The 72,089-nt window shown below is 34.5% G+C and overlaps 5 protein-coding genes across 5 annotated transcripts in view; 2 read left to right on the top strand and 3 right to left on the bottom strand.

The window, feature by feature from the left end:
• Nucleotides 1-25,686: 25,686 nt before the first annotated feature.
• On the top strand, nucleotides 25,687-32,160 carry LOC145641916 (dihydropyrimidine dehydrogenase (NADP(+)), chloroplastic-like). Its single transcript, XM_081692945.1, has 8 exons — nucleotides 25,687-26,100; nucleotides 28,761-29,021; nucleotides 29,122-29,292; nucleotides 29,665-29,777; nucleotides 29,869-30,052; nucleotides 30,779-30,888; nucleotides 30,971-31,137; nucleotides 31,889-32,160. Exons 1-7 carry the CDS (start codon nucleotides 25,834-25,836, stop codon nucleotides 31,125-31,127), a joined length of 1,263 nt encoding a protein of 420 aa, XP_081549071.1. The 5' UTR covers nucleotides 25,687-25,833; the 3' UTR covers nucleotides 31,128-31,137; nucleotides 31,889-32,160.
• An 887-nt stretch (nucleotides 32,161-33,047) lies between these two features.
• LOC145641915 (uncharacterized) lies at nucleotides 33,048-36,606 on the bottom strand. The gene is made up of 4 exons (XM_081692943.1): nucleotides 36,294-36,606; nucleotides 36,133-36,215; nucleotides 33,523-33,578; nucleotides 33,048-33,426 (listed from the first exon to the last, which is right to left on the bottom strand). Exons 1-4 carry the CDS (start codon nucleotides 36,463-36,465, stop codon nucleotides 33,348-33,350), a joined length of 390 nt encoding a protein of 129 aa, XP_081549069.1. The 5' UTR covers nucleotides 36,466-36,606; the 3' UTR covers nucleotides 33,048-33,347.
• A 6,930-nt stretch (nucleotides 36,607-43,536) lies between these two features.
• On the bottom strand, nucleotides 43,537-50,780 carry LOC145641914 (V-type proton ATPase catalytic subunit A-like). Its single transcript, XM_081692942.1, has 20 exons — nucleotides 50,538-50,780; nucleotides 49,624-49,750; nucleotides 49,243-49,298; nucleotides 49,094-49,150; nucleotides 48,867-48,978; nucleotides 48,728-48,765; nucleotides 48,523-48,624; nucleotides 48,330-48,386; nucleotides 48,116-48,187; nucleotides 47,897-47,998; nucleotides 47,728-47,790; nucleotides 47,515-47,647; nucleotides 47,226-47,332; nucleotides 46,451-46,645; nucleotides 45,617-45,703; nucleotides 45,409-45,513; nucleotides 45,131-45,228; nucleotides 44,973-45,051; nucleotides 44,182-44,270; nucleotides 43,537-44,093 (listed from the first exon to the last, which is right to left on the bottom strand). Exons 1-20 carry the CDS (start codon nucleotides 50,613-50,615, stop codon nucleotides 43,979-43,981), a joined length of 1,872 nt encoding a protein of 623 aa, XP_081549068.1. The 5' UTR covers nucleotides 50,616-50,780; the 3' UTR covers nucleotides 43,537-43,978.
• A 3,527-nt stretch (nucleotides 50,781-54,307) lies between these two features.
• Nucleotides 54,308-55,504, top strand: LOC145643100 (uncharacterized). The gene is made up of 4 exons (XM_081694263.1): nucleotides 54,308-54,513; nucleotides 54,601-54,811; nucleotides 54,922-55,119; nucleotides 55,253-55,504. Exons 1-4 carry the CDS (start codon nucleotides 54,308-54,310, stop codon nucleotides 55,502-55,504), a joined length of 867 nt encoding a protein of 288 aa, XP_081550389.1.
• A 13,498-nt stretch (nucleotides 55,505-69,002) lies between these two features.
• LOC145643099 (uncharacterized) overlaps nucleotides 69,003-72,089 on the bottom strand; it is a 4,418-nt gene continuing 1,331 nt past the window's right edge. Inside the window, exons 2-3 of the mRNA XM_081694262.1 lie at nucleotides 70,166-71,166; nucleotides 69,003-69,994 (exon numbers count right to left, since the gene is read on the bottom strand). Of these exons, the coding sequence (XP_081550388.1) occupies nucleotides 69,003-69,994; nucleotides 70,166-71,166 (1,993 nt within the window). The remainder of the gene's footprint in view (nucleotides 69,995-70,165; nucleotides 71,167-72,089) is intronic.

The following is a 72,089-nucleotide window of genomic DNA, read 5'->3' as shown; positions in this document are numbered from 1 at the left end:
TACCTACGACCCAATGATCATGTGGAGGGTCCAAATGATTTAATCCAATTCCTAAACCAATTATAATTAATTAGAAACTTCTATAAGTTTCTAAAAGATCCTAATTATCCTTTTTGAAAAGATAAGATTAAAGAGTTTGAAATTGAACAAAACTCTTTTTTTGAAAGTCCTAATTTTATTCGAATTGAAAGACATTCAAAGATAGACAAATATTATTTTCCTGCCTCATATTTTTTATCCAAATTTTATATAGTTTGATATCTCTTGAAATTATCTTTCCAACGATATATTATAATATCAATTCCGAGCTATAAAGGAAAAGATATGAATAAAATATCAAACTCTATCCAAAACTGACACCGTCTCACTATTTCGGCCATATCTTTCATTCTATAAAATATTTTAATCTGATTCTAATTGGGTTTGAAAGTAGACTTCAAGAGCTTTCCAACGATATCTTATTTATCTTATTACAATTTCTGGATCAAAAGATATGATAAAAACAAAAACCGCAAAAAATGTTGTCTATCGAGTTTTATTCCGATTTGATTCGGATCTTATCTTGTTTTTTCGACCGTTCTTTTTTCTCTATAAATAGAGGTCATATCATCCCTTTTTTGATCATCAACAAGATTGATCATCAAATAATTCTCTTCTCCCTCTTTAGCCTAAATACTAGTCATCCTATTCGCTCAAAATACTTCCCTTAAGCACTCCAAGGAGTCCATACAATACCCAAAGTTCTATACTTTAAATAAGGCGTGAAAGGTATAATTAACAGAGGGTTTGGACCAAATCAAATCTACATTTATTTAATTTAATTTCAATTTGATTTATATTTTTATTGAAGTTAGTAACAGTTTATTCATGATGTAGCAATTCAAGGAAACGCGGAAAGTAAGTAATTAATCACTTAATTACTCTTATTTTTATTCTTGTTACTAGTATCATGATTAGGTTTATTATTTGATTTGAATAACGCTATTATTGTTGAATTGCTTCCAATATTAATGTTAATTCTATTATTTTTATTATGATCACCATATTGCATGTTTAAAGGGAATATGTAATTGAAAATCACGCCTAATAAGATAATTTGGACAACCGGTTTAGGATCCTTTTTAATCTTGTTGTTTAATCAAGTGATCACAATATTTTAGAACTATGTGTAGCATTAATATTCAACCAATTTAGCCTAATAATAGTTTGGAGCGAACTGAATATTTTGTTTGTATGCCTTTGAGATCGCAGGAATCACTTTTCATTATAAGAATCGAGTAGAGGCCAATACGGGCGAATGTGACTCCATGACTCACTTCGTACCATCATCCCCGATCCTCCTTTCGTGGTTCCGAACCATATGGAGTTAGTAATCTCCTGGATTATGAATGGGGTGTAACCTTCACGGGTGAATCGTTGTTGCCTATCGTTGTCCCTTATTCGTGGTTGCCTTTTATGATCCGTGAACGGTTTACAAGTTCCTTAAAAACTTGTTGGCGGATCCCTACTTTATTTGTCCCTAATCGTATACGTCAATTCCCACTTCCTAAGAGTGCCAAGCATATTCACCACATGCTTAACGTAGGCGCACTTCGAACGACGCCTACAATTTGGCGACTCCACTGGGGAGGATTCTTGGTTATTTATCGATTTGAGTGATCGGTATTTAATTAAGATGAGTGGATGAGACTTGAAATATTTTTTAATTGTATTCCTGCGATTTAATTGGCATTGTCACATATGCATATGCTTTTTAGGTTACCTATTTTGCCACAATAGTACGTGTTCTACGTATGTGGCTAGCCCGGGGGATTTAAGCTCTATCAACCCGAAAACGCTCATGGAAATAGGGGTTCATCCGAGTTTTTAAACCCACCCAAACCATGGAGTCGAGTTTGATTTCATCACAAACTCGCGGAGCCGCCCGTTGGCATACACCCTCAAGGGAGGCTGCCTTGCTAACGCGTCCAAACTCTTAACCATGGTACTCTTTGACACCCAAATAAGCTTGACCATAGTCGGACATAGAACTTGACTTTAGGTTGCGAACTTCATTGCATCATTCGTTACAATGTGCTTATGTGTGCATTTTTTGACTTTTTATTTATTTATTTATTTTATCTTATCAAACCCTTTTTTTTTTTTATTAGAGTCGAGCCATAGTTTTTTTTTTATTTTTATTTTTGAGTCACCCGGATTTTTATTCCCGTATACTACACAAGAGCCAACTTGTTTTGGTCATATCCGGAGTTCTAGAAAGAGTTACGTGTCGTGCAACTTATGGATCTGTAGCAACAAGTTTTATTTTTCATTTGGAGCTGGTTTCGTCCTAATCAGAGTCACAGATCAAAAGTTATAACTGATATACTACAGCCTGTCCAGTTTTTGTACCTTTTTAGCGTTACCTTTTTTATTTTTTAAAAAAAAATAAAAAATCCGTGTCAAGGTAGTCTTAGCCAAGTCCTTTAATCCTTGTCGACTCATATAACATAGGATTATTGTTTTTATTTTTATTTATTTATTTTTTTTATACCCATGAGTCATAACTCTTCTAGAATTCTAGTCCTCTTCCTAATTTCTTGTGATCAATTTTTGTGCTAACCTTAACATGTGTTCTTTGTCTTTTATTTTTGTTGATATTATTTATGAATAATGATTGCCAATGGACCGTATTCACCTAGTAAATAGCATAAACATTAAAATTGGACAAAATTAATCAAGTTAGTTTGTCTTTTAGTCTTTCGTGCTATTTGGTCATTGGGTCTTTGTTTTTCACAATGTCCTCATGTCTATCCATAGGATCATACCACGAGTCTTATAACATCACTTAATCACTCACGAGTCAAGTATAGTTTCTTTATGTTTCGACTCGAGTCGTGCACCAGGTCGTTTATGATCGTATACTAGGTTCATGCACCCTTTTAAAAAAAATGAGTGGAGTTTTCTCACCTGTTTTCAAATGTCTATTTTTTCCTTCCTTTCCTATCTTGAGCAATGAGTCAAACAATTAAGTGAATTTATTTCATTTCACAGTACTTGGTCAAGGAGCAGGGGTAGATTGGTACGGTTTGAGTCATTACTGCATCAACATCTTAGAAGAGAACTTCACCATATCCACATCACTCATCACCTTCAAACTACTTTCAGTTTGTCCCAATGGCCACTAAGGAAGATATTGAGAACATTAACAAGTCTATTGAGACAATGTCTAACATGTTACAAGCACTCACTACCAGAGTCAACACAGTAGAGCAAAAAAATGTTACTGCGGCTGCAATGGACAAAATCAAAAAACAAATGAGCAAGATTTCCGAGGATTTCACCTATGTGGAACGGCCTCCCACTCCTTTGGATGTGAAGGACAACCTCCCTAAAAAGTTCTCCACTGCTAATATTCCAAATTTCAAGCCTACTAACAATCCAATATTTCATTTGAAGGCGTTCTCTGCAACCGTGGCTCTTAAGGGATTGGACGTAACACTCTTCCCTACGGTGTTCCCTCTCTCCTTAGAACATGCTTGCCAACAATGGTTTTATTCCCTAGATGCCAAGTATAGGGAATAATTTCAAGCCTTTAAAATCCCACTAGCTTGAACCCCACTGTGATCATACACTAAAGTACGGTGGCGTCCAAAAGGGAAGAAGATAGAGCAAAAGAGTCGCCAACAAGTTTTTTAGGAACTTGTAAACCGTTCACGAGGTGAAGGTTACACCCCTTAACGATCCAAGAGATCTTCAACTCCATAAGGTCTAGAACCAAATAAGGGTTCGGGGATGATGGTACAAATCCAACCTAAAAGAGATTGAACCTGCCCTAATAATAAGCCTCTACTTTATTCTGATCGTATTCATGTGCGCTTTCTGACTAACATGCAATCAATAGGATTAACCCTAAACCTGTTTATCTATGTTGGTTGAATATTAATGCACAAATAAACTATTATTGGCGATCACTTGAAATTATAATCACATTAACCCTAAACAAGATTATTAAATATCTTATTAAGCGTGACTACAAGTACAAATTCCCTTTAAACATGCATAAAAGGTGTGATCAAGCAATAACAATAAATATAATCAAGCAACATAATAAATAATAAATCATGAATAATAAAATTATAATCATAATAATAATCATCATAGATAAAATAATCATCATCAAAATAATAATAATAATAATATTCATAATCATTATAAATTATAGCAATTATAATCATAATCATGTTCATGTTAATATTAAAGCATAATAATAGCAAGATCCTAGGCATGATACTAACAAGATTAATAACAAACCCTAGCATGTCACTAAGCAATAAAAATCAAATCTTTAACCCTAACATGATACTAACAATCATAAACATTAGGAAGAACATAGGAAGCATCACAACAATCATATTAAATGTTAAAATTACCCTAGACATGATATTAGGAATATCATAATAACAATATGAACATGATCTCTACATCATAAATCAATAAATCAATAAAGTACTTACTTTGATGCCTCGTATCTCTTTCTAATAACAAAATACACACGTTAGTAACTTCAAGGAAAATAATAATCAAACAATTAAATTAAATAATTGAAATAGAGATTTGGGACCAAACCCTCAGAAATTAAACCTTTCACGTCTAGGGCGAAGGCAACTTCGAATATGGCTAGGTGTTTCTAGATCTTGTGAATGCGGAATTTTGTATGAGAAAACAAAGTTTGAAGAAAGAGAGAATGAAGAATGCTAATTAAAACTGATTGTAGGTCATGAGAATTGGAGAATGATTGGTGAGAATAGGTGAGAATTGGTGAATGATAGATGTAGATGATGAATGAATGAAGATGATCGGTGAATCAAAACGGAGTTTTTAAATACGATATTTATAGAGAAAATCAGCCAAAAAGATAAATTAAACAAAATAGAGTATGACGCTCAGAAAACAGAGCTGGCGCCAACCCTGGCTAGCTGGCGCCAGGCACCAACACCAGCGCCAGGCGCTAATGGCTAGCGCCAGGCTTGGTTCCAGGCGCCAAGCCTGGGGTTAGGCGCCAAGCCTGATTCCAACGCGTTTTCGAAAATCCGATAAGTTTACCGTACTGGAGGATAAAATAATATAATTTCCTCGAAAATGCTATTTGATTTTGATTAAAACTCTGAAAAGTCAACGAAAGTCAATTTATTAATGCTAATTGAATTAGGAATGAAAAGAACCTTCTAGAAGATTCTAGAAGACTAAAACCATTCCTAATTGCATTAGGAATGATAAATCATATTAGGCCCTCCCCTAGATCATTGGGTCGTACATAAAGCTCAAACCGGGCCCAGTTTAGTAAATTGGCCATAACTTCCTCAATATTCATCGAAATTGGGCTTATAATATATCGTCGGAAAGGTCTTTGCAAGGCCCATCCAACTACACTACTATTGGACCCATATCATGGACCAACCAAACTGGATTGGCTGTTTTCTTAAAATAAGTTTTCAAAAACAGAGAGAAGAGAAAAGAAATAAAAACTATCTGCAACACTAGACTTTCCACACTTTCGTTTCATTCGATTATGGTTCGACGTGAAAGGTACTCATCACTGGGTTTGGTTTTGGGGAGACACAAATGGGTGTCTACACCAAGCGTACTACAACTTGGCAAGATGTCACCGACAGTTTCATGAGCCGTTACAAGTGTAACATTCAAAGTAAAACTTCTGAACGTGAACTCTTCATTCTCAAACATAAAGATAATGAAGGATTCACTGCTTATCTGAACAGGTGGAGGGAAACAAATGCACTCTTGGTAGATCCTCCCAAAGAAAAAGAGATGATTCGCCTCTTCATCCAAAATTTGACTCACAAGTACAAGCAACATCTCAAATTTCTTCCTTTGAACACTTTTGAAGTTGTATATGACATTGGCATCAAAATCGAGGATGATCTAATAAAGACTGCCGGTAGTAACAATAATAACACTTGGAAAAACAAGAAGAACAACCTTCCTTCTTCCTTGTCTTCTAAGCACGAAAATACTACCAACAATATAAGCCAAATTAATCTCAATGAAGTATTAGCTCTTGATTCTCCGTTGCCCAAGAAAAGGAGAACCTACACTCCTTTAGGAATGACTTATGATGCGGCCTTTGATCGCCTTTACGGTCAAGGCTTGATCACACCTATTGGGCCTTTTCCAGAGCCTAAACCTGAAGAAAGAAGCGCGAAGTGGAACCCTAACGCCCATTGCAAGTTCCATCAAGGAAAGGGTCACTCTACCGAACAATGCTGGAATTTGAAGGACGCTATTCAAGATCTTGTTGATGCCAACAAACTTCCAGTCCCTCTAGGCGGCAAGAAATAGTGAACACAAGGCGCATAGCAGATTCTTTGTGCATGATTTCATGATTTCTTTCTTTATCATTCATCTTCATTCCCCCATTCATGTCTAGCATAGGTTTTCCATTTCAAATTTTTATATGTTTCATGTGTTTCGTTCACCTTTTCCATTAATAAAATGAGCAAATTTCTTTTACATCTTGATCATAGCATTTTCATTCATTCTAAAAAAAAAAAAATCAACCACCGAACTAAACACAAGGTACACCAATGACTTGAGGCACCTTTGCAACCATGTCATTCCCTGTTAACCGTTCAATCACATTTCATTTCTTCATCAACCACTTTGAGCCTCGTCTAACGTTTGACCTACATTTATTCAACCCACATTCACTTAACCCTGGGATTAGAAGATGTGTAATTGTATAACATTCAAAAAGCTAGTAAAAAAAAAGCAGCAAAGCAACAATAAAACAATGTCTAAAGGCAAGTGTTTCAATGTCTTTGATATGAACACGTCTCAAATTGCGTCTCTCATCGAGTGCTTGGTACCGTGCCTGAGAAACATGAATTCTAAGTGAGTGATGGACCACATGATCTGAGATTGCCTACATTAGAATGAAAACAAAAAAGAAAAAGAAATTCAAAAAATGTTGAAAATAAAACTTGCAAAGTCTAATACATAATTGCATATCTTGGGGGCTTCTCTCGGGTCTTGATCCTTTTACCCCTTTCTTCCTTAAACCTTCTGCTTAACCACATTACAACCCTTGAAAGACCTCTTTGAGGTGTACACACACTTGTGCAAAGTTCGTCTAGAGCTACGTTGGCCTGATTCCTAACGGATACGTAGGCAACCTCACATCGAGGTGCGGCCACATTCATATGCATGATCGAGTCAAAGAATATCCAATGATTATCCCTATGATCCTATCCATCTAGAGCTAGACTTGGGGGCTTGAACCCACATCATTTAGCCTACCGAGTCATCATCTTTGACTCTTATCACATATATTTCCATCACCATAGCCATTGCAGCCTCACCTAGTATCACTCACACACGTCTTTCACACATACATAGCCATATCAGCTATCCCTTAGGAGCCTTTTATCATGAAATATTGTTTCCCCACTGTGCATGCTTCATCATCTTTCAAGACAACATTCATTAAAAGAAACATTGTTGACAGGGTAAAGTCGTATCCCCTAATCAAAAGTAATACCTAAATCCTCTAACTAATGTAGATAGGGAAGTAGGGTCGAACTCCACAGGGAAACAAGTCTTTTTACTCCTAATTATTTATTATAATCTAAATTATCTAAGTAACCAATATTTTTGGGAATAAATTCTATACTACGAAGAATAAGTTTAGGGAGAAAAGAAACAATAATAAGGAAGCCTAGGGTCACAGGTTCACCAATAATTAATATTCCGGGATAAAACGAAGTAATTAATAATTAACAATGCACAAATAACATGATTAACAGGCTCTCGCAATTTATTAATTCACATAGATCTAACAGGCTCTCGCAATTTACTAGATCTAAGTTCCTATTGAAAATAGCCTTTAATATTAAATTAACATCTGCTCGATTCATCAATTCAATATTGCTAAACATTCACAATCAAATTACATCTGCTCGATTCATAATCTAATTGCAAAGAATTAAAACAATTCAATAAGAAATTATCATGCAATATCAATAATCAATAATAACAAATTATCCCTTCATATTAATTATGGATCCCCATAAACCCTAGAATTAAACTGCTCAGACATAATTAAATCTAAATTAATCAAAGCAACTAAACAAGTTATGATAGAAAGAATAAAGTAAATAACTGAGATTAAAGGAGAAGCAATCGTAGAGAGAGAAACAAGAGAGAAAATAATACTAAGAGTGTAATTAAGGGAGAGAGAGAAAAGTTAGAGAGAGAAAAGAAAACTAAAACTATAACTAAAATTAATTAATAAAACTAATCTAAAACTAAACAAAGAAAAAGCTAACCTAAGAAATTTCCTCCCCAAAAAGCTACGTAAAAAAAACCTCCTTTTATAAAGAAAGGAAAGGGAGTTTGATTCCCCATCCAATTATTACTCCTAAACGGAACATCAGCAAAACAAAACCCAAAAGTAGCAAGCCCAAGATAGGCGGTCCATTCATGAAGCAGCCTAACGTCGATCGGGCTCGTCTGAACTCGTGGCCTCTTTCTCCCAATTGGGCCCGGTCAGCTGAGTATTTAGATGGATCTTGTCAGCTTCTTTTTCTTGGGCCCAAATCTTCATTCATGCTCATCACTTGATCCACAACACTTGTTCTATCCGTGATAATACTTTAACATTGAAACTTTGGACCTCACTAAATCGAGCCCTTAATCACCAAACTAAATTTAATTAGCTTAATCTTGGGCAAATAATATTTGGTCATAAAATAAGATCCGACTCTAATATCTTCGTAGTGGCTCAATAAGCTCGGGAATTATCATAATTCTGCAAATTCCTACAAAATAATACCAACTCTACAAAAACACTAGAAAACGTATATTAGTAATAAAAATAGCTCCGTAAAGCTCAAATAAGCACAAATATGACCGTGAGATAGAGAATAAAATATATATAAAATAGACTCATCAATTGTACACTTTCTTAGCTTCCTGACCTGAGCATTGTTCATTGTTTTATGCATCGCATAATGTGCTGAGCAACATTTATATATCAATGATTTGTAATCATACAAAGAATATCGTTCTTAGCTCCTTGACCTAAGCAACTTTCATTATGCAATAATCACTTCATCTATATACGTGCTTAGCTTTAAGACCTAAGTGACGTTCAAGATTGTTTCTGTACACCATATATGATGCTTAGCTCCATGACCTAAGTTCATTCATCTATCGTGTCACATGATGTTATTGTCCTTAGCCTCCTAGCCTAAGAACATGCATCATGCATACATTATACTCAAGACGGGCAGTTCAATATGACAAGAAGAAAATCCATGTGATTCATTTCGTCTTGCTCAACAAGGAAGTTTAAAACTTCTTCCCTTTTTTATCATGACTTTTATTTTGGGGAAGTTTAAAAACAAAACTTCATTTTTCACGTCTTTCTTTTCGGGAGAAAGTCGGTACCCTCCACTCATGACAAAAATGACGGAAAATTTTTGCTCTTGCATTTTTAATTGCTTGTGTCAGTGCACACACTCACTTAAGACACACACAATCACAAGTCATACACATGTCATGTCAAGTCAAACTTGGTCAAGTCAGTTGGTCAAGTCAATCATAGTCTATGCGAGTCCCTTGGCAAATTTCATTTTGCAGGTCTCAATTACAGCCCACGTCCGGGGACAAGTGGACCATCTATAGCCCACGTCCGGGGACAAGCGGACTATTTACAGCCCACGTCCGGGGACAAGCGGACCATCTACAGCCCACGTTCGGGGACAAGCGAACCATTTACAGCCCACGTTCGGGGACAAGCGAACCATTTATAGCCCACGTTCGGGGACAAGCGAACCATCTACAGCCCACGTCCGGGGACAAGCGGGCCATCTACCTTCCACGTCCGGTGACAAGCGGACCATTTATAGCCCACGTTCGGGGACAAGCGAACCAACTACAGCCTACGTCCGGGGACAAGCGGACCATCTACAGCCCACGTTCGGGGATAATTGAACCACCATCATTTCATGACGCAAGGTTCTCGATGCACAGAGACTTGCAATCTCATCTTCTGTCGACTTTCCTCAAGCATGGAAAGTATTATCCGGTGGATTTCTTCAAGCATAGAAAACCGCTAAATTTCTTTGTCGGCTTTCCTCAAGCATGGAAAGCATTATCGGTGGATTTCTTCAAGCATAGAAAAACGCCAAAATCATATGTCGACTTGCCTCAAGCATGGAAAGTGTCATCCGGTAGGTTTCTTCAGGCTAAGAAAGCTACCAAACTCATCTGTCGGCTTTCCTCAAGCATGGAAAGCATTTCAACAAACCACATCCGGTGGATTCCTACAAGCATAGGAAAATACCAAACTCATTTGTCACCGATACACTGGTGTCTAGGGGTGTTCAAATCCGGGTACCCGGGTTTTCGGGTACTTGTTAGCGTGTCCCATATCCCGACCCGAATAATCCGGGTACCCGGGTTTCGGGTACCCGGATTATTCGGGTCGGGACATGGGTACCCGGATCTTTTTTTCATTTTTTTAAATAACTTTTTTACTTAATATTATGTATTTATCCCTGCTGTAATTTAATTTATTTTAATAAAAAAACCTGCTGTAATTTTTTTGAAAAAACCTGCTGTAAATAAAAAAAACTGCTGCATTAAAAAAAATAAGAGACCTGCTGCCAGGCTGCCAGCAACTCTAACTACACCTTTTTAAAAACTTTTTACTTAATTTTATGTATTTATCCCTGCTGTAATTTAATTTATTTTAATAAAAAAAACCTGCTGTAATTTTTTTGAAAAAACCGGCTGTAAAAAAAAAATAAAATAAAAAAAAAAAAAAAAAAAAAAAAAAAAAAAACTGCTGCATTGAAAAAAAATAAAAAAAACCTGCTGCCCTTGACTGCCTTGAGTACCTGTTAGTGTGTTACATATTAAAATACATGTCTGAACATAATTAAAGTACTAATTAAAAGCTAAAGTTTAGGGGAAGTCATTAGTTACATAATTCCAAACATACAAATTACAAAGTACAATAATATAACAAAGCCACAATGCAAATTAAATAAGCTTGGAGGTCGTGTTTCATTCACTTGTGAGATCCGAAACTTCAATTGTCTCATCAATAATAATTGTTAGTTGCTCCAAAACCAAGTCTTTAATTCCTACAAAACCAAATAATGCAAAAAAATAATTACATATCAAATATATTATGTATAACATAGTAAAATAAAGTAATAGATAAAGTTAATTAAATCACCTTCTTCTTCCATACTTTCCAACTCAAGCAAGCTTTCCTCTATAGTAATAGGGACACTAGAACTACGCATCCAATCTTGGCCACAAACAAGAGCTTCTACCATTTTTGTGCTCAAAGAAGTGCGAAAGGAATCTAGAACACGTCCTCCCGTGCTAAAAGCGGACTCGGAAGCAACGGAAGAAACCGGAATAGCAAGAATATCTCGAGCCATAGTCATAAGTATTGGGTATGTTTTTCCTTGTCCACTCCACCATACTAAAATATCAAAATCTACATCACTAGGCTCTAATTTATCCCCTAAATACTTTTCCAATTCGGTCATTCCTTTGGAAGATGAATCATTCCCACTCTCCCTTACAAAACTATCCCTTAACCGAGGTACATTGTTAAGACCCTTTTTTTTTGCTCTTGTCCACCTTTTTCACTTTGACTTGTAGAAGCAAGGTTAGTAGAAGATGACTCTACTTTTTGTGCATAAGATTCATATAATGAATTCAATGCATCTTGAATGCGTTGACACAAAGTATAGGAACTACTAACATCATAAGAATTACGCACAATGTGCTCCGTATACTTCATCTTATTCCTAGGATCAAGAATCAATGCAATGAACATCAAAATATTAATATTATGAACATTTGCCCAATACTTGTCAAATTTCAACTTCATTTGTTTTGCCATTTTCTTCACATCATCATTCGGGTCACTAACATAGTCATATATTGTGTACCCAATATCATAAATCTCTTCCACAAAAGTATTTCCCGTCACATAACGGGATCCTGACAACTTCAAAGTAGCATTATAAAAAATTTCAAGAAAAGGCAAGAAACTTTGAATTTTATCCCAATCCTCATCATCGGGAGCACCCCCTACCGGTTGCTTCATAAGCTCTTTAGTGTAAGGAGAGAACTTTGTTTTCATATTCTTAAAGGCGTTCCTAAACACTAAAGCACTCTTAAGCATCAAATAGGTGGAATTCCACCTTGTTTCAACATCTAGGAAAAAAAGACCTTTGGAAGTGATTTTCTCCTCTTCAACACAAGACTTGAACTTTTGAAGCCTAGAAGGAGAAGACCTCACATATTTCACAGCAGCTCTAACTTTTAAAACAGAGACATTCACATCTTTCAAGCCATCTTTGACAACCAAATTCAAAATATGTGCGGCACATCTCATATGCAAAAACTCAGAATTCAACATACACCCATCCCAAAGATTAAAGATTTTTTTCAAGTATTTTATAGCCAAATCATTTGAGCCAGCATTGTCAACTGTTACAGTTAAAACCCACTTTACATTCCATTCTAACAAACATTTTTCAACAGATTTGCCAATAAGCTCCCCAGAATGACCAATAACAGGACAAAAGTTAATGATCCTCTTATGAAATTTCCAATTATCATCAATGAAATGAGCAGTAAGACACATATATGACAAATTTTGACCCGATGTCCATATATCTGTAGTAAGACATACTCTAGATGACAAATTATTGAAAACATTCATTAACTCCTTCCTTTTTTCAATAAAAAGACCATAACAATCCCTTGTAATTGTAGCACGTGAGGGAGTAACAAATTCAGGACAAGCAACTTTACAAAATTGACGAAAACCTTCACGTTCAACGAAAGCAAAAGGCAGCTCATCAACAATCAACATCTTAGCAAGTGCTTTTCTAATCTCATCATAATTATACCTCCACAATTTAGGAACACTAACGGTCTTAACAGTACCATCAGTATTAATCTGTGTCCTAGACTCAAAATCTAAGATTGTTTGAGTTTTATCTTTGTAAAATGGAGCTTTTTTACACCTTTCAGTGTGTCGCTTCATGCCATTAGTTCCATTTACACTTTTACAACCAATTTTTGTTCCACAATAAATACATTTAGCATGATCTACATCATTTGCAAGCACTTGAAAGTGTTCCCAAGCATCAGAGGTTTTTTTCTTCTTACCTCCATTGTTTTCGGCTTTTGGTTTTTTCCCCGCTCTCTTCTTCTTATGCCATGTTTTCGGAGCCTTCTCCAAAATTTCTGCCTCATCACTATCATCAGATCTTTGGTTCCCAACTGTTTCATTTGAATTTGTCACCATCATGTCATCTGAATCTAACATTTTCTGGTAAAAAAACAAACATACATACACTGTGAGACAAATCAGTCCATTCATTTTAGAACTGAATATTACATTGTATACTAATCACTTAATTTGTCAATGCCTAAATAAATACCGAATAGATAATCTATATATTATCTTGAAACTAAAATTCAGGCCACACATGATAATTTAATCATCAAATAATGAAATAATTCGAAATAATGCAACATAATTCGCCCAAATCAGCAAAAAATAAAAATAAAAATAAGGATAAATAAGAAATAATGAAATAATTCAAAATAATGCAACATAATTCGCGCAAATCAGCAAAAAATAAAAATAAAAATAAGGATAAATAAGAAATAATGAAATAATTCAAAATAATGCAACATAATTCACGCAAATCAGCAAAAAATAAAAATAAAGATAAGGATAAAAAAGAATTCGAGCATGTATGAATTTGTCATCTAATTAATCACCATAATACACTATCAATTAGCACAAAATACACTATCAATTGGATTACCACAAATTACAACGAAATTAAAATAGCATGAGAATAGATTTTACCTAGACTGAAGCCTTGAACTCGCTTGAAGGGCTTGAAGCCTTGAACAAGTGAAGGGCAAGAAGAAGAAGGCAATAAGCCAAGAAGAATAAGCAGGAAGAGAGAGAGACGGGTAGGAAGAGAGAGAGAGAGGAAGGAGGGAGCGGCGGAGAGAGAGAGGGGGGAAAGAAGCAAAGAACCCTAATTTCGTGAAAATTAGGCTGGGGGGCTGGGCTTTGGGGTCTGAGTGTCTGACCATCTGACGTGGTGACTGGTGAGGAGTTTGAGTGGGTAATTTTTTTTTTTTTAGATTTTGAATTCGGGTAATCGGGTACCCGTTTCTGAAAAAAACCGGCCCATGTCCCGACCCGGATTGAAGGCAGTTTTCCCAGGTCGGGTACCCAACCCGAAAAAAATAGGTTTTTTTGAAAAATCCCATCAGGTATTTGCCGGGACAGCTGGTCAGCGGGTCGGGAAATTCGGGTCGGGTTTTTTTTTTAACACCCCTACTAGTGTCAGATAAGCGTTCTATCCCTTTACTCTTTTATTTATGGAATTAACATTTTCTGCAAGTATCGGCGTATACAGAGTGATTTAGGATCGCAGAACGTCTTAAATCATTCTCCGTCCATATCGAGTACTTTGACTATCGTTTTCGAAACTGACGTTTCTACAAACTCAGTCATAGTGGGGGCTTCTGTAGACACCTAAAAATGTCTCCCCAAAACCAAATCCGATGATGAACAACCTTTCACTGCCATTATTGGTCGGGTTGAGTATTTAATCTTGGAGTGCTTAAATCCATATTTCCATTTCATAAACCAACCTAACTTCTAGCCCATTTCCCCAAACCATAACTTATTTTCCTCTTTTCGTGCCTTTAAACCCAAAATAATTCATTTAGTGTCCTTTAAAACCATTCATTTCGTGTCCTTTTTATAAAACGTTTAATCCAGTTTATTTTCGTCCTTAATCTGGGTTCAATGATTGAATAGTTGGATGGGGCTTTAAAATAGCTTTCCAACTATATATTATAAGCCCAAATCCGAGTTATAACGAATAAGTTATAGCCAAAATATTAAACTGAGCCCAAACCGAACCTAAGCCCACCTTACCTACGACCCATTGATCATGTGGAGGGTCCAAATGATTTAATCCAATTCCTAAACCAATTAGGATTAATTAGAAACTTCTATAAGTTTCTAAAAGATCCTAATTATCCTTATTGAAAAGATAAGATTAAAGAGTTTGAAATTGAATAAAACTCTTTTTTTGAAAGCCCTAATTTTATTCGAATTGAAAGACATTCAAAGATAGACAGATATTATTTTTGTGCCTCATAGTTTTTATCCAAATTTTATATGGTTGGATATCTCTTGAAATTATCTTTCCAACGTTATATTATAATATCAATTCCGAGCTATAACGGAAAAGATATGAATAAAATATCAAACTCTATCCAAAACTGACACCGTCTCACTATTTCGGACATATATTTTATTTTATAAAATATTTTAATCTTATTCTAATTGATTTAGAAAGTAGACTTTAAGAGCTTTCCAACGATATCTTATTTATCTTATTCCGATTTCTGGATCAAAAGATATGATAAAAACAAAAACCGTAAAAATTGTTGTCTGTCGAGTTTTATTCCGATTTAATTCGGATCTTATCTTGTTTTTTCAACCCTTCTTTTTTCTCTATAAATAGAGGTCATATCACCCCTTTTTCGATCATCAACAAGATTGATCATCAAATAATTATCTTCTCCCTCTTTAGCCTAAATACTAGTCATCCTATTCTTTCAAAATACTTCCCTTAAGCACTCCAAGGAGCCCATAAAATACCCAAAGTTCTATACTTTAAACAAGGCGTGAAAGGTATAATTAACTGAGGGTTTGGACCAAATCAAATCTAAATTTATTTAATTTAATTTCAATTTGATTTATATTTTTATTGAAGTTACTAACAGTTTATTCATGATGTAGCAATTCAAGGAAACGCGGAAAGTGAGTAATTAATCACTTAATTACTCTTATTTTTATTCTTGTTGCTAGTATCATATTAGGTTTATTATTTGATTTGACTAACGCTATTATTGTTGAATTGCTTCCAATATTAATGTTAATTCTATTATTTTTATTATGATCACCATATTGCATGTTTAAAGGGAATATGTAATTGAAAATCACGCCTAATAAGATAATTTGGACACCCGGTTTAGGATCCTTTTTAATCTTGTTGTTTAATCAAGTGATCACAATATTTTAGAATTATGTGTAGCATTAATATTCAACCAAATTAGCCTAATAATAGTTTGGAGCGAATTGAATATTTTGTTTGTATGCCCTTGAGATCGCAGGAATCACTTTTCACTATAAGAATCGAGTAGAGGCCAATACGGTCGAATGTGACTACATGACTCACTTCGTACCATCATCCTCGATTCTCCTTTCGTGGTTACGAACCATTGGAGTTAGTAATCTCATGGATTATGAATGGGGTGTAACCTTCACGGGTCCATCGTTGTTGCCTATCGTTGTCCCTTATTCGTGGTTGCCTTTTATGATCCGTGAACGGTTTACAAGTTCCTTAAAAACTTGTTGGCGGCTCCCTACTTTATTTGTCCCTAATCATATATGTCGATTCCCACTTCCTAAGAGTGCCAAGCATATTCACCACATGCTTAACGTAGGCACACTTCGAACGACGCCTACAGTACCACTCTCTCGCGGTTGGGTCTATAGATAAAGGGAAAGTCAAAGCATAAAGCTTAGGATCAACTCCCTTTAATGCCATGGTGCCAGTAAAACACATTAAGTGGTTTTGTGGATTATTGGTCACCTTAAATATTGGCAAGTCCATAGCTACGAACTTTTCCTGTAAAGCAAGTCCTAGGGGAGGAGCAAACTTTTCTACGTCGAAGTACTTGTTCCCCATGGTGGAACGAAGAACAAGCTTCTCCAACGACTTTTCTTTGACGGATAAATGTTCCATCTTTTGTTGCAAGGCTAGACTCTCGACATTTTTCTTTTCAGCCTTTTCAAGTTTCTTAATTCTTCTTTCCTCGGCCACTTGAGCCTTTTTTTCTCTTAAGCGAGCAATCTCTTCTTGGAGTTGCTCAATGGTTGACATTGTTGTTGGACTAGGACTAGTTGTCGAGGGAAGGTGGTTTGAAAGGGGTGGATTGTTTGATGGTAAACGTAGAATGCGAGCGCCCGGGAGTCTTCGTTCCCAAGCTTGAGAACCAGCCCTAAAAGAAGTACGAAAGGATAAGTAAATCGATTCACTTGTTTTAGAAAAAAGAAGGAGAAAGAACGCAAAATATATTCGAATGGATAACATCACCTTTAACCAATTCTTCAATGAAGATATTATTTGAACGAGCCAGTTTGTTTTCGTAAAAATCAAAAAGGCTCGTAACAGTAGGCGCGTGCATCCGAATCACTTGCGTTGGATGGGGTCGTGCAACTCATTGAGTTGTGCGCGCCACTTGCTCGTAAAGGTTTTTTTAATTCGAGCGTTTTTTTTATATATTTGCCATCATTTTTTCGATTTTTTTTATCATACCCTTCTAATATGACTCAAAATTACGAAGAGAAAACTTCGTAATTGGGAACCTAAACCAAACTAAAAGAAAAAAAAAAGAAAGATATCCTAACGCGTCGCATATAGTCACGTAATCACATAAGCATGTTGTAGACACCTAAAAATGTCTCCCCAAAACCAAACCCGATGATGAACAACCTTTCATTGCCATTATTGGTCGGGTTGAGTATTTAATCTTGGAGTTCTTAAATCCATATTTCCATTTCATAAACCAACCCAATTCCTAGCCCATTTCCCCAAACCATAACTTGTTTTCCTCTTTTTATGCCTTTAAACCCAAAATAATTCGTGTCCTTTAAAATCATTCATTTCGTGCCCTTTTTATAAAAATATTTAGTCCAATTTATTTTGGTTCATAATATGGGTCCAGTGATTGAATAGTTGGATGGGGCTTGAAAAGGGTTTTCCAACGATATATTATAAGCCCAAATCCGAGTTATAACGAATAAGTTATGACCAAAATATTAAACTGAGCCCAAATCGAACCTAAGCCCACCTTACCTACGACCCAATGATCATGTGGAGGGTCCAAATTATTTAATCTCATTCATAAACCAATTAGGATTAATTGTAATCTTATATAAGTTTCTAAAATATCTTAATTATTCTTTTTGAAAAGATAAGATTAAAGAGTTTGAAATTGAATAAAACTTTTCTTTTTGAAAGTCCTAATTCTATCCGAATTGAAAGACGTTCAAAGATAGACAGATATTATTTTCGTGCCTCCTAATTTTTATCCAAATAATATATGGTTGAATAGTCCTTGGAATTATATTTCCAATGATATATTATAATATTAATTCCGAGCTATAACGGAAAAGATATGAATGAACTATCAAACTCTATCCAAAACTGACACCATCCCACTATTTCGGCCATATATTTATTTCTATAAATGATTTTAATATGACTTTAATTGAGTTAGAAAGTAGACTTCAACAGCTTTCCAATGACATATTATTTATCTTATTCCGATTTTTGGATCAAAAGATATGATAAAAACAAAACCCGCAAAAACTGTTGTCTATCGCATGAGTTTTATTCCGATTCGAATTCTTATCTTTTCTTGATTCTTCGACCCTTCTTTTTCCTTATAAATATATCCCCTTTTTCAATCATCAACAATCTTGATCATCAAATCATTCTCTCTTCCTCTCTTTTACACCAAAAATCATTCTCTTCTCTCTCTCTCTCATACTCCAAGACTTAAACCTATATTCTTAATTACACCATTCTTCCCTTAAGCACTCCAAGGAGTCCATACTTAACCCAAGGTTCCATCCTTAAACCAAGGCATGAAAGGTATAAATAACTGAGGGTTTGGACCAAATCAAAATCTACATTTATTTAATTTAATTTCCATTTAATTTAATTTATATTTTTTTATTGAAGTTACTAACAATTTATTCATGATGTAGCAATTAAAAGGAACGCGCGGAATGTGAGTAATTAATTAATTTAATTACTCTTATTTTATTTTAATATTGCTAGCATCATGATTAGGTTTATTTGTATTTATTTTGATTAACGCTATTATTGTTAAATTGCTTCCAATATTAATGATAATTCTATTATTATTTATTGATCACCATATTGCATGTTTAAAGGGAATATGTAATTGAAAATCACGCCTAATAAGATAATTTGGACAACCGATTTAGGTTTCTTTTTAATCTTGTTATTAATTAAAGTGATCACAATATTTTAGAATTTTGTGTTGCATTAATATTCAACCAATTTAGCATAATGATATTTTGGAGCAAATTGAATCTTTGTTTGTATGTCTTTGAGATCGCAGAAATGCTTTTCACAATAAGAATCGAGTAGAGTCCAATACGGGCGAATGTGACTCTATGACTCACTTCGTACAATCATCCTCGATCCTCCTTTCGTGGTTCCGAACCATATGGAGTTAGTAATCTCATGGATTATGAATGGGGTGTAACCTTCACGGGTCAATCGTTGTTGCCTATCGTTATAAGCCAAGATACACATAATGCCATTCTAAGATCAAAAGCTTGGGTGTCTAAGGGTACCATATCTTAAGAAACGATGCACAAATAAATCACTCAACGTGTTGACTCATGACATCGCTCTCTCAACATTTTGTTGACGATATAGGTTGGATGATTGTTATTGATTTCAGGATAGAAGCCTGGTGTTGGCAGCCCCTAGTCAATGAGTCAATCCCCAAAGGTTAAAGTGTGCTATGATTATGCATGATGCAATGTTTCTTGTTTGGTTTTTACTTTTGTGCAAAAGGAAGATATTATGCGTTTAAGTCTCGCTCTCAAACTAGAGATTATCCAAGTTAATTCTCGTTACAACCCATAGGCAACCTAGTGTTGGAAACCTTGGACCATAACTAAGAACTAATCTTGTTACCTCTAAATCCCCAATGGAGTCTCCACTGTAAGGAGGGTGATCCCATCGTAGGGGGTCCTTCCTTAGATGCCCATGGACATTTAAAAGCCTAGTACTTTACACTTGTTAGGGTGTATTAGGATTTGAATTCCTGACTGTTTGGGGGACCTTGAATTAGAATTGATTCTTTCATCACCCTTTTTTGTAAGAAACAAGTAGGAGTCGCCAATGAGTTATGGGAAAACCCATAAACCTCGTTCATGCCTTTTTCCCATGTAGAGTTCATGGGATATTTAGCACAAATCATAAGTTTACCCATGCCCAAATTGGTCTACATAAACCAGAAATGAGTTCGGGAGCGAGGGTACTAAAATAACGTTCCCTTTAAAGGGGAATCGTCATTCTAGCTCTAGTTCGGCCTCTACTGTCTCTTCCTTTTTTACAATTTCATCACCAAACAATATATGCAACGCGATACCTAAAACTAAGTTAGTTGATTTTATTTACAAGCATTAATCACGTAGGAATTACATTGCAAAGTCGTTATTCTTTATTTAATTCAAATTCGTGAAAGGAGCAAAAATAAACAAGATTCGCCTTGGCTTAGGTGATCAATCAATCAATTAATTATTCAATTCTAATCTTATTTAACACAAGATACTACGTGGAATCGATTAATTAAATTTCCTTTTAAAGTGGTCAAACAACACTATTTTATTGATTAAAGTTCTTTTAAACAAGAAAAGTAATTGTGATTTATCTAAGTGCTCGAGAATTTACCACTTCTCTTTGCTAGATCTCCGTTTAGAACACTTATGGACTCCTTCTTGTTCGGGAACCTCCACCGTAGTAACAAAGATTAAGAAGGGTGAGTGTTTTGGACAAGAAGGTTTGGAAGCACAAGTTCACAAGAGTTTCTACTGGGATTTTAGGTTAATTTCTGTGTGTTTAAGCCTCGTATTAAGCACCTATTTATAGGGAATGGGTACAATTAGGGTTTTAAGCATTCTGTCGCAGCAGGTGTCGCGCGCAGCTGGATGAGTTGTGCGTGACATCCCAGCGCAAGTGATTTAGTTGCGCTGCTACGGGCAGCGCGACTGAATGTCTTGCGCGCGGTTTTATGGTAAGATTCAATTATATATAAATAAAATTCTGAATCTTCCGCGAGCGCATCTCTAGAAGTTGCGCTGGGTGTTATGCGCAACTGAATTAGTTGCGCGCGCCCGACCAGCGCGACTCTTTGAGATGCGCGCGGATTTTTCTGCGGTAGTTTTAATTTTAACCTAGGCGCCTCTAAATCCGTCATTATTGCCTAATTATGATCAGGTTTAGTTAATTGGACCTTGTTTTGCATTTGTTTTGGTTTAGGCTAGTCTTTTTGTGTCTTTGCGGTTTAGCCAGTCATCCATAAGCATTCTTTAGTTCGATCCAACACAAAGATGGTTTTATTTATCGTCATTGCACTTCCTGTCGGTACAGGAGGCCAAAAGTAGATGTCTACAATATCCAAGGCATGCCTTGGGATTGTTCACTTGAGTAAGTGTTGAAAAAGGCATCACCATTGGGAAAACCTTTGAATATAATTAATTACTTGGGTTTAGGTCGGGCTTAGCTAACTCCTAAGCAATAGAACATTTTCGATGCTCGGGTTGCGGATGGACTTCGTTGGAGGTCCTCGTGTAAGCGGGGCTAAGATCTTTTGAAGTAAGATCTCAATTACTGAGCGAAGCACGCGTCAAAGATATTAATCTCTTTCTTAATCTTGTTGTTTAAGTTAATTATACTTTATGATTATAATTATTTTGAGTGTGGTCTTGGATCGGGTTTTCTTCCGCGGTGGGTCGGACTCACCGAAACCCAATAGGTAGAAGATAAGAGAGCTTCCGCCGCCTCACAAAAGAGTGACCTCGGTCAAAAATATTTCTGCCTAATCAAACCCATAGAAAAACTCTTTGAATAAATTAGTCACAAGAATTTATCTGAACTTATCTGATCTATACATCTGAACTTATTAGAACTTATTTTAGTTATAAATTAAACTTGGGTTGCCCTAATTAACCTTTATTACAACTTATCTGAACCTTTTTTTTTCCTAAACTTATCTTATATGAACTTATTAACCCTTATCTAAACTTATTAACACTGAAATAAATGGAAATAAGGTGAACAGAATAGGGCCTTAATAAGCAATTGATTTTAATTTAGCACAATATTAAGATAAGTGCTAATATCCAAATATGAACAAATAAACAAGATACGTGTATTGTAGCATATTGAGCATAAAAATAATATTGAAAAATACCACCTATTATTGTACTCATTTTAGTTATTACTACCAAGAGTTTTTTTTTTAAAAAAAAAAAAAAATTACCAGCAACAAGTCTTCAAAACATAAAAAACTTCCACTACTTTTCCCAAACCCTCCTAAATGACGTCACCCTCTTCAATTTTCCTCCATTTCTCCCACTCTTCTCTCTTCTCTCGATTCTCATTTTTCTCTTATATATTCTTCTCTTCTTAAATCCTCATTATTATGCTCACCCACCAAAATTATTCCCCCATGAAAATAGATAGATTCTTCCTTGTTTTCGAATAAAATTTAGGTAAATGAAAAAAAAAAGCCACAAATTGCAACCTTAATTTTGTTTCTAATTAGCAGTAATTCACAAAATAAGAATAAATTTTGCATCAAACTATCACCACAACCAAATCCCCAAATTAATCTCATATGTAAACCCTAATTTCAATTCAAAAAACCTCAAATAGATTTCATAAACCCTAATTTTGATTTTAAAGCCCCTAAATTGACTTTGCACACGATGTTGCATTGACGCTTGAGTTGAAAAAGAAATTCGTGATTAAACCCTAAATTGACTTAGGGGAATGGTAATTTGACATAAAGGAAGAGAGTGGAAAGTATGTAGAAGGATGAACATGGGAGAATATCGTGAGAAAAGAGAGAAAAGGGGGGGGGGAATTGAAAGGGATAGTTAGTGGGGCCCACAATGACGTCATTTGGGAAAAGAGGTGGGAGTTTTCCATAATTTAATTTGAAAAAAATATTAGTAGTATTAAAAAATAAAAATAAAAAAACTCTTGGTAGTATTTACTAAAATTAGTATAATAGTAGGTGGTATTTTTCAAAATTTTCTAAAAATAATCTATAATTAATATTTTCTTGAAATTTTAGAATAATAAGGTCAAAATACCTCAAATAGGTTGATATGCCTAATCATATAATTAAGCAAGTTTGATTAATCCAAATATTTTACACATTTTATTAATCAAATTGAATTTAGCAAAGGTTGTTGACACATTTATAACTAAGAGCTTGTTCACATTTACTTAATTCAGTTCAGTTCAGTTCAGCTCCTAATTTCACTCTCTCATAAAAGATTCATTTTAGCTCAATTTAGTTCATTTCAGTAAATGTAAACAGACCCTAACACCATTAATCAAACTCGAAACAATTGGTTTGACCACCATCACATCCACCCAGTGGCGGACCTACGTTGTAACAAGGGGTAGCACATGCTACCCCCAGAAATTTGGTATAAATATTTTTAAACTATAAATTATGCAAGATGTTTGTTGTTGCTTCAATGGTTAAAGGAAACTCAGTGTATGATTTATTGTGCAATAGATCAGGGTTCGAACCCAATTTTGGTACTTTCACATTGTTTTTTTTTCATTGTTTTTTTCCCCCTTTTTTATCACTTTAACTACTACCCTTGCCCTTGTTCCAAATTGATTTCCCCCTGAACTTTATTTCTTAAACTAGGAATAAAAAAACATTAATAAGATTTAAAAGTAATTTAGATTTTTCCATTACTTTTAATGATAAAGATGATTTTTTTTTTTCATTTTCACAAATTATTTACCAAATATGTAGTATTTATTAATTGTAGTGATAAATTTAGATATGAATTCTCTGTATTAAAAAAAAAAAAAAAAAAAAAAAAAAAAAAAAAAAAAGGTACTTGGAGTACAAAATTACTAGTATCAATTAAAAAATTGATATGTCATACCATTGTGTGTCTTTTTTATGCTGCATTGTAATTTTTTTTTTTTAAGTATAATACATCTTAGTAATTGTTTTCTGAATAAGTTCTTAGTCAAATGTATCCATATCTAAAATCACATTGTCAATTAATAAGGAGCACAACAATGTATTACTAACACATTGCATTATATCCGAAAAACTACTCGGTTTATTATTTTGCTTATCGTTTTTTCAGAAATGTTTCAATATGAATCCCTAAAATAAAGTACGATATTAATTTCAGTTTTAAATTTCTTAAATAACTACTCGTACTTACTACCCCTGATTGAAAATCCAGATCCGCCACTACATTCGCCACCCTAAATATTCACCCTCTCTTTTTGTCACCGTAGCAAAGAGTGGTTGACAACCATATCCAAATACCTAATCTTTTTATAAAAAAAGTAAAATACCTAGTAATATAATAAATAAATGATTTTTTACTAAATAAATTGGGAAGAATCATGCAATTAATTTTCTGATCCCGAAATAATCTCTTGTATTATTATATGTTTAACTTGTTCAATCCATTTACGGCTCCATGTGCAACAGAATGTTCTCCTACTCAATCTCCCACCTTTTGCCTTTGAGGGAATCTCCATTTTTTAATTACCGAGTAAGTTGGCGTTGCTAGTCTTGCAACTACACAATATTACGGAGTATCAAGTAAGGGTCTGTTCTCTTACGTTGAAATTCAGTTCAGTTCAGCTCAGTTCAGTTCAGCTCCTAATTTCCTTCTCTTATAAAATATTCATTTCAGTTCAGTTCAGCTCCTAATTTCCTTTTCTTATAAAATATTCAGTTCAGTTCAGTTCAGTTCAGCTCAGCTCAGTTCAGTTCAGTTCAGCTGAGTTCAGTCAATGAGAACAGGCCCTAAGTAGTACCCAATCTGCCTAAGTTAGCAAAGTACACAAGCAAATAACATAATAAATTTGAAAGCTTGTAACTACCTTACGTTTGCATTATTTTTTTGACAAGGACGTTTACATTAAGCTTGTAACTTAGTTTCGAACTTGGATTAGCCCAGAGGTGAACAGGTTGGAAACGCACACAAAAATATATAAAAAAAATAATAAAAATTGAATTTAAAAAAAAAAATCCACTATCAAGTTCACAAACATAAAATATTTTCTCATTTTGATGCTAGTTTAAGGTGTATTCATGAATTTCATTAACATGCATAGAATACATAGTTCTATAATGTACTTCTATAATATGAACTTATATTTAAGTTACAAAATGTTCCAACATTCCCATTAAAAAACACGGTGAAAATATATAGTTATGTAAAATCTTAGTAAGAATAAGTCTTGTGTATAACGGGTGTACATTAATTTTATTGTAAAACAGACAATTAGAGCGTATTTTTATGGTAACTTTTAATTTGTCGTTGGTTTGAATTTTATTTTAATGTGTAATTTCTTAAAGATACATGATTACATATTATAAAGACTAATAAAATTAATCTAATATATTATAAGTTTTGTAGTATAAAAAGTAACTTTAAGTACTTTTTAACATAACTTTAACCCGTTTTTACAATAAATTATCATAAACTCGTCTTTTTCGGAAAATTTGTAATCTTATAAAATCATCATACAAATAATACAGTAATAATAATTTTTAAAAAACGTACTATTATTGGTAAATTATCCATTAAACTTAAATTTGGGTTTATTTCACATAAGAAACTAATTTCTCTACAAGAATATAACAGCTCATATTTTCTTGGATATAAAATTCATCACTTCAACAAAAACAACCTCAATTATTCATTTTTCATTATTCTACAAACTCAATACTCCACCAATTCTATTCAATTTTTTTCCTCTATAAAATTACAACAAACTCTTCATTCATCAACCTTCTTCAATAATTTCTGACAAATTTCAAAGAGAAAATAAATTCTTCATTCTCTCATCAATGGCAGCAATCAAGCTAACAACCCAGCTAAAAGCTGGCCCAATTTCGCCATTTCACTGCCCCAACTCAACTCGATCAACTCGGCCGAGTCGAGTTGGGTTCAAGGTGGTTGCAACCGGGTCACAAGTAGAGCCGGATCTTAGTGTTAAGGTTAACGGGTTGACGATGCCAAACCCGTTTGTGATCGGGTCGGGTCCACCTGGGACTAACTATACTGTTATGAAGAAGGCCTTTGATGAAGGGTGGGGTGCAGTTATTGCCAAAACTGTGAGTTTCTTTTTATTTTTTGATCCTTTTTTTTTTTGGTGGGGGGGGATTTTGTTTAATGTTTTTTTTGATGTGATATTTGATTCTATGGAATTTTAGTGTTGATAATGATTTTATTATGGTTATCTCTATTTATATATCATATATGAATAAGAATGATCAAGGTGTTATTTTATGTAGATGAGATTCGATTTTAAGTGAGGGGTATTATTCGGTTAAGACTTTAACCAACTAGGCTAATTCGCGATCACAAATGACAAACCAAGGGAAATTGTGATATTATCAAGAATCATGTAAAAATTGTGGTGGTTTTACTTTATGGGTATTGTAAAGTAGTCAACAACTTTGCATGTGATTATGTGAATATTTAATCTGACTAGTAATAATGAATGCATTGTTATTCTAAAGTGACAAGTATCATAAGACAATACAAAAGTTGGTGAACATGACTAGAATTTTGGAAAGGAGGAAGTAGTAGATTAAAAACATATTTCTAAGGAAATTTTTTTGTAAGCTAAGTTAAAAGTTAAATTTGTGTCAAAAGTGTATTTTGGAGGATGAAGAACTCGAAGAATTGTTAATCACAATGATTTATGCCTTTAAGAATTGCATTTAAAATGTAAAACTTGTTTTTTCAAAGAACATTTGATGGATCGGAACAAACGAAAAATTCACAAATATATCATGTCTTCATACCAATTAAGGGAGACAAATTGTGTTCTTGGTGAATTGAAGTGCCCTGAGTGTGCTTTCATGATGTGGACCTTAGATGAGCCACTTCCTTTGTGGTCTAAGGAGATGTGGAAATGCATCTAGCATCGGGCTTGAGTGCTTGACCCATCTAGGTCTTGAAGTATAGGTGATTGTTTGCTATAGCTAGAATGGGAGCAAGTCAATTCAAATTGATTGGATCACCATTCTTAGCTATGTCAAACTAGCAAATCCAAGCTTGGGATGAGCTTTACCAAGGCATCAGTTGCATGTCCCTTGGGGATGCAAGTATTGTTTGAGAGACACCATAATTCTATATTATACTAACTATATTATTTGTGTAAGTACATGCATGCTAATACTACATCCATATGGGAGTAGTAGTGTAGACTATTTGTTGCATAGTTTTCAATATTATGTTTCTTAAAAGCACTGGTATAGACGTCAACAATTCAAAGGTCAAATATGGCATTAGTTGGCTTTGGTGATTGCGATTTATAGGGATCTAAAGTTCTAAAGTTGACATAGATATCTCAAAGTAAGCCTGCTAACCTTTCAGAGCTGAATTACTTTTAATCATTCCTAGCCAATTGAGATGCACAAGAAGTTTGTGAAAATGTTATTGCCACATGGTCATTTGGTTATTACATGTAGGCATCAATGCTAAGTTCATTGCGTTACACTAAAATGACGTGCTGTTTTTGGTGGTTCCAAAATGCACTCCTGTCAATTTCTCTGCTCTTTCCATCTTCATTGCGTTACACTAATAGTGAGTTCCAAGATGCACTCCTGTCAATTTCTCTGCTCTTTCCTTAGAGTTTCTAGTAGCAACAAGTGTTTGATCTTAATCATAATTTATGATTAAGCCGCACATAACATTTTGAAGGTATTTGTAATTATCCTTGCATTGTTATGATGACCTTCTATTAGTGCCAATAGATACATACATATCTACAATGGCCTTCCAGCCTTAAGCAAGGAATGAGTATGCCAGGCTATTTTACATTCTCTCATTTTTCAAAGTAGCGAATTTCAATTACATGTAAATTTTTAAGGTGCACCACCTGTCCACCTTTATCAGGCTTACTATCATGAATAAAAGAAGATAAGAAATTAGTAAGGCATCCTTCCAAACTTTGAAATTCATGTCAATTTTTTAGTTTCTATTCTGATGATCTGTCTCCTACAATCAAGTGACTTCAGTGATGCGAATATTTAAATTACGATAGGAAATCAGGAGTATGAGATCCTAAAATTTAGCATAGGCTGAGGTCTATCTTGAGAGCTGAGAATGGCCTTTGAAATATTGAAAATTTCACTCATGAAGCAAGTTTTATATTTATTCACTATCATTAGTAGGGATTGTTATTCTTCTTGAACATGCCTTGCTTGCTCAGCATTTCAAATTCTCAACATTGGCTTCTTTTAGAAGTTGTTTAATAGTATACTGTAAGCTTTAGATTAAGGATGTAAATTTGGTAACTATCAGGTTGTCTTTCATATAACAACTGTTTCCACATTTTTCTCTGTTTTCTGTCTTTATTTCCCTTGTACTTTTTTTTTTTTTTTGGGGGGGGGGGGGGGATCTATGGTAGTTTTTAAGGTTGCATTCAAACAAGTGTCTTGACAATCTTGGTATTGAGTTGGAGTATTGTATGTGAACGGCACTGATATTAACACCTTTTTTTTTTTTTTGAATTTAAATAACGGTCCTTCAGTTCAGTTAAACAAACCAAATTTGATCAGTGGATATTATTATCAAATCCATAAATTTTTATATGGCTTCTATTTTTAGTGCTGCAATTACCTCTCTGGGAACTGGTTTGGGCTATTATTTTTTAGGGAGAATTGCTATAAGGGAGTTTAAGTTTTCAATACTTGTTTGATAATCTGGCCTTCCCTGATTGCACCTCAATGCAACTCCTTATCTGATAGACGCATTTTTCTAGGTTTCATTGGAGGCTGATAAAGTTATAAATGTAACTCCTCGCTATGCACGATTAAAAGTTGCTAACGGCTCCCCAAAAGGACAAATAATTGGATGGGAGAACATCGAGCTCATTAGTGATCGGCCTCTTGAAACTATGTTGAAAGAATTTAAGCAGTTGAAGGAAGAATATCCTGACAGAATTTTGATTGCTTCAATCATGGAAGAATATAACAAAGCTGCATGGGAGGAGCTTATTGACCGAGTCGAACAAACAGGAATTGTAATATTTCTTCATCCATTCATTGATTTGATTTTGGTGCTTTAAAGTAAATATTTTATCTCAGGGGCTAATTTCTACTTTTTTATTTTCCGCTATATAGGATGCAATTGAAATCAACTTCTCATGTCCTCATGGTATGCCAGAGCGTAAGATGGGTTCTGCTGTAGGAAAGGACTGTGCATTGATAGAGGAGATCAGCGGCTGGATAAATGCTAAAGCTACTGTTCCAGTTTGGGCAAAGATGACCCCCAACGTCACTGATATCACAGAGGTGGTTATTGCTCTACACCTTTCAACAGAGTGTGTAGTTATAATTTGAATCTATCTCTGTCCCTAACTAATAGACCACATTTCTCTCATATTTTATCTGATAAGAGTAAAATACTTTCTAGTTGAGTATGTTGAAATAATAACTTTTCCATGTGAGTTTTGATGATACCTACTAAAAATTCCAAAGAAATACAGATTTCTACATTGGAATGGTGATATAGGAATTAAAAAATGTAATTACTGAATGATATCATTAGCATTTTAGCTTAATTTCTTGCTAAGGACTCTTAACTAGGGTCGGATGAAGTATTAGTTTATTGAGTTTGCATAATGCTTAGTGCTCAGACATTAACAATTTTTTCATGCATTACAGCCAGCAAGGGTGGCACTTAAATCAGGATGTGAAGGAATTGCTGCTATCAATACAATTGAGAGTGTTATGGGGATCAATCTCACTACCCTTCGCCCTGAACCCTGTGTTGAGGGGTGAGCATATTATGTTATGCTATTAAAATTTGCTATCCGTAGCAAATTCAAGGTTTACTTTAAAACTAAATTGTCAAATTTTCACCTATAGATACTCAACCCCTGGTGGATATTCTTCAAAGGCAGTTCATCCTATTGCACTTGCAAAAGTGATGAGTATTGCAAAGATGATGCAGGCAGATTTTAGTCCTGAACATTCCTTGTCTGGAATTGGAGGTGTTGAAACTGGGGATGATGCTGCTGAATTTATTCTTCTTGGAGCAAATACTGTTCAGGTACAACCTTAGTAATTTTTCCTATCTATATGCTTGTATGTTGTTTTGATGATCTTTGCTTTGTGATCAAAAGACCTGTTATAGGTTGATGTTTTGTCATACATACTTGACAAAAAGGAAGTGGAAACAATTCTGACAAAGTAACATTGGAAGATCTGTATTCGATAATCCCATGCTTGCAGCAATACACTTTGGAACTATTTACCGTTTTATCTATTCTTGTTATGCTTTATGTCCTCGTTTCATTATACCCATAATCATTACTGTTTGTCCTTGCCTTTTCCCTACTTTCATTTCTCTTCCTCAACTTCAGCTCCTTTGTGTTATATTAGTGTTAAAGTCCATACCAGATTGTTTTAAACATTGCTTGTAAATCCTATTTCTGAAAGTCTTGCATTAATATCTACATTTTCATTTTAGTAAGATTTTCTGCTAAATACTAAACCTGCGCCCCACATTTGGCCACCCACTTTTTTATCTCTACTTTCAACTCATTAATCTACATGCATTAGCCAATGTGTTGATTAAATAAGGGGGAGAGGCAGTTTAGATCTACCTGTATCTCTAATAGTGATGGTATCAATGTGAAGAATTTTGTAACAATTTGTATTCCTCCCTAGAGAGATTGTTTTAGTTGGCAAACTTGGCTTGATGATGGCGAAGGTGTTAGGTTTCTTTATTTTATTTTAAAAAAAGTGTATAACATCTATGATATCCATCTTCCAGGTCTGCACAGGAGTCATGATGCATGGGTATGGTCATGTGAAGAAGCTATGCTCTGAACTAAAGGACTTCATGAGAAAACATAATTTCTCGTCGATAGAAGATTTTCGAGGGTATAGCCAAATAGCCAATAGTTGATAATTTCTAATGTGGCTCTTAGTTAATCTGTCTCTAAGAACTTGTTTCCCTCTACAGTGCTTCTTTACCATACTTCACAACACACACGGAATTGGTACGAATGCAGAAGGAAGCTATACAGCAAAGAAAAGCCACCAGAAAAGGTTTGGCATCTGATAAAGACTGGACAGGAGATGGCTTTGTGCAGGAAACTGAGAGCATGGTTTCCAACTAACCTTGTCAAAGTAAGCCTTGTTTTTCTAAATGGTGTTTTGGAATTGAATTGTGTGATATCGGGGAATAAAATTATCTTTGTAGAACTCCATCGTAACTAAACACATTTGGAAAGATTCATAAAAAGGATAGCTTAGAGAGTGTCAAGATTATGATTAAGAAACAAACCTTTATATTTACTAGCATTACCTTTCTTGCAAAATACCTTCCTCAAGATACTACTCTGTTATGTTTACCTCGGAGGTATGCAAGGATCCTTAACTCAAACCCGAATGAGAAACATTTTTTTTTTTGGTGTTCCACCCGGTTCACCCTTTGGGCTAATCCGGATTCGGGGATCAGTTCTGGGTCCGAATGAGAAACATGAGTATAAGATGTTTAGAATAAAAAGAGATGGTAGACTTACACTATAACCGTAGAAGTGAACTCCTTTGCAAGTTCGGTTAACTGCCTTAATGTAACAGGTTCAGGGGACGAGATGTTGATTGTGCCCTTAATTTAAGTCGAACTAGTTAGGCAAATACTTAAAAGTTTCTTTTGTATATCTCCAAAACACCTACAGTAACATTCTTCCAACTTTTCCAAAGGTAAGTAGAGATAGCACATAATGCTGAGACTTGTTTTTACGGTATATGCTGAATCTAATTGGTCTTATCTACCAATTGCATACAATTAACTGTTTTTCTTTCTGACTTTCCTATGATAGTTTTCAATTAGCTTATAAGTTCTTGATTTTAATTGATTGTATTTATTTCTATGCAGTTGGGAAGTGCTTTGACTTGAGCATACAAAACTGCATTTCCAATGTATAGGAAGAAAGAGATCATTAAAGGGAAATGTAAAGGGGATACCTTCGATGTAGTCAATCGTAATAATTTGTGTTGATGTACATTTCTTTTACTTAATGCTGGTTATGGAATATGGAGTATATATCAAACTTCAGTATAATAGCATTCGATTTTTCTATGTATTTTTTTTTTTTAACAATAAAAGCTCTAATTGAAAATATATCCTATGCTGTAAACTTTAGTCTCTCAATTTATTTGAAAGTAATGAACCACTTTTTTTTTTTTTTTTTTTGAACGCAGTTAGCAAAAGAGAAAATTAGCCCTTTCTAGCCGCCAGGTTATGGGCTTCTGCTATTATATATCTCTATTCATTTTTCTAATTTGCAGGGATTTTAGAAGGCTACTCTTTGCTTTGATATCGTGGATGATAGATATCCCTGATTTCGCAGGCTGCTGCTGTAGTGTTGGTGAAGTCGTGGACTAATGTTGTTGAGACTGTTATAATTCTGATGTCCTTCCTTGTAAGGTCGTAGCTGTTCAGTGCTTGAAGTCCTGCCATAGCCTCACCTTGTAGGGGAGTGCTGGCAAAGATGGTCTTGCTTTTGGACTGAACTTTAACCCCATTATTGTAAAGACCCATCCTGCTGCTGCACTCCAGTCTTCTTTACCACCATCTATCATTGTCTTCTTCCAAGCTCCATCAATAAGGATCCTTATGGGGTAGTTCCTGTAGTGATCACCCGACTCCAGATTACTTCTGATTTACTTCCTTTCGCTTCTGTACCAGCATTATCCTTCCTGTGCCCATCGTTATGCATCACTTTACCTTAGTACCACCTGCTCGTCCAGTGTTCAATTTGCTTTATAGTGCCTATCGGGTCTAGTTTGGTGTTGCAGAACACTACATTGTTGCAGGTTAGCCAGATACTCCACAAAGTACAAACAAACTCGATGAGTCTTAGTGAGGTCTTCCTTCCCACTCATGAGAGATGTATCCCAGAGTCCAATCACCAATGCTGGTATTGAAGCTCTTGTTAGCATGGATTCCCAGATTTCTTCCCCACCATATTCACTATCAAAGTCATGTTCAGTTCACTTTATTTCCACTTTGAAAAAATGTTTTAGTTCAGAACTATAAGAGCTAATAAGGTCATACTTTGTATAAGATAGATACGTTTAAATTTAAATAATTCACAACTTCACAGTAAATTCTGGCGAACAGGCCAGCCATTACAGGTGACGTACAAAGAGAAATCTACTTAAGTTTCTATAGACAATAAATTCCATCCACAGATTCAACAACAAAAAAAGAAATAAAACGACAATGAGAAGGGCCTCCTGTAGCTGAAGTGTGTATCCTGACATCAAAAACCGCCTTAACTAGCTTCTAATCTCCATGTTGTGGTAGAGAAACAGGTGAAAGCTTAGGAAGTTTACAGCTTCTTGTACCTCTTTTCAACTTCCTCCAGGTTTTGAATATCCTTGTAATACTTGCACACACGGTAGATGCACCTAGAATACGGCCAATTTTCATTAATCATAATCAAGCCATAGAAAAACTTGTTTTGCAAACTAAAAATTTCATTATTTCAGCAGCTGCACACATACCAGTAGAGAAGACAGGCTGAAGCACAAAGAATCACATTCCTCTGAGATTTGTACATCTGTCAAGGAAAAAGACGCCACGGTTAAATTTTATAGAAAATAACCGCCTATTGTAGTCATCCATGCATGCATAAATCCACACCAAATGAGCACCACACATGGAATGAATACATGGAAAGGTTCAAGATTCAGCTGTAAGAAGGATACACAACGCCAAAGAATTTTGTTTCGCTTCACATTTATAAGTTTAATTTATCACACAAGGATTCTCTTTTTGACTTGAAATCCAACAAATGCTTCAAAATGAAGAGTGAAACAGACAAAAGAAGGCGTATAGAAGCTAGCTGGGAGTGGCACCAGCCCAGCCTCACCAGTTTATTATAATGCTTCGCACCCCTCTCTCATTCCTATTTTGCAAGAAAATGACTTCACTATATTTTTCTAGCATATTTCTCCATAACCCCTATCCCACTCCTAGCATATTTCTCCATGTTGTCCCTATCACCTACTCTCTTGCCTCCATCAATTTCTACTCCTATATTGTAAGGATCAATAATGGCAGGTAAGAAAATTCAGGAGAAAGTTGATGGTTAATATGGTGGTCATTAAAAAATAGACTGATGAAACAGTAACTGATTTATGAACCCCTTCATGTTTTCATTTAAAGGTTTCACCCTCTGTTTACTCTAATCAAAAGCAAAGCAAACCAGCATTTTCTTTTTCAAACAGAAATGAATTCGGCACCGTCTATAAAGTTAATCATGGTGATGTAGGGATTTTTTTACTAGCGGCAATAGTTTAAAAGAACCTGGGCTCTATTGTCTAGACATTTACAAAGGAGAACCATAGAAGAGAGGGTAAAAGTCGAAAAGAAATCAAGGAGAAAAAGATGATATAGAGGTGATATTAGTAGGTTACCCCCATTTCACTAAAATGGTTACACCTGCTTTATCAAGGTCTTCAATTTACATCTTTGACTATTAATATCTTTTAATATATACTTGTATTTCCATAAATTCTAAGCTTATCCACTAGCAAGAACCTTTTCCAAATGAATATTTTGTAAAACATAGCATCCTCAGACCTCAGCTACTATTTAGTTATATGATAGAGACTAGCAAACAACAATGAGTAATGAAGTAGGCCCTGATACCAGCTTGATAGAGATTATGGAGAGGGAGTAGTTCAGACTATGGAGAGAGGAGAAGAATTTAAGAGAGAAAAGAGAAAAAACAGGCAAATAAGAGGAAACAAAACAATAATAAGCTGAGATGAAACAAAGAGGTAGGCCATAGAACAGGCATTAGGGGGGAAATTAAAAAGAAAACAAAAGGGAGGGGGGCACAAGCTAAAAATCTAGACATCAAATAGCTGCACAGTTAAATTTCGATAACACTTCACAACACTGCCAAATAAAAAGCATACCTCCCAAAATAATGCTAATACAGAAAATAAAACATGCTCAAATTCTCCCGAGCTATTACAAACATTTTCAAATCCAAGTTATTCTACCATTCACTAAACGTAAAAGTGCATACCCACACTCTACTCTCTAGTCTCTACTCCACAATAGGTGGATGCCTCTTCAATTATGGTTATGATATGGTCTTGCCTATCATACTTAGAAGGGGAGGAGGCAAATGAGGGTATGAAACTACAACAAAAACTTAAAAGTACAAATATAGGCAGATGCTTAAAGCAGCCAAAATAGATGCATTACTCCAAACGTCCAGGATGACTTCATATGACCGAGGTTCCAAGCTAAAAAAAACAAAACACTTCTTCAGCTGACCACATTAATGCAATATCCTAGACATCAACTTATCGGATCTCAAATATAGAAAGTTTTCTAGTGTGGATTCTACGTGGGAGACGGAATAGAATGCTTTTGCAAAGAAAAAACATGAACCTGCAAATAGCACCTAGCCAATCCTATGCGCGAAAAGGAACTCAACGAATCAAGATCACTAATAATGCATAACCCACAATAAAGTGACTATGTTTCCAAATGTCAAATATGATCATATTTTTCTACAATTCTGAAATTAAATTTCCACAAATCCAAGCATTTCTACTCCGGGAATAAATTCTTAGTACTATTCTTGTCTACCCTTAACAAACAAAGTACCCAATCATCTTTTCACACAGCCAACAGCTTCAAATTCCAATAGCCAAAGCAGCACAAGTCCTCAACTACCAACACCACCTTTGTAATTAAGATTCACTCACAACAAATTTGCATTCCTAAAACTCGATTGTAAATTGCAACCAACAAAAGCCAAAAGGAGGACTAACTATATCCCTATAACCCCCCCTTGGCACAGCCACTCTACTCCATTAAAGGGTTTAACAACAATGCAATCGCCACCAGTCAGGCAAAGCCTCGAAATTGACATGACAACTACTCCCAGCATATCCACGCCAAATTCTTAACAACAAAACTACAATACAGCAAAAGGAAATCCATGGCAATCAAACAGTCCTGTTAATCCTAATTTTTCGGGCAATCAATCCACCGATGATTATAAGTCATAATAAATCGAACAACACACAAACATAGACATCAAATTACACAAAATCAAGAAATGGAAACCCTAAAAATGAGAAAAATACCGATTTTTCATAGCGATCTCTCTCAGAAGCAGTGCAGATCTCAGAAGTACACGTCAATCGGTGTTCATACTTCCAATAAATATCTAAAATCAAAATCAAAATCAATAATCAACAATCATACAAAAAAAGGAAAATGAAAAGGAGGAGAGAGAAAGAGATACCGAGAAGCTGAAAGCCAGCAAAAGGGACGATGAACATTAACGGCTGAAGGATGAGAGAGATAAGAGAAACGATGCGAGTTTTAACGAGCTTAGGTGAAGGAAGAGAGATGAGAAGAAAAATGGCGGCCTCAGCTGCAACTGCGTAGGTGAGTAGCATCCATTGTAACCCCATTGATGCTGATTTTTTTTCTCTCTCTAATGGAGGTGAGATGAAGGAAGTTGGTTATTTCTATTTGTTGGCTTTTCCGCGTTGATGAGAGTTTTTCTCACGAGGCCACGATGAGTGATAATATGATGCCTTAATTGTTAAGGAGGAGAAGGACGAGTCCACGCATTTGAGTTGTTTTTATCGGGTTCGGTTCTGGTTGAGTTAATATTTTAATTTATTAATCTGAATAAGCGAAGATATAGTATTGGAAAATTTCACACCAATAATCCAACCTTTCACTCATTCTTCCAGAATAATTCAACCTTTGGATTAACCTCTAATAATCCTAAGTTTAGTACTTATTATCTTTTACCAACCCTTGTAGGTCACCTTACCTGTTACATCCGGTTTCAATCCTACGTGGCTGTGACCGTTAGTGTATTTAAATTTTTTTTTTCTTTTTCGAATTTCTTGTATAAAAATCCAACGGATTTCTTAATTCTCCAACTCACATAATTTCCTTTTTAATTTCTTGAAATTGATTGGCGATGGAAAGGGGAAAGCATCAGGCAATTGCGACAGGGTCATCTTCTTCCTCAAGAAGTGGGTCAATTGGAAGGATTAAGTGTAATTGTGGAAGGGAAACAGTAATTTGCACAGTGAAAAATGGCCCAAATTCTGGAATGAAGTTCCATAGTTGTCCATTATGGCCTGTAAGTGCTTGACGACTATAAATTAGGGTTATAGTTAGTGTTATAATTAACCCTAATTTGTATAATTATGGTTTTTGTGTGATTTAGGTTAGGTTTTGTTTGTGTAATTAAATTGCTAATTGTAGTGGTGTTGATTACAGGAACTAGATTGTGGGTTTTTTAAGTGGTTTGGTGGGGGCAGAGATGAAGTTGATGACTTACGGTTTCAACTATTTGCGAAAGACACCACCATTGCAGAATTAGAGATGCAGAAGAAGATGGTTGAAGACAAAGTGAAAAGGGTTGAAGACAAGTTGAAGAGAGTCCAACTGAAAAAGGAGAACTTGGAGGAAGATGTTCAAGAACTGAAGGTTGAAAAAACTTGGAGCAAGTACGAATTTAGGTGGAGAGCAAACAGAGAGCAGTAAATATAAGGTGAGAGTGAAAAATGAAGAAATGAAAATGAAAGAGAGAGACTGACTGTAGTGAGGAAAGGAGGGAGCTTCGTATTGATGATGATGGTGACATAGTTGGTTGGAAGAATTAAAGAACCTTCAATTCATTTTCGAGGGAAATCAACCGCCCAAAATGTCAACAAGTCATGTGTTGACTTTCCCAGCCGGTTGCAGGTTAAAAAGGCTTGGTAAAAGATAATAAGTACCAAACTTAGGATTATTAGAGGTTAATCCAAATTAAAGGTTGGATTATTCTGGGAGAATGAGTGAAAGATTGGATTATTGGTGTGAAATTTTCCTATAGTATTTCGTATCTGTTCATTAAGTATTAGTTGCAACTTGGTGTATTATTGTTGTTGTCTAGATTGGGCAGTAAAGAGAGGATGAAGTTGAGGGAGTAAGAAATTCAAGTATTTTGTTTGCCTAGACGGTGAGTAAAATTTGAAGAGAGTAATGTATTTCCCTAAAAAGGGTAAAAAGTTACTGAAGCCCCCTAATAAAATATTTATCCCCTTAACATTTGCTCCGTAATTTCCATTTCTCTCACTCTCCTCTTTACCAACATGTCTTCTATGCTTCCGACTCCCGCCATCTCCCTTCCACCAAAGCAAAGTCCTACGAAAATTGGTATAATTCATTTCTGATGAACTTACTCTGGCTCGTTCAAGTTACTGCTGGCAATCGAGGAAACCTTTGCTCCATTATTAGTGCCAAACCCTATAATAGATCCTCTGATAATTTTTGCCCCATTAGATTTTTATCCCTTAATCTTTTCAAGGAATCCAGGCAGAACTAGAGGAAACTCGTGTGATGCACGGTTTGTTTTTATTTTTTAAAACCAAATCTAATCTAATCTAATATACGTAATCAATCAATTAATCAATCAATCAATAACTATATACTAAAAGATACACCAGCAATGACACGTGTCATTTTCTGGTGTGCTCTTAGTATTTTTTTTAAAGAAAAAACATTTTTTAAAAAATTGATAGAGAATTTAAGCAAAATATTTTCTTCCAAAACTTAGGAAAAGAAATCGTAAAATAATATATTTATCAACTTAGATCTCTAACCATATCATTATATAAATTCCTATATAAGTAACAACAAGTTTATGGAGCGGCCAGCCACACAGTGCGGCATGGTGTCACATCAGGAACAAGTAACCTCCGGAAAAAGTAACCCCTGACCGAGTAACCCCGTCCAATCTAGTAACCCCTGACCGACCTAGTAACCCCCGACCGACCTAGTAACCCCTAGTAACTCCCAACCTAGTAACCCCCTAGTAACCTCCGACCTAGTAACCTTTAACCCACACCTAAAACCCACCGTAGCCACCACCAACACCAACCTTTCTCAACAAACCACCCTTAAAGCCTTAAACTCCACCTCACCACCACCATCTCTTGTATTCGCTGCCCCACATCACCAGCAACCACGCACGCCCAGCAACCATGCCACCACCAACTCCCGTACCACCAGCAACCACGCCCAGATCGAACAAATACCATGCCACCACCAACTCCCGTATCACCAACAACCACACCCAGATTCAACCAAACCCACACCCAAACCTTAAAAAAATCACCAAGCCCATATCGAACCAAACCGAACCCACAACGAACAAAAAAAAAATTTAAATCGTTAGAAGAAATTAAATCGAACAAATACCTCAAAATTAATATCGGCTTCAAATTTCACTTCAAATATGGCTAAAAGGCCAAATTCGACCATGAAAACTCTAGATCTGCTGAATTTGGCCTTAAAACCTCCAGCTTGTTTTCTGGTGACAGAGTACGAGGACCTCCCTTACCCCCAACCACCGCTGCTCCATTTAGCTTGGTTAGGTAGGATAACTAGAGAAGAAGAAAAGAGGAGAGAAAAAAAGGAGAGAGAGAAGCTAAGAGAGCTCGAGGAAGGGATGGGTTTGGGTGGGCTAAGTGGAGCAGAAGAAAAGAGGAAAGAGAAAGAGGAGATAGAGAAGAGAGCGAAGAAAAATTAATATATAAATGTTAGATACAAGAGTAGAAACACTACGTAGCTATAATTGTTTTTTCACGTTTATTATTATTTGTCTTTTTGTAAGTTGCACTATATTCATTTGGTCTACTATGAATTATATATTAAAAACATATATAATTAAGATATTGTTTATCAAAGTTATATGTCGAAATATGTGCTAAATTTTAATGAGACACCAAAATAATAGAGGGATGGAGTATAATTTTGTGAAAAGACAAGTGTGTTGGTAAAAAAATAGTCAAAAAAAAAATACAAAAAGTCAAAATTAATTATTGTTTTAACACATAAAATCAACAGATTATATTATTGGCCTAATTGGACTATTATTGGTAAATCAATGGTAGACTATAAAAATTAATGATACATGTCATATTTATAATTATAATTACATGGTTTCTCGTATAGGAGTAAAATTCTATAGTTAATTGGATATTCATATTAATTATAATATGTAGTGTTTTGCTATTGTCAATATAAAAGATAAGTTTTTTTTTTTCCAAAAGAATTATAAACTATAATATATACGTACTAGATGAAGCCTATGCGATGCACGGTTAGTTTTTATTTTTGTAAAAAATATTTTTCATAGTTATGTGGTTAAAATTGTTATTATATTAGTTTTAAAATATTAGATAAAATTCCTAATCTCAAAAGATAATATTTTGAATTTAATTAATTCAAACTTTAAAATTTCATTCGTCGATTTTGCTTACGTGACATTTGAATTATTTAATTGTAAAAGAAATTAATAATCTCTTATTTAATTGGCTACAACTTAAATTTATTATCCTACATGGCGCTCTGAAATAATCAAATCCTACGTGGTTCTCTAAAAGCTTGGGAAAAAACTCCCCTTTATATATATATATATATATATATATATATATATATATATATATATATATATATATATATATATATATATATATATATATCCAATCTAATTATCTGACGCGATGTCTAATATAATCACAATAATATCTATTTGTCGCTTACGTGACGCGAAACTTGGCGAAAATTCTAGTTTTGTTCCCGGACTATGCCCGGATTGTCCTAAATTTTTTAGCTTAAATGTTAAATACGATTATATAAACCCATTTGATAATGTAAAATATATAGACATACGATATCATATCATATCGCTTATTTATATTATAGTGTACTTTTTGTGGTTTTATTTGTAAATAGATATTTATGCTATTAATAATTTGATATTGTTTATTGCACTTAAGTTATTTATAATGAATTAAAAGTATTTTTACAAAACTAAAATTATTTTTTCTGTTTAAAACTTATTTTTATTGATTTTCTATTTTATATTAAAACACTTTATAAATGATCTCATTTAAAGAACTTTTTAAAACGAATTTTATGATTGAGAATTCAAGTCAAAGGTCTACATCAAGTATCTTCGATAGGGATCAAGCGTCGTCGGGTCTTAAATAAGAATTTAAGTCAAAGGTCTTCATCAAATATCTATCTTCAATCGAGATCAAGCATTGACGACTCTCAATTAGACCTGGCAATCCTGACCCAGACCCGATGACCCGACCCGAATGACCCGACCCATGACCCGAAATCGACCCGAAACCAGTGACCCGAAATTTACCCAAAACCCGAATTAACTCGACCCGACCCATACCCGACCCGAAGTTGAACCGACCCGACCTTGACCCGAAACCCGAAATGACCCAACCCAAAACGACCCGACCCAAAGTTGACCCCAGACCCGAAACGACCCGACCCCGAAGTTGACCCGAGACCCGAAGTTGACCCGACCCGAAAATAACCCGACCTTTAACTTCTTTTAGTAAATAATTACATAAGTTATAAAAAGTTTATATTAGGAAATTATACATTAAAATAGACCCAACAACATCTTACATGACTACATTGACTTTAATATAATAGCTAAAAAAGATGGTCAAAGTGAGATGTGTGAATAGTGCAAAATGTCAAATCGTTAAGAGTAATTTGGGACGGATGGGGTATAAGAATAATTCAAAGAAATTATTACAACAATGACAATGATAATAAGAGTACGTATTAAAACTAAGATCAATAAGAAAGTGAGGTATAACTTAATTAGTTAGAGCATCCCTCTTAGTTTCAGGAGATCCTGAAAGTGATTCTCAGTCTAAAATTCTAAACAAAAAAAAAAAAAAAAAAAAAAAAAAAAAAAAAGGTTAATAAAAGTCCAACAATTACTATAATCCATGAAAAAAATAGCCTTAATAAATATAGTGAGTTTTTCGTCAAAAAAAATAAAAATAAATATATATACAGAGTTGAATTCAACCCAATGAATCACCCGAATATAACTTGACTAGAAGTTGACCCAAAAATTGGACCCGAAAATTGACCTGACCCGACCCGAAAATTGACCCGACCCAAACTGACCCGACCCGAAAATTGACCCCACCCAAACTTGACCCGACCCGAACTCGACCCGAAGTGTTGACCCGATACCTGACACGACCCGATTATCGGTCGACCCGAAATCAACTCGAAACCCGAAATGACCCGACCCGACCTGAAATGACTCGACCCATACCCGATCCGAATGACCCATTTGTCAGGTCTACTCTCAATCAAGATATTCAAATCAAACCGTGAATTACGTCAAAGTCAAAGTGGAGATTGAATCAATAGATCAAATTAGAAATTGTACCCAGATTTTCTCAAATTAATAAAATTAATATTTTGTTTCATTTGTTTTGAATCTTTATTTTTCATGTATTTGAAATTTGAGTTTATAGTAACTCTCTCCAATTAAGAGTTCCTCCGTCCTTATTTGTTTGCTCCATTTGACTTTTCACGGTTTTCAATATACATTTTAAAACATAAATATATTGAATTCTATACGCATAAAAATTACAAATTATAATCTTTTCATGGTAGAGTTTGTAATGAATCTAACAAGATCTTACTTTCCTATCTTATTTAATCTTTTTTATGTTCTAATTACGCCTCTAACTTTTGCATACCATTATACTAATTTCCTTTTTAATGGTCGAACTTTCATTTTAGTTTTTAATAGAACTCTATAATCAACTAAGCTTTATTAGCTAAAACCTATTTATCTTGCATAAACTTTTTTTTTTTTTTTTAAAAAAAATTCCTATTATATAGCACAAGGCCCTCAAATTGTTCAAGAGTCAAGACTAGGCCTGGTTATTGGACATGGCTACCCAATGGCAAAAGGGTCGGGCTTATAATTAAAGGGTTTTGACCCTTTTAATTTTAATGGACAGGGCTTTTAAAGGGTCATGTCTTATAGGGTTTTTATAGGGTCTTAAATTAAAGCCCATTAATTAAAGGAAAATCTAATAAGTAGCCCAATAAGAACATAATCAGTTTCAAAATAAATGCTTACTCTCTCTCCTCCATTGAAGCGTTTCTCAGTTCATCTCCTCCATTGAAGGCTTGAAGCAGTTTATCGAACATCAATTTTACTTCGTATGTTTGCGTAATTCTAGTGGTATGTTTGCGCATTTTATTCCATTGACTCAAGACACAGTATGCCATTTGCCAATAATAATGTTTATCATGCATTAAGTATTACTCTCAATTCACAAGAGTACAGTATTTTACAGTGGAAACTTCACTCATTTTTGTTCCATGATTGTATGTATAAATAAGCAAATTGGGTAATTAAAAAGGCAGATTAAGCGAAGTTAAAATTTACAACATCCTTCTTCTCAAGTTTCGATGTAACTCTAAAGTAATTCAAATCCTCCTCGTTCAATTCTTCATCTATTCCTTATTGCTTCCCTGGATAAAACCATGCACGATAACTGCTTACGACTGCTAATTTAAAAGTTCATCCGTCTTCATGGAACATTCTAAGAAATCAGCAAAGAGAAACTCGCTAATTCAGCAAGAAGGGTAAAAATGAAATTGCATGAATTTGCCCGATAAAAATATCAATAAAACCACGTCTCAGCTGCTGAAAATAATGCTACAACCAATAATACAAATGTGATACCCAGTTCAGCTTCAGCAGTATGAAGGAAATAAATTAAGAATACAAATGCAATCCCTACTCCTACTAAATCACAGGGTACTCGCCACAAAGTTCTCGGCCTCATAATTCACATAAACTCATGAATGAACTTATTTTACCCTCAAGTGTAAAAGGGATCTTATTCTATACCGGGAACAATAAATAAAGTAATCAACATTGTAACACTACATCCAGACAAGCCTCGGAAAGGGGGAAAAATACAAAGGGCCAAAAACGGCTGCAAAGCAAACAAGGCTGTCTGTGCAAGTGTTTTGGTGTTTCTTGTACAAGGGGAAAAGCAGCAGCTCCAACCAACTGGACTACCTGCTGCTCAACAGAGATTAAACTGAACTGCAAGCTAATCATCGAGTTTCATCCTCAAGATTGCGGAAAGCAGCAGTCAAATCTTCATTCAACTTCTTGAATTTGGCAACAAGAGCATCCTCACCTTCAGCTGGATCCTCGAATTTCTGTGACCTGTTGTCAAAGATGATTACATTATGAGCTGCTTGTCAAGAGAATGATATTACTCAAACTTGGAGATAGCTATAGATTTTCCACTTACACTAAACGGTAGAAGAGATCTCCCAAACGAAGCTTGATCAAGCTATAGGTAATCTTTTGACCATCTGAACCAGCACCGCGCTCCACAGACTAGAATCAAACCGACAAAGCAAAATACCATCAGCAAACATTGAACCATAAAAAACTAAGGGCTTGTTTGACATCATTTTTTGTTTTTAGTTTCCTGTTTTTTTGAAAACTAAAAACCAAAAACAGGAAACAAGAAAAAGGTGTTTCCACTTTTTTGTTGTCAGTTTTCAAAATTATCATGATTTTAATAAGTCTAAATAATTTTTGATTCATTATGTGACATATATAATATACTTTTAAAAAACAAAAAACTAAAAAACAGAAAACCACAGCAATGCCAAACGAACCCTAAACTTTCTATTACCAGTAAACCTTGCCAATTGTTGATGAATAAGATACTTTGTTACATTGCCTTATTATGAGATTAATCATAGATAAATAAAGTGAATTCAGAACATCATTAAGCATATTTGCAAAGCAAAAGCAACACGTAATACGAAAGAAACACGCAATCTTAAAATTTCCACTTTTAACATGAGATTAGCTCATACATATTTACAGTCTCATATATAGATTCTACACATTATTTAAGTAAATAGTTAAGCCTTTATAAATTCCTTTCCTCTTTCTATCTTACAGCAATCTCAAATTTTATCGAGGAGCATATGGGCAGCATACTTAGATCACAACCCTTTAACTGTCAACTGGAAATATGATAGCAAGAAAATCCAGAGTAAATGAATGCAGAGGAATGAAAACTACCTGATTGGCCAAATTATAGAAATGGATAATGTTGCGCATCATCCAGACTGACTTGTAGAATGGGCAATATTTGTCATATCTGTTACCACCAGGCAGAAGATTTTATTATATTGAAACAATAACATAAAATATAACCTCACATATTAGAAAAAGCTTACGGTGTAAATGCATTTTGTGCCAAGTAATCTTCTCTCAACAGCTTTGCAGTGTCCAAAGTGATTTTATCTGTCTCAGCCAATGCATCTTTTCCAACAAGCTGCAACCATTAAAAATAATTGGTTAAACTCAACAGTTAATATTTATAACTTAAATTCCAAAGGAGCAGAAGGAAAGCTATCTAATACTCAAAACAAAAACAACAATCACAGCTCTAGAATGCTCAGAAATTAGATCTTTAATACTCAGAAATTTTGAGAAAGCAAAAATCAATGCATACCTGGACAATTTCATTAAGATCATCTTCTCTCTGCAGCACCTCACGAGCCTTGGTCCTGATATCAATGAACTCAGGGTCGAATTTCTCATAAAATGTTTCCAAAGCCTGCAAACATACATATTTTCTGCTAAGCAAAAGGCACAATAGTCCATCTGAAGTTATTATAGCATAAAAGGCTTGTAAATGATAAAAGATTTTAATTACTCACCGTTGAGTACTTTGAATAAGAAATAAGCCAGTTGACAGAGGGGAAATGCTTCCTCTGAGCCAGTTTTTTATCCAAACCCCAGAAAACCTGCACAACAAGATAATATCTTCATAAATATTATTGCACAATAGTGTTGCATAGCACAAGAATTGGACAAATCCCGAAACACAAATAAATACTATTTTTTTATTATTATTATTTGCATCAGTTTAACCGGCACGTTAGCTGAGTAGCAACTTTGACCAATAATATCTTTAATTGTTAATTAGTAAAAATTATAACAAAATTATATTATGAAACTAGACATTGTGACGAATCTAATGATATATTATATAATAACATTTATTTATTTTGTAGAGGTGATAAAATTAAGTCAACCATGGTATGTGAATAGTACAAAAATCAAAGTGATGCATTTAAAAAAAAAAAAGAGGGAGTAGTTACTAATCCCATATCTAGTATGCCACTATTAAAAACTGATGTGGACCTCCATCTCCCATCATCTAAATTGAAGTCAATAAGTTCAGTTTAGGCAAGCAACTAGTATCACAATAAGCGACTAATTATCCTTCCAAACATAAACCTTTCACCTCTCAGGCTCTTACTTAATTTTTGTCATCCTTTATCAATGGGAAATAAAACATGTTTGATGGGTAATTCTTTTTTCTGATGGAGGTCAAAAGGTATCCAGTAGAAATCTACTCCATATAAACATAATAAGTTACAAATCACAATCCACCCCCTCAGGAAAAAGACTGCGCTCCTCATTTAAATGTCTCCCTATCAATGTGAGTGATGAATTTCGTGGAATTTGAAAAAATAGACATATCCTACCTGGACAATACTCAGTGTTGCAGATGTAACAGGATCAGAGAAATCTCCTCCAGGAGGAGAAACAGCACCAACAATTGTTACACTACCATCACGCTCTGGACCACCAAGACATTTAACTTTACCAGCACGTTCATAGAACGAAGCTAAACGAGCAGCCAAATAAGCAGGATATCCACTATCAGCAGGCATTTCAGCCTGTGCAAATATGATACAATAACACACGTTACAATCCAAGCATCAGCATTTAACAGCTAGATATAAGACAGCACAAAAAAGATAAGCATTGCAGTAATCTCAGATACAACTCTCAAATATACTGATTTAACAGAAGATGTATAAAGGCAGAACTAATCATCAATGACCTAAATAGTTATACAGATGGACCTTAAAACAGTACAGTAACAAACATAACAAAACAAAAGCCATCCGAATGTACTCATCATACTAAAGGTCACTTGATATGAAATATCATCTATTGCTTTCCAAAATACAGCCACGAGCAATTAAGGCTGAGTAACAACAGATAAACATTCACAAGCAAATGCCCTGATTTAACAACCTTATGCACTTAAGCTTCACAATACTTAGATTCAAACAAGCATTATGAGACTTCTGTAATCTGGTAAAGCACTAGCCAGCACAATAAAGAACACAGGCAAAAAATCAGAGTACATCCTCAAATCAAGAACTTAGCACAAACCACACAATATGGCATGCATAACAAACAGATACCAGGTACAATATACAAAAATGGAAAGTTAAATGGGATGATCACCAGTCGTCCGGAAATTTCACGCAAAGCTTCTGCCCATCGAGAAGTTGAATCTGCCATCATACTAACATTGTACCCCATATCTCTGTAATATTCAGCGATTGTAATACCTGAACATTCAAAAAAGATGTAAACTATCAATCACTGCAAGAAAAAGAAGAGAATTTCTCATAAAAGCAGAATATCCATCAACATCAATCACTAATAACAAAATGGCAAGCATGGACAAAAATATTTCCGAACAGTAAATACTTGTCAAAGAACTTGAACCACAGCAACCATCTTAGTGTACCTGTGTAAATGGATGCCTCACGTGCAGCCACAGGCATGTTAGAAGTATTTGCAACAAGTGTAGTCCGTTTCATAACAGATTCTTCACGTCCATCAGGCAATGTCATTGTCAGTTGAGGAAAGTCCATGAGAACCTGAATTGAAGAATTTTAAGTCAAATTCTCTACATCAATGAAGCAATATTAGAAAAAATCCCATCAACTTAAAAATATACCTCAGCCATCTCATTTCCTCTCTCTCCACAACCAACATAAACCACAGCATCAGAGTTGGAGTACTGCAATCAGCACAAGACACATAAAAAAGCTTTAGATTTACATGACAAAAAACCAAGTTCCAACATTATGGAAAACAGTCTTTAAAAACATATTCTGACAGATTACCTTAGAAAGTGCTTGACTAATGACAGTTTTTCCACATCCAAAAGCCCCAGGAATGGCACAAGTTCCACCCAAAACTGAAGGGAAAAGAGCATCAAGAACACGCTGTGAAAAATAAAATCAAGTCAGCAACATCTTGAATAAAGCAGAAACCAATGAAACAAAAAAAGAACTTTAACACGAATTAAGAGTGACAAAACAATGCAATTCCAAAGTATGCACCTGCCCAGTGAGTAGAGGGGTGTCAGCAGCAAGTTTTGATGCAACAGGCCTTGGTGAACGGACGGGCCAAGACTGCAAACGAAAGTCAGTATATATCAGGAAATCACTGGACAGCCAAGAATCAAGAATTCCATAAAGAAATTTAATTGAAAATGCAATTGAAGTAGTAGAGAAACTAATACTTCCAAGCAAAAGAAGAATGTCCTTTAATTACCTGAAGCATAGTAAACTTCTTAACCACGCCTTGAAACTCAAGTTCCAGGACAGTGTCCTGCATGCATAATTAAAGATCAGATTAAAAGAAAAGGTAAATAGACATAAAAGTATTAAAACTGGATTTCACATTAAGTCTCAGGCAAAGCTTGAATCCAGAAATATGTGATAAGCATTAAATTTTAAGAACCAACCTGAATAGAGTATTGCCCTGGAGGTGCAATGTATGTAATCTTTCCCATAGCATCAGGAGGAAGAGCCACACGGTGCTGCAACAAACTGTTCTCTTCCACAATCTGCAACCACAAGTTTCAGGTACAGAGTTATATAAATTCAGCATAAAAAATTGGGAAGCTCAAAACACCAAACTGGAGATGATCAAGATAGCACACAACTTACAGCATATAAGTCTCCACCAGTCAAAAGATCACCCTCACCTGTTACAAACACCAATTCTCAATTCAGTTCTACAGGACACCTATAAAAACAAAGGCAATACACAAGAGTACTGGCAAGTAGACAATAAACAACATATTACCTAATTTATTAGGCTGGAATTCCCAAAGAGCGTCTTTATCCAGGGGTGGCACAGAAACACCACGGGGTATGTATACATCACCTGACCTTTTAGCAATAGTTTTCAGTGGTCTCTGCATATATTAAAAAAAAATGTCATCCAAGAATTTCAGCAATAATTAGAGTGAACCGGTATAATTTCACAAGGAGAATATAATAATGGTTAAAAGGCAGAACACAACTTCATACCTGAATACCATCAAAAATGTTCCCCAAAATTCCAGGTCCGAGCTCAACTGACAATGGCTAAATATAGGATTAAATAAGTCAGAAGCCAATACTAAGCTGAACATTGTGAAAGGAAAAAGAGCATCAGAAACACCAAGTGAGATGATTACCTTGTGAGTACGAAGAACTGGATCATTCACCGTCAAACCACCAGTTTCTTCATAAACTGAAATTCAGCCAACCACAATTATAAAGAAACCTTACTTTTAACAAGGGCATGACACAAAATCTGATGAAAGCTTGCTCTTCTCAGATAAATTAGTTGAACTAAACTTATCATTACTGGATTGAAATTAAATTAAATAAAATATATGTTGTAGTCTTGTGAAACTTATTTTGCTGAACTAAACTTACACTATCCTTATGGACATGGTTGCTTGAAACTTATTCTAAGTTGAATAGAAAATGGCCATAAAACATTGTAATGGCTAATAAATTAAATCAATAACAAAAGAATAATATTAACAAGAAAGAGCTAGAAATGTTAATACCTTGGATGGTGGCAGAATCTCCTTCTAGTCGAATAATTTCTCCAATAAGATTGTCATTACCAACACGAACCAATTCATACATAGCAGCACCATTCATTCCATCAGCAACGACGACAGGTCCTGACACCTATAGATTTATTGATTCAGGGCATTAGAAACCGAAACAGCTCAGCATCAAAAGATAAGCACATTATTATAGCTATGAAGTTCAGAAGACACTATGATCCATCCAATTTGAAATTCGATAACATCATAAATCCTAAACAAGTACAAGCAAGGAAAACAGGTGTTCAATTGAGGGATCATAAATTGAAATGATCAATCCCAGTCCTTATGTTGACCCACAAAAACTCGATATCATACGATGATAAATCTTAAATCATGATTATCGTACTAAAACCCAATGTCATTATAAGCTAAAAAAGATTAAAATAAAGTCCACTTTCAAAAAGTCTTTTTTCTTCCATAAGATTTGTTAAAACTTGCTCAAAAAAGACAATCTGAATATTCTGTAACTTTCTGCAACAAAATTCCAGCATCATACATTCAAGGTCAAACTAGGTTAAGCAATGTGAGATCCCAAAATCAAAACAAAATCAAAATTAAAACTTTCCGCAATCTTCAAATTCATAAATCCCCAAACCAAATCATGAAACCAAAAAACAATCGATAAATCATCAAATCATAACTACTACTATCAACTATGATTCAACAAATAAAAAAAAAAGTCAAAACAACAATAAAAAAAAACCTAATCACCACAAATCAACTAACAATCAACTGATTCTAAAACAGCAAAATTAAACCAAAAAATCAACAAAATCGAAACAATTAATGCATAATACTTCAATCAAAGCAGATCAAACAAAGAAAAAAAACAAAAATCAATGAAATTGATAGAAAAAATCAATTACCTTACGAATGTAACCATACTCGCTCTCCTTCTCAGAATCCTCGAATGTAGTCATACGATCGGCGTAAACGGACGGCATGATGAATGAAAATTGGGGAGATCTAGAAATCTAGGGTTCTTGAATTGGTGAGATCGCGGATAATGGTAAGCGAATCGAAGATATATATCTGAGAAACAGAGAGAGAGAAGGAAGAGAGAGAAAGATGAAGAAAGTGTCGTTTCTCGTTTATTGATGAGTGATGAGATGGAGGACAAAAGATGTGGGTGTGGTGGAAGTGACAGACCAAGATGATTAATTTAATTTAATTTAATTTAATCTAATCAAATTATGATATTTGAGAATCCCAGGGTTATGTTGTGTTTGTGATGGTTTCGTCCTTGAGTTTGCCATGTTTCCTTGGACGATGTCAAATCTCTTCTTCTAGACTAGAGTGTCTTTTAGAGTTTTAGACTAGAGTGTAGAGGACTAGAGGGTAACATGGTGCATAAGGTTGGATCCTCTTTAGTTGATAAAGATGGCATTGGGTCGGACTAGCCTAAGCTTATAAATAAAGAACATAGGTACGACATAGCCCGTGGCCCTTAGAAGCGGGAAATTGACCACAGGCTAGGCTTCACCAATGAGCATGCCCATCACCATTATACATTAGAATATCAAAATAAAAACTATGTACTAAAGTAATCACCAGGAATATTCTAGAATTACAGGTGTCACGTTTACATTAAAAAATTTCCCGCCAAAAAGTTTTAATATTTTTTATTATTTTCCTTTAAAAATAAAATGGTAATTGATGAAAACAAAAAGAATATACAACCGTATTTCAAAAAAATATATACAGCCTAAATAATAGAACAATCACAACAAATTTAAATAAATAAAATATTACAAAAATATACACAATAGACGCAATATTAAACTTTCACTCTCTATAATTCTTTCTCTGTAGCTTCCTCTGCCATGGCGAGGAAGAAGAAGGGGAAACGGAGCTCGAAGGAGGAGGAGGTGACTGCAAGGAAGAACTCTAGAGGCTCGAATAGTTCTGAAGCTCTATTGGAGTATGCTTGGGGACAGTAGACGAAATCTCGTGCAAATGTGAGTCGAATTCGGCCATTGGAGTTTGATCTTGAGGATGAATTGGAGCATTGTATGCTTTCTCCTGAGCAATCTTTGGAGGAATTGATCAACAAATCTAGGGAGAAATCGAAATTATCGGAGTGGATGACTCATCTCAAAACTAAGGAATCTGGGTTTGCGGGTTCTGAAAGAGGATCAGCTTCTCGATTGCAAGTATCTTCGAATTCGCCTGTAATTGTTCCGATTGATTCTGAAATTGATCCTAATATTACTGTTAGAGATACTATGCATGATAATTGTGATAAACCTAGCTTAAAATTGGCAATGGAGGATATTATTGATGAAGTGGATTATTGGAACTTGGGGTTGTGGCATTTACTATTGTTGTTAGTCCTCATATTAGGACTTTTGAAGGGTATTGTTGGAGAATTTGGGGGAAATCGAACATAGATAAGGTAATTCCTTTGAAGAAGGGTGTGTTTTTTATTTGATTCTTGAATGTTGAGTCTCAGGATATAGCCTTAGCTAGTACGAATCTATTAATGGATAAGAAGCCTATTTGCCTGAGACAATGGGAAGATAGGATGGAATTGAATGTGAATGATGTGCATAAAATTCCAATTTGGGTTCAATTACATGGTTTACCACTCAAATATTGGGGGAAAAGATGTCTTGAGAAAATTATTGGATTAATTGGTACTCCAATTAAGCCTGATGTTGCTACTCAATCTAGAGATAGAGTTTCGTATGTGAGATACATGGTGGAAGTGGAGTTGAGACAGGATTTTGTGGACTCTATTGAATTCTATGATGAGAATGATGTGTTGCTTATTCCAAAAGTTCACTGGGAATGGAAGCCTCAATGGTGTTCAGGATGTGGAGGGTTGGGTCATGTTTTTTTATCATTGTCCCTCTGGGAAGATAAGGTTGGAATGGAGACCTAAGCTGGTACAACCTGTACCTAGGGGTGAGCATAACTGGGTACCCTGTAAAAATTCCAGAAACCAAAACTGGAACCTGTTGAACAGGTTCCTGGAAATTGGTTGGTCACTAATTTATAATGTTTGCAACTTGCAAATCAGACAAACTAATAGTAGTTGTCTAAAAAATTTAATATATATATTTTTATAATTTTAATTTTGATATTTATTATTTAAAAATTGAGTAAGAATTAGTGTATAATTTGAAATTAAGTGATACTTTTATCAGGTAAAGGGTACCCTACAGGTTCCGGTTCCAAAAAATTGAGAACTTGAACCGGAACCTATTACAACAGGTTCTCCAGTTTGCTACCCAGAACCGAAACCTCTTGTACAGGTTCCGGTTCCGGAACCTGCGGTTCCTAATAGGTTCCGATTCCGATTCAGGGTACCCTGATTTTTTGCTCACCCCTACTTGTACCCGCTCAAAGTACTGTAGCTCCTGAGTCTGTTCGTGAAAAAAAAGACCTTGAGTGATTATGATCCAAGACAATCATCTGAGAATGGGAGGGAAGTAATTCATATCTAGAATTCTTGTAGCGCTTTAGGCATGGACAATGAGGACAAGTTAGTGGTTGGGGAGGTTCCTATAGCTATTCAGGCTCAGATTAGAGGATCTTCTGTTGTGGGATATGATTAGAGCTATAATTTGGAACATTAGGGCTTAAATAGCCCTAATAAGCAGGTATAGATTAGAAGTTGCTTAATTCAGAATAAAATTGGTCTCTGCTGTCTGATTGAGAACAAGGTTTCTGTGGAGAAGTTTTCTTATGTTTACCAGAGATTATTTCCCGAGTGGTGTGTTACCTCTAAATTTGGTGAAGTGAAAGGTGGCAGAATCTTGGTAGCTTGGTTACAAGATTTCCTTGGTGTGGATATAGTGTGTATTTTTCCTCATATCACACATACTAGAATATTGAATAAGACTTTACTAAAGAGTTTTGAGTGCTCTTTTGTCTATGGGGCTAATGATGCTAGTGATAGAGTTGAATTATGGTAGCAATTACATTTTCTAGTTGGGTTATGTTCAGGGCCTTTGATGGGTTCTGGAGATTTTAACTCTCCATTGAATGTTGAGGACGGGATTGGCAGGCAGATTAGTAATAGAGAAATGGCTCCTTTCAAGGAATGTGCTGAGTTTTGTGATCTACAAGACATGGCCTAAGCTGGGGCAAAGTATACATGGACCAATAAGCAGCTACGTGAAGCTAGGGTGTACAACAAAATTGACATGACTAGCTATGATTAATCTAGAATGGATTAATATCTTCCTTGACTCTTTTGTTCACAACATCCAGAAATGTGGTTTGATCACTGTCCAGCTATTATCCATTTTGAGGAAGATATCAAGACAGGTCCTGAGGCTTTTACGTTCTTTGATATGTGGGGTGGGAATCCTGCATTTGGAAACTTGGTTAAGAAAGCTTTGGGCAATCATAATTTTGCTGGAAGGAAAATGTTTCAAATTGTTAAAAAGCTTAAAGAGGTTTAAAAAGCTCTTAATTAAAGTTTCTTAATAAGGTTGAATATTCAAAAATTAGAGCAAGATTTATTTCTGCTAAGTATGAGTTGGCAAAAGTTCAGAAGCAAATCCAGGCTAATTATAGCAATATGGGTTTGCAGGATAAAGAAACTCAGATGCTTGATGCTTATGCTAAGATAAGAAAGGATTAATTTTCTTTTCCTCGGTAAAAAAGCAAGTTGAAATGGCTTAAAATGGGGGATGAGAATACGGGTTTCTTTCATAAGAGTATAAAAATGCAAGCTTATAAGAAGAGAGTAGTGTCTATCAAAGACATGAATGGGAGCTGGTGTTATGGTAGGACCAGTATAGCTGGGGCCTTTACTGACTATTATAAATGGCTGCTTGGCACAAAACAGATTTACTCTTCCAAGATGGATCATGTTATAATTGCTCAAGGGTCAGTTTTATACACTGAGCATCAGAATATTTTGCAAAATCTAGTCACTAGAGATTAAATAAGGAAGGTTATGTTTGCTATCCCTAGAGTTAAAGCTCCTGGTCCTGATGGTTTCAATATCTCCTTTTATAAGTTGAGTTGGGACTCTGTTAGTGATGATATTTGTGATGTTATTTTGGAATTTTTTCAGTCTGGCAAGTTGTTAAAGGAGATCAACTGCACTAACTTGGTGGTGTTGCCTAAGTGTGACCAACCTGAGAGTGTGACTGACTTCAGACCTATTGCATATTTGCATGCTGTAATGTGGTCTATAAAGTCATTGCAAAGTTGCTCCCTGATATAATAGCTCAGAATCATTCTGGCTTTGTAAAAGGGAGAAGAATCTATCACAACATTTGCATTGTGCAGGATATTATAGGAAGGTATAAAATGAAGAGCTCTCCCCAGGGCTCTATGGTTAAAGTGGATATTCAAAAATCTCATGACTCAGCCAATTGGAATTTCTTGGAAGATATGTTGACTGCTTTGAATTTTCCTAATCATTTCATCAAAATGGTTATGGAATGTGTAAGAATTCCTAACTTTTCCTTGGCTATAAATGGAGAGGTTAAATGGTTTTTTCAAGGGAAAAAAAAGGCTCGGGCAAGGTGATCCTCTCTCACTCCCCTCCTTTTTGTCATTTGCATGGAGTATTTGTCCAGGATTTTGCATAAAATTTTGGACAAGTAAGGATTTTCAGTTCCACCCTAGATGCAAAGGGGTTAAGCTTAACCACCTTGTTTTTGCTGATGATTTAATCATCATGAGTAGAGGTGAGGAGAAATCTAGGAATTTGCTTTTGAGAGGGTTAGCTACTTTTGCTGCTACCTCAGGGTTGATTACTAATGAAGGAAAATCTAATGTTTACTTTTGCAATGTTCCCCGAGATGTTAAAGATAAGATCATCTTGTTTTCTTGTTTCAAGGAAGGGCAGCTCCCTTTAGATACTTAAGGGTATAGGTCAATGCTAATAAGTTATCTATTGATGACTGTCAGACTCTGATTGACAAAGTGGTAGCCAGAATTAAGATTTAGGGAGGCAGAACTATGTCTTATCATGCAAGGGTGGTTCTAGTTAACTCAGTTCTCCTTTCCCTGCACTCTTATTGGGAAAATTTATTTATTTTGCCTAAGAAAGTGCTGGATGGGGTTATGACAGTTTGCAGGAATTTCATTTGGGATGGCAGGGCTATTTTCACCAGATCTCCTCCTATTTCTTGGGACATCATTTACAAGCCAAAGAAATAAGGTGGTTTGGGTGTGCATGATTGTTATAAATGGAACATTGCAGCTATGGCAAATATATTTGGGATATTGCTCATAAGAATGACAGTATTTGGTTAAGGTGGGTGAATAATCACTATATCAATGGCAGGAATTGGAAGAGGATTGGTTGCTCAGTCTAGGCAAGCTAACAATGGAAGCAGATTTAGAAAGTTAAGGAGAAAATCAAGGATGATTTTGCTAGGAATACTTGGAAACATGGTCATGATGGCTATACTGTGGCTAGTGCTTATAATTGGTTACGGAATTCCTATCCTGAGGTGTCTTGGTGTAATATAGTTTGGAGTAGGTACAATATTCCAAAGCACAGATTTATTGTCTAGATGGCAATATGGGGGAGGTTCAGAACCAGGGAAAAGCTCAAGAAGTATGGTGTTATCATTGATGATACTTGTCCTTTATGTTCTTATAGGCCTGAAAATATGCAACATTTTTTTATTCAATGTGAGTACAATAGAAGACTGATACATGTTCTGCAAGGAAAGATGCAGGTTGTGATGCCTTTTTCTGATCTGGTTGAGTGTAATTCTTGGTGCTGGTTGGGTAGGAACAGGTTTCAGAAGGCTTTGATGTAAAGCTTATGTAATGCTTTGATTTACAACATTTGGCAGCAGAGAAATGAGGCTATTTGGAACAACAGGATCCTTAGACATGAAGTTGTAATGAGTAGAATTTGTATAGATGTATATGATAGAATTAGTAGCCTTGTGGCTAATAGAATCGGAGCTAGAGATCTGGCTTGGCTAAGGGTAAGATGTTTAGGGGCTTAGTAGCCTCCATGTATTTTTTATTTTTGGTGATTAATAAAAATTGCCTTTTCTATATATATATATATATATATATATATATATATATATATATATATATATATATATATATATATATACACACACACACACACAATCTATAAACAAATACGAAGTACAAACTTATAATACTACGTAATATATAAATTTAATTTTTTCTTATGAATATCCGAGCATTGCTCGGGCAAAGAACTAGTCTTAATACAAATATTTAAAACATTAAACTAAGTACTCCCTCCGTTTATTTTTTTATTTTATTTTATTTTTTGGCACCATGGACCCACCTTTTATGAGAGAGAGATTATGACTCTATAGTACAAACAAAATGGGACAGATGGAGCATTATTAAGCACAACGAGAAACATAGACGGATCTGGTGCGGGCCTACCTAGGCCACGACGTCCCATGAACATAAACTTTTTTTAATATAAAATCTTTATTGCTGCACTAAATACCACCTACTTGTGTTGGCTTAGTTGGTTTTTACTATTTTACCAAATGCTCTACTAAAACAAGTTGGTGCCAGCATTTTTTTAGGTCTTTTCTTTTTATTTAATAAAAAACTTATGGGAGACGCCCGCCCAATGAAATAATCCTATATGCGTCTTTGACGAGAAATAACAAAGAAAGTTCTATAACCAACCATCATCAATATCAATACTAATATTTAATAACAGAATCTCTTACAAACAATTTCCACATGTCCCATTTCACTTTTTTTTTTGGGGGGTGTGTAACTGAAACGTTATTTTATTTATTTTTTTTTTTGTTTTTTTGTTTTTTTTTTTAACTTTTTATCTTTTATTTCATTTTCCTTTGATTGTCCATCATTATTTTTCACTAGGTTAGAACCCGTGCGATGCACAGTTTATATAAAATTTATTTTTATAATTTGTACATTTTTTTAAAGAAAAATGGATAAATATAAATAAGAATATGCACCTTGTACAAAATATCTGTAATTTGAAAATTTTAGATTTTGATACCTGTTCAACTTTGCCTAATACATGTTTTAATGTAGGAGTCTATTTTTTAGTGTACAACTTAAAATTATTTCATTTTTTTAAGGATAAATTGATAGGTTGTATTTGTAATATAGAAGCTTCTATTATTCAAATTTCAAAATCTATTAAATATAATAGTTCAAAAAAAAAAATTTAAAAAAAAAAGAAGAAGAAGATGACATCATCATGCATTTAGGTGGGAAATTTTTTATTATGAGAGTGACATATGGACATTGATGACATCAACAAAGTTTTGTTTTAGTAATAGTTAATAGATGTCATTCATTTTTTATTTTTTATTTGGCCTTTAGTTTTTCGTTCTTCCTCATATTTTGAACAAAAATTAGATTGTCAATTTGCTTCCCCCCTCCCCCTCAATTTGTCATTATGATCAGATTAATCCTTTTTCACTCCAATTTCTCTGATTTTTTCAAGGTTAGTTGTAATTTTCCTTCCCTTTTATTTTTTATATTTTTTATAAATTTATTTTGATATTTAAATTTTGTCTTAAATTTTCAATATAATTATGTGTTTCTTTTTTTGGGAAAATTTGCAAATTGCAGCCATTTAAAGTTCGTATTTTGCAAATTACAGCCATTTAATTTATTTTTATTTTTTTGCAAATTGCAGCCCAAAAATTCGTATAAATTGCAGCTCAATTCAACGTTTTCATCGGTTAACATGTCAAAAAAATCTTCGTTTAAGGTTTTAGGGGCCATTTTAGTCCTTAGGTTCCGAATTGAGCTCGAAATTAGCAAAAAAAATAATGTAAGTGTCTCATTTTTACAGTTTTCCACAAACCGATATATTTTTGTTACACAAAATGAGGCACTTATGTTATTATTTTTGCTAATTTCGAGCTCAATTTGGACTCTCAAGGGCTAAAATGGCCCCTAAAACCTTAATCGGAGATTTTTCGACATGTAAATCAATGTAAAAGTTGAATTGGGCTGTAATTTACAATTTATACGAACTTTTGGGCTGTAATTTGCAAAAAAAATAATAATTTAATGGCTACAATTTGCAAAATATGAACTTTTAATGGCTGCAATTTGCAAATTTTTCCCTTTTTGTGAGGAAAATTTTTGTGTTCTTTGATTACTAATAATGGGGTTGATGGGAGAATCGAAAATATAGTTTGTATGTATTATTCTATTCCAATTTTACTATTTTTGTGATTAATATTACGAAATTAAAGATATGTTTCTCTATAATTTGTTAGTAGTAATTTTTGCTAATGTATATTCATATGCCAATTTTGTTATGCTTTATTTTGTTATCACTTGTATATATAGACAGTGAAGTGGAATGAAAAGGCAAGGAAAATATTAAGAAAATATTCTTAACACATACAAAGTACATAAGAAGTATTTGGCTTTTGATAGGTTCATCCCTTCAATTCTATTACTACTTAAGTATTAGGGATGTCTGATCTTTTTTTTTAGGTTGCAGACTTGCAGAAGTTAACTTATGTGTTTATTAATATCGAATAAATACTCTTTGATTTTATTCAAATTGATGCATGTATAGTAATATGTAAAGTGAAAGGGGTTTTGAGTGATAAATTTTACTTTCCCAAAATACCCCGCCCATATTTTTTTTTTGTAAAAAATACTATCCTTTTTGTAAGTATAACTACCATCTTTACACACACACACAACAAAAAAAAAAAAAAAAAAAAAAAAAAAAACCTTACCATCCTTTTTTTTTTTATTAGAATATGATAATAGATAATATTTAAGGAGAAAAAAAATAACATATAGATTTATTGTATTGCAAACACAATATGTGTGTCTCAAAGCTTGTATGAATAGTGACAAAGTCAAATTGGGACACTTAAATAAAAATGAATGGAGTACATATTTTGGCTTTAATCCAATCCACAACTAATCCTAATAGAACCATTAAATTTTAAAGTTAAAAATATATATTATCAAAGAAATTTAACCCGCGCATTGCACAGGCTAAATACTACTTCCTTTGTTCTTTTTTACTTGACCTGTTTCTTTTATCACGCTTGCCAATGCAAAGCTTTAACGATCAATAACTTAAATTCTCCATAAGTAAAAATTATAAAAGTTATATATTATGATAGTAACTATTGAGACGAATCCAAAAAGATCATACATGAATATATTTCTCCTTACATATTATTCACAAAAGACGGTCAAAGTATAGGTGGTGAATAGTGTAAAAGTCAAAGCGGGTCAAGTAATAAAGAACGGAGGAAGTAGTTCATTGCATATATAGTCATACCATACATAACTTATAAAGTGCAAGGAAAATTGGATTTATTAAGGAAAGCACGTGGGTCCATGGCTTTATCATGTGCAAGCATGTGGGTCGGGCCGTCACACCCACAAAGGCCCATGGGCTTAGGTTATCCATTGAATTAAGTTATATATCTGAGTCAAATTTTTTCCTAATAAATAAAGTTTTCCTAATTATGAACCAAATTTATCCTAAATTAATGTGTCAAAGATTATAAAAAAAAAAACCAAGACAATTTTTAAAATAGAAAATTGGCTCGTCTCAAAATAGAATGAAACTCAATTTCCGATTTCAAGGAAACCAAATTCCAGTTAGTCTACTAGTCAAAGTTTGATCCAAAGCTTAGCCAAAGTCTGATCCATAGCTTAGCCAAAGTCAATGTATTTGTCTCATGCAAGTCTAAGTCAGTCCAAGTCCAATTTTATTTTTTTGTCAAGTCTTAGCCCAAAGTTATCTAATTCTACTTCCAATTTTGTGTAAAGTCTAATCTAGTTAATTTTAATTCGTACTTTAACTTTAAAGGCTCAATCATAAAACCATACATGGTTGGCCTCTTTCCAAATCTAATTTTTCATTTACGGCCAATCATGCAACCACAATAGATCTGATCCAATTTCAAATCAAAAGTCTTTTTAAGTCCTAATTTAGCTCGATTTTGAAATCAAATCTACGTGTATTTGCCTTGTCTGCACCCTTAGGCTTGTTTTCGTAATCAAGTCTAGTTTACATTTAATTGAGTATTTATGATCCATCCAATTCTATTTGAAGTCGTTGTTTATAGGTTTAGGAGAATTTAACTATGAAAGGTTCTAGTTTAGACTCATTTTCAAGACAATATTAAGTCCATGACAATGTTTAAGTCACTTGTGGGTCCCTTTTATTTCTGTTTTTGTAAACATATTTTTAAGCCTTTAAAGTAAAATATATGGAATAACGAGGTAACAACTTAATAGTGTTCAAGAAAGGGGAAGACTTGTTACAATAATCAAGGATCATTAGACATACTATCCATAGTTAGTGACTACTCTATCTTGTCCATAGATCCAACTGAAGAACAATGTAACTTCAATAGCCCAAATTTAATACAATCAAAACAGCATGGTTAAATATCTGAAATAGAGAAACTACTTAGACCATGGCTAAGCCTAAGCAAATGAGTGCTCAACTTCAAGATTAGGAGAAAGAAATTAAGGAGATCGATGAATAACTCTCCTTGGTGAACGCAAATGAGCTTGGTTAAGGTGAAGAAGAATTCGTGCCTATATTAATTCCTAATTCTTAAATTGAATAGAAGATGCATACTACCTATGTTTAGAGTTTTACCATATAATCTATCTATACTTTATTATTTTATTATATATTAAAGTAATGTCCGTAGTTATCCCTAAGTACATGTGTCATCATCTCATAAAAAAATTTCCCGCACAATTTTTTTTTTTAAAAAATAAAAATAAAATTGGCCTCAACACTCTAAACTATGGCTTAGGTGCACTCCGGATCCTGAACTAAGCGGCATAGCCAAAACACCCTGAAATATTAGCTTGGGTGCACTTAACACCATAAATGAAAATTTTTGGCAAAAAGTGGTCTGATTTAGGCGATTTTTTTTTAATAACTTTTTTTTTAATTTTCTTATAATTTATTACTATTATTATTATTATTGAAAAATTTAACAACAACAAATCAACCTTTGTCCCATTCTCCCATAATGGACCAACCTTTAAATCTTTCCAAAATAGACAGAAGTTTGCATTTTTTCTCCCAAAATGAACCAAACAGGTCACCTTACCTGTTATACCAGGTAAAATTCCACATGTCATTAAATCATTGGTCAAAGTTTTTTATTTTAAATTTTAATTTTGATAATTTTTACAAAAAAATAATTTTTTTTTTTTAAAAAAAAAAAAAAAAAAAAAAACAAATTCCCCCTTTCCCACCATTGTCAGCCACCCTCTCAAGTCTCAACCTTCACCACCATCACTTCCACCCACTACACCACCACCTATGTACACTACCGGCAACCACCGTAGAAACCAACACCAAACCACCGAAATCACCATACCAACCAACGAAACCACCATACTAACCCATCCGAAACCACCTACCAACCCACCAAAAATACTGAAACCACCATTGGCACCATACCAACCCAACAAAAACACTGAAACCACCATACCAATCCCCGAAAACACCATACCAACCACCAAAACTACCATATCAACCCACCCCACTAATACCAAGATCCAAAAATCCACTATCCAAAACCTGCCATAATCATCCTCTCACCACCACCAAGATTCGAAACCCACCCACCGAAACCCTTAATTTTTCAATCTTCTAATTCTTCTTTCTTTTTACATCAATTTCTCACTGTTTTTCTATTTAAGGATTGTCGGTTGGGGGGTCATGGGGAGCGAGGTATGGTGATACGTGTCGTTTACCGTATTAAATTAATAATTTATTTACCTAACTAGACCTTCAAAAATATTTACAAGTAGTAAAAAGGACAAGAAAGGGTCGATCCCACGGAGAGATTGTTAATCCACTATACTCGAGTAACTCGTAAAATACAATAACTATTTACACTATTTACATGTGATGGGGGTTTTAAATGATAATAATCAACTAGTACTATAATGAAAAATAGAATTTAAACTACTATATACAATTGACGACATACTTAACCAACTCCATTAATAAAATTTACTCAAATTAAACTATTGGTGATTATAATAAACCGGACTCGCATAATTAATCAATTAAATTACTAGACTAACTGTAGAGACTTTAGTAACAAAGACTCCCTGCCTTCCCTTATTTTAAACCAATTTTGAACTAAGCCGAAATTGACTCTAAACCAATCTAATTAACACAAATATGGTCGCAACTTGCATGAATTAGTCTTGGCAGCATTAATATCTAGGAGACCTCATTAGTCCTAACTAATCCGATCACATAAATGTCAGATTATTTAGATTGAAATTGCTCTCTAATTTAAACCAAACCATAATCGCAGACTCGATTTAAAATTAGGGACTACTCTTCTATACAATTTAAACTAAGCTCAACCATATAGATAGCAATACTTTACAATCCAACAATAGAAAGATAACAATCATAGCTGAACTGCAAAATTAATAATTAATGCCTAGCAAATTCAAATAGCCGTAAATTGAAATAAACCATGCAAATAGATTATAAAATCAATAATCAAATCATCACACCAATAATCCAATAAAAGTAATTAATCAATCTTAGCAAAAACAATCCAAAATAACAGTAAATGGAACAATTGAGTAAGAAGACTTATGAACTATACTCCCAAGAACAACCGTACAAGACCCGAATTCGACCCCGCGAATTGTCGTCGTTCTCGTTCAACCTTGGACTCGAGACTAAGCTTCCCTCCAATGGCTACCTTCTCTGCTCCAATTTCCCAATTATGAGTCACTCGGACTACCTCACTCGTATATTTTCTGGTTAAGTTGTGTGTATTGAGAGGGAATAATTGGGAGTTTTTATAAGCAAAAACAACCTAGGTTTTCCGGGATCAAAGAGATAAATTAGGGAAAACAGATAGAGATTCATCTTATCTATATCTTGCCTTGAATTTCGGAGGATAATTTGTTGAGGAAGAAGAACTGCTCGGTATTTTTGGGGTTTTGGCTATCACACCCTTTTTCTTCACCTTCCCTTCTTATCTCTCTTTTTTTTTATTCTCTTTCTTTGGCTCTTGAATCTTGGTGATTTGATGACCCGTGACTTTGATGATGAGTCTTTGGGTTTCAACAATTTTATTCTATTTTCCAAGTCCACTAATTTCTTTCCCTCCTCTTGATATATCATGGTTGCAAGTGGTTTTTGATACAAGTAGACTCCAATAATCTTACTTGTATAATCTTGGCCCACTAATTTTCCTCTTGTTTTCCTACCAAAAACACACAACATAATTTTAAGTACCACTTAATATAAAAATAGCAATAAAATAAAATACTAAATAAAATAGAATCTAAAATAATTAAAATCGATAATTTCATAAATTAACTAAAATAACGAGGCTATGAGACTAATATTAGGGACTAAAAATACGATATATTATGCACTTATTAAATTCCCCCACACTAAGCTTTTGGTCGTCCTCGATCAAAATCAAGATGTACAATAAGATTAATCCAAACCAATTAACAAAATAAACCATATCTCAAGTATAATTTCAATTTTCTTTTGCAAAATATTTTGATGTCACAATTAACAAGAATGGATCATGATACAAAACAAGACTTTAGCACCTTCATTAACCATTCAATCTTACCGCTTCTTTCCCCTAAGTTTGAATTCACCCTAGGGATGCTCAACCATTTTAGCTCTAACCTCACTTCAATTTGATGACCCTCATCAAGACTTGCACAAAATCTAACCCTCCACCGTTAAGAGATCAATAGTGCAATGGGATATCAAAAAGGACTTTTATATGCTTGTAATGGGGCTAAGGTTAAGGGTAAGGAAACTTTTAGGAATGTGGTGGTAAAATAAAAGTTTCATGCTAAAAGAGTAATTAAAACAATAAAAATTTGCACAACCTTTATGATATAAGTTCACAAACCCCTAAATACCAAAACTTTATTTCAAATGATGACCACTTTTTTTTTTCTTTTTTTTTTTTTTTTGAAATTAGGAAGTCATCATTTTCCTATACACAATCCCTTCCACTTTTGTAGACATTACAATACTTATAATCCATATCCAACTAATAAAATTACTCCATTTAGCATGACATTGGTATAGGCCAAAAGTTTGTAATGCAGTTTAGCCAAAAATAGGAAATTTAGGCACAAAAGGGGTAAGCAAAGGGAATTATTTGTGAAGTAAAATACATAAATAAAGCCTACAACTCTGAAAGTTCTAATCAAGAAAAATATGCCTTTTATCAATTTTCCCACACTTTGGTCATCGATCTCGGGAAGCTAATATGCAAGTCCCAACTTAAGCAATCAAGAAGGAGGGTAAATATGATGAAATTTGAGTCTTACGAGGTTCGTGGCCCTCCTTTCGGGTTTCATCGCACAAAGGGAAAGCAATCCATCATACCACAAACAATATTAATGAAGGATTTATGCCATCTTTACATATCATTTAAGCGATCCAAAGCAAGTCAATTAATGACAATAAGGAAATTGAAATCTTTTTAAGCAGTTTACACTAATTTATTTTGCACTTCAGTTTGGATTTCCTACTGTACAAGCCGATTTTTTTTTTTTTTTTTTTTTTTTGAAATCCAATAGAATATGCTGTCTAAGACAAAATAGCATAAGTGTAAATTCTGACAGCATTTCCCCTAAACTAGGACAAAACCAAAATTTTTATTAACCTGTAAACAGCAAATATTCCAAGAGAAAAACACCAATCAACACAAAACAACATCACTAAATGTGAATACAGCAGCAAGGATTTTTCACAGCCCCTCTCCCACACTTAATCCTTTCATTGTCCTCAATGAAACATAAAATAAGGAACAAGGGACAGAACACTTAGCTGGTTATGCACATTCTGATATTTTGAATGCTTATGTGATGTTGTACTGTGCACAAGAATCACGTCTAACTGGTGACTATTTTTGTCAGCTTCAATTCTTGTAATCAAAACTCATTTAAGCATCTTGCTTGCTGGGGCAGTTTTTGTGTGAGCTTAAATGTGTCACATAGGATCTGCATGAATACGAAAACATCCAGTAAGTTTCTCCAGGCGTGAAATTTTTTTTTTTTTTAATAGAAGAATAAAAAAAAAAAACTGACTTATAAGAAAAGCAAAAGAAAATAATAAAGGCAACTAAATAAATAAAATTATAATAAGTCATGGGTTGCCTCCCAAGTAGCGCCTTTGGTTTATGTCGTTGGCTCGACATTCTTCCTTCATGCTTGTTCGAATAAGATATCTTCAATCATGGACACATGAGCGTGACCATAGAATGGCTTTAACCTATGACCATTAACCTTGAAAACTTTGTTAGTATTAAAATCCTTGATTTCTACTGCACCATGAGGAAAAACATTAGTAACAGTAAAGGGGCCAAGCCACCTAGATTGAAGTTTTCCAGGAAACAATTTTAAACGAGCATTGAATAAAAGAACTTTTTGACCAATATTAAATGATTTCCTGGCTATCATCCTATCATGAAATGCTTTGGTCTTCAGCTTGTATATTTTTGCATTCTCATAAGCTTCAAGTCTTAACTCCTCCAATTCTCCTAATTGTAACTTCCTCTCTTTTCCAGCTTTATCATCATCTAAGTTGCATTGTGTCACAGCCCAAAATGATTTATGCTGTATTTATACGGGTAAGTGACAAGCTTTTCCGAACACAAGTCTAAAAGGAGACATACCTAACGGGGTTTTATATGCAGTTCTATATGCCCATAAAGCATCTCCTAATCGAAGACTCCAATCCTTTCTATTAGGATCAACCACTTTTTCCAGAATAGACTTTATTTCCCTGTTTGACACTTCAGTTTGACCATTAGTTTGAGGGTGGTACGCAGTGGCTACTCGATGGGTCACATGATATTTTTGAAGAAGAGCACCAAATGTCTTATTGCAAAAATGAGTACCCCTGTCACTAATAATTGCTTTAGGCATGCCAAATCTATTAAATATGTGACTCTTAACAAATTCTACCACAGTTTTAGCATCATCACATTTAGTTGCCTTAGCCTCTACCCATTTGGAAACATAATCAACAGCAAGAATGATATAAAACTTACCAAAAGAAGAGGGAAAGGGACCCATAAAATCTATACCCCATACATCAAATATTTCACATATTAAAATTCCAGATTGAGGCATTTCATTTCTTTTAGACAAATTCCCAGTTTTCTGGCAGCGTTCACAAGCTTGGCAAAAAGAATAAGCATCCTTATAGATAGTAGGCCAATACAAACCACATTCTAAGACTTTATGTGCAGTCCTTTTTGGACCAAAGTGCCCTCCACTTTCAAAAACATGACAAAAAGTAAGAATAGAATCAAACTCTGGCTTGTCTACACACCTCCTAATGACTTGGTCAGGACAAGATTTCCACAAATAAGGATCATCCCACATGTAATATTTAGATTCAGATTTTATCTTTTCTTTTTGGGCCTTAGTTAGAAAAGGGGGAAATGTCCTAGTTACTAAGTAATTAACCAAATCTGCATACCATGGTGTTTCAACGTGATATAAAGAAAGCAGTTGTTCATCAGGGAAAAATTCACTCATCACAGGCCAGTCCTCCCTAGGTACAATCCTACTTAAATGATCAGCAACTTGATTTTCAACACCCTTTTTATCCCTAATTTCTAAATCAAATTCCTGTAATAACAGCATCCACCTAAGTAACCTTGGTTTAGACTCTTTCTTGTTCAACAAATACTTAAGTGCAGAATGGTCAGTATACACAATGACATGACTTCCAAGCAAATAAGATCTAAATTTCTCCAAAGCAAAAATTACAGCATACATTTCTTTTTCAGTCACGGTGTAATTACATTAAGCAGGATCGAGTGATTTAGATGCATAATGAATCACATAAGACTCTTTATCTTTCTTTTGTCCTAAAACAGCCCCTATAGTTTTATCACTCGCATCACACATTATTTCAAAGGGTAATGTACAATCAGGAGGTCTAATAATAGGTGCGGTGGTCAACTTTTCTTTTAAGTCATCAAAAGCTATTTTACATGCATCATCGAAATCAAATGTAGCATCTTTAGCAAGCAAGGCGCACAATGGAGAAGCAATTTTAGAGAAGTTCTTAATAAAGCGTCTATAAAAACCAGCATGCCCTAAAAATGATCTAACACCACGAACACATGTAGGGTAAGGCAGTGAACTAATGACTTCTATTTTTGCTTTATCAACTTCTAGACCTTTAGCACTAACAATATGTCCAAGCACTACTCCTTGTTCTACCATAAAATGACACTTTTCAAAATTTAAAACAAGGTTAGTTTCAACACATCTTTTCAAAACACGAGACAAACCATGTAAACACCTATCAAATGAATCACTAAAAACAGTAAAATCATCCATAAACACTTCCATATTTTGGTCTATTAAATCAGAAAATATACTCATCATGCATCTTTGAAATGTACCAGGTGCATTACATAAACCAAAAGGCATTCTCCTAAAAGCAAAAGTACCAAAAGGACAAGTGAAAGTGGTTTTGTCTTGGTCTTCATTAGCAATAGCAACTTGAGTATAACCAGAATAGCCATCAAGAAAACAAAAGAAAGATTGTCCAGCAAGTTTGTCTAGCATTTGATCAGTAAAAGGCAAAGGGAAATGATCTTTCTTAGTAGCTTGATTTAGCTTCCTATAGTCTATACATACTCTCCATCCATTAGAAACTCTAGTGGGTACAAGTTCACCTTTATTATTTTCCACCACAGTTATTCCCGATTTTTTAGGTACTACATGAATAGGACTTACCCATTGAGAATCAGAAATTGGATAAATTACCCCTGCATCTAACCACTTAAGAATTTCCTTTTTAACTACTTCCATCATTACAGGATTTAATCTACGTTGAGCTTGCCTAATAGGTTTAGATTCCTTCTCTAAGTAGATTCTATGCATGCATAAGGTAGGGCTTATTCCTTTTATGTCACCTAAAGTCCATCCTATTGCTTCTTTATGTTCTTTTAACACATCTACCAATTTCTCCTCTTGTAAGTCACTTAATGAATTAGAAATAATCACTGGCAGAGTATCATTAGCACCAAGAAAAACATATTTCAGATTAGCAGGCAGTGGTTTTAATTCTAATTCAGGTGCTTTAACTATAGATGGGACCAATTTGTTTTTAGAACATGACAATGAAACATCAAGTTCATTTGTATCTATGACATCAGATTTAATCGCATCAAAAGAATTCACGGAATCAATAAATTCAACATTATCGTCATTAAGAATATCCAAATCAACCAATTTATCAAACCATTTATCAAAGAGTTCCTGTGCAATCCAATCAATAGCATCATAAGAATCAATAACACTAACATTATTAACATCACAAGGATATTTCATAGCATCAAATATGTTAAATTTGATCACCTCAGCTCGCCATCAAATTCCATTGTTAAATTACCCTTATGAACATCAATTTTAGTCTTAGAAGTCTTTAGAAAAGGTCTTCCCAACAATAAAGGAACATTATCACTTCTATCTCCCATATCAAGTACATAAAAATCAGCAGGAAAAACTAATTCATTCACTTGAACTAAAACATCTTCAAGTACTCCTATAGGAAAAGCATTCGACCTATCAGCCAGTTGAATAATGACATCAGTTTTTGACAAAGATCCCACATTTAAAGTTTCATACACTGACTTAGGCATAACATTAATGGAAGATCCTAAATCTATCATGCATCTTTCAAATTCAGAATTACCAATCTTGCAAGGAATTGAAAACATACCGGGATCTTTACATTTAGGAGGAAGTTTCTTTTGAATTACAAATGAAATATTCTCCCCCATACTTACCTTTTCAGAAGGACGAAATTGCCTTTTGTTAGTACAAAGCTCTTTAAGGAACTTTGCATAACGAGGTACCTGTTTAATAGCATCAAGTAAAGGAATATTAACTTCAACTTTTTTAAATGTTTCAAGAATGTCATTATCAAGAGCATCTTTTCTAGCTTTAGCAAATCTAGCAGGGAATGGGGGAACATCTTTAAATCGAGAGACATCAAAATTAGAATTACCTTTCCCCTCACTCTCATTATTTAGTTCCTTACCATCACTGGGTCCATCCTTAGGTCTAACTTCTAGTTCTTTTTCAACTTCTCTTCGCTTAACTATAGGTCCACTCAATTCCTTTCCACTCCTAAGTGTAACAGATTTAACAATTTCATTAGGATTAGGACCAGTTTGAGAAGGAAGTTTACCAGAAATTTGAGCTTCCAAGTTACTAAGAGAAGTGCAAATTTGACCAATTTGGGTGTCTATATGCTGCAAATGAGTATCAGTTTTCTTCTGATATTGAGCACCCTGATTATGGACTTGCCCTATCTGATTAGTCAATTGTTTCACTAAATCCTCTAGTGATGTACCAGATTGTTGCAGTGAATTTTGTTGAACAAATGGTCTAACATGATTAGATTGGGGAAATGGTGGTCTAGGTCCATACCTAAGGTTAGGATGATCTCTCCAACCCTCATTATAAGTTTGTGAAAAAGGATCATATTTTCTTTAGGGTTGACCAAAAAAACCACTTAAAGCATTAACATCTTCATTATGCAAAGTAGGACAAACATCAGTAGTATGAGAAAAATCAGAACAAACACCACAAACTCTAGATTTAGACTCATTACTAGCAATTTTAGAAACAAGAGTAGTCAAAGTAGCAATTTGTTGAGAATTTTCTTGCAATTGATTATGAATACCACTTAAATCAATTTCATTTACTCTTTTGACATCATTTCTAGTATTAAACTGCTGTGTATTTTGAGCCATATTAGAGATTAATTTTCTAGCTTCAGTCGGTGTTTTATCAACTAATGTACCCCCACTAGATGCATCTATCATACCTCTATCACTAGGTGACAACCCTTCATAAAAGTATTGAATTAGCAATTGCTCACTGATTTGATGTTGTGGACAAGATGAGCAAAGCCTATTAAAACGTTGCCAATACTCATATAAAGACTCATTATTATTCTGTTTAATTCCACAAATTTCCTTCCTAATAGAACCTATACGACTTGCAGGAAAGAATCTTTCAAGAAAAACTTTTTCTAATTCTTCCCATGAATTAATAGAACTAGGTGGAAGTTGTTCATATAACCACTCTTTAGCAGGATCTTGCATAGAAAAAGGAAAAGCATGCACTCTAATGTGTTCCTGTTCTATACCTTCGGGATTCATGGAAGAACATACTACTTTAAACTCTTTTAAATGTCTATAAGGATTCTCACCTGCGTTCCCGTAGAATTTAGGGAGAAGATTAAGGAAACCTGAGTTCAGTTTGAGAGGATTCTCTAATTCCGGAAAGACAATGCAAAGAGGATCTTCCCCTGTTTTAGGGGCTCCCAGCTCCTTCAACGTCTGTTCTGCCATGTGGTTGTATTTGATCGGCAATGGATCTTCTATTTCAAGTGCTGGTTCAGCACTGAAAATATGAAGAAGCTCATCTGGTTTCGCTTCGTTTAACAAGTCTATGTACGCTCTTATGCGGTGAAGTCTTGCTTCTTTATCGTATGCGTACATGCACCTGAAAAATATTTCATAAAACAAGTACATAATGAGTATATTATGCTGCCAGAATGTTAACTAAATAATGCATTTCAGATTTTCAGCTTATTGTTAACACAGTAGCATAAAAACAACATTTAGACAGACAATATTCATTTAATAAAATTTACTCAAATTAAACTATTGGTGATTATAATAAACCGGACTCGCATAATTAATCAATTAAATTACTAGACTAACTGTAGAGACTTTAGTAACAAAGACTCCCTGCCTTCCCTTATTTTAAACCAATTTTGAACTAAGCCGAAATTGACTCTAAACCAATCTAATTAACACAAATATGGTCGCAACTTGCATGAATTAGTCTTGGCAGCATTAATATCTAGGAGACCTCATTAGTCCTAACTAATCCGATCACATAAATGTCAGATTATTTAGATTGAAATTGCTCTCTAACTTAAACCAAACCATAATCGCAGACTTGATTTAAAATTAGGGACTACTCTTCTATACAATTTAAACTAAGCTCAACCATATAGATAGCAATACTTTACAATCCAACAATAGAAAGATAACAATCATAGCTGAACTGCAAAATTAATAATTAATACCTAGCAAATTCAAATAGCCGTAAATTGAAATAAACCATGCAAATAGATTATAAAATCAATAATCAAATCATCACACCAATAATCCAATAAAAGTAATTAATCAATCTTAGCAAAAACAATCCAAAATAACAGTAAATGGAACAATTGAGTAAGAAGACTTATGAACTATACTCCCAAGAACAACCGTACAAGACCCGAATTCGACCCCGCGAATTGTCGTCGTTCTCGTTCAACCTTGGACTCGAGACTAAGCTTCCCTCCAATGGCTACCTTCTCTGCTCCAATTGCCCAATTATGAGTCACTCGGACTACCTCACTCGTATATTTTCTG

This window comes from Chenopodium album, chromosome 8, assembly GCF_948465745.1.
Source record: "Chenopodium album chromosome 8, dcCheAlbu1.1, whole genome shotgun sequence".
NCBI classification, from domain to species: Eukaryota; Viridiplantae; Streptophyta; class Magnoliopsida; order Caryophyllales; family Amaranthaceae; genus Chenopodium; species Chenopodium album.
The sequence above is the reverse complement of the archived record's forward strand: the minus strand, read 5'-3'. Positions and strand labels throughout refer to the sequence as shown.

Bases quoted from the DNA above. Each gene is read 5' to 3' on its own strand.
- LOC145641916 (XM_081692945.1), top strand. From the start codon at position 25,834: ATGGCAGCAATCAAGCTAACAACCCAGCTAAAAGCTGGCCCAATTTCG. The intron at 29,022-29,121 runs GTAATATTTCTT...TCCGCTATATAG, and splicing joins GAGTCGAACAAACAGGAATT to GATGCAATTGAAATCAACTT. The intron at 29,778-29,868 runs GTGAGCATATTA...TTTCACCTATAG, and splicing joins CCTGAACCCTGTGTTGAGGG to ATACTCAACCCCTGGTGGAT.
- LOC145641915 (XM_081692943.1), bottom strand. From the start codon at position 36,465: ATGGGGTTACAATGGATGCTACTCACCTACGCAGTTGCAGCTGAGGCC. The intron at 36,216-36,293 runs GTATCTCTTTCT...TTTTGATTTTAG, and splicing joins TGCTGGCTTTCAGCTTCTCG to ATATTTATTGGAAGTATGAA. The intron at 33,579-36,132 runs GTATTTTTCTCA...TTTCCTTGACAG, and splicing joins GAGATCGCTATGAAAAATCG to ATGTACAAATCTCAGAGGAA.
- LOC145641914 (XM_081692942.1), bottom strand. From the start codon at position 50,615: ATGCCGTCCGTTTACGCCGATCGTATGACTACATTCGAGGATTCTGAG. The intron at 45,514-45,616 runs GTGAGTAATTAA...GTATGTTTGCAG, and splicing joins CTTATTCAAAGTACTCAACG to GCTTTGGAAACATTTTATGA. The intron at 45,229-45,408 runs GTATGCATTGAT...TAATGGTTGCAG, and splicing joins ATCTTAATGAAATTGTCCAG to CTTGTTGGAAAAGATGCATT.
- LOC145643100 (XM_081694263.1), top strand. From the start codon at position 54,308: ATGGGGGATGAGAATACGGGTTTCTTTCATAAGAGTATAAAAATGCAA. The intron at 54,514-54,600 runs GTCAGTTTTATA...TGCTATCCCTAG, and splicing joins CATGTTATAATTGCTCAAGG to AGTTAAAGCTCCTGGTCCTG. The intron at 54,812-54,921 runs GTAATGTGGTCT...TGCATTGTGCAG, and splicing joins CTATTGCATATTTGCATGCT to GATATTATAGGAAGGTATAA.